This window comes from Hemitrygon akajei, chromosome 10, assembly GCF_048418815.1.
Source record: "Hemitrygon akajei chromosome 10, sHemAka1.3, whole genome shotgun sequence".
NCBI lineage: Eukaryota > Metazoa > Chordata > Chondrichthyes > Myliobatiformes > Dasyatidae > Hemitrygon > Hemitrygon akajei.
The window spans coordinates 170,067,223-170,119,474 of NC_133133.1; the positions used below are offsets into that span (position 1 = coordinate 170,067,223).

Genomic DNA, 52,252 nt, shown 5'->3' on the forward strand with positions numbered 1-52,252 from the left:
TTACTGTGGATTTCCGGCAACTGCAAAATGTGTTTGTCAATTTAACTAAAACCCATTTTAAATTTTGCCCAGTTTTTTTTTAAAAAATAGATCAAAAGTGCTGAGTATTTCTTAACAATGCTAATAACACTCCTAAAAGTAAAATCCTCAAATAAATCTCGATCTGATGCAAGTTGTCAGGAGAATGTGTTTGGACAACGCACACAGAATGCTGCAGGAACTCATCAGACCAGGGAAATATACGGTCGAGGTTTCGCACGGAAACTCTTATGCAGAACTGGAATGAGTTGGGAGGCGGGTTGTTGGACTGGACTGGTTCGTATCACGTAGCAGCCTCGCCCTAAAGCGCAGGAGGTAGGTGTGTCCAGCGCTTAACTGCCTTACTCGCGCTTGGAGCGTAGTACGATTAGTTTGCTCAGGAGGTGCAGAAACAGTTTTGGAATTGCACGGAGCGGGCGACTTTTAAGACCAGGACCATGGCTGGTGTTAGCGGATGTATCAAGTACTCTATGTTCATCTTCAATTTCCTATTTTGGGTAAGCAGCGAACTTTATGGTGCTTAAGAAACAACCCGATAAACATTGCGCCTCGTCTCAAGTTTCAACTTCTAAATGTAGTGTTTTGGGTCGTTTGTGGGTAGGAGGCACGGTTATTTACTCTCGTTTGGATAACTTTAAAGACGAAGAACACGGTCAAACCTGGTGCCGACAATCTGTTGAGAGAATTCACGTGAATCCTGTTGATACATTACACGGAAAGGCTTTAGGTTTAGATGGCACATTACAATTCAATTTGATGGTCTCTGCCTTAAAGATCGCAGCCTGGGCAGTACATATGTCTATTTGTGTATGTGTATTGATTTGCGCCGTTGACTCGTTTCTCTAGTAATTTCTGAGCACTTTTTTTAAAAAAATAGATCATAGCAATGAAATTATGTTTATCGTCTGGAGAGTGTTTGGCTAGATCCACGTAAGTGACTCGAGACGACAAATTCCTCAAAATCGAGACGTTTTGCCAATGTCTTGTTTTGTGGCCTTGTGCGTTATCTCTACCGCCGCCCCACCCTCTTCCTCCTCCCACTTCGAAGTAAAATTTAATATAAGTTGGCCAAGTTCTCGCCAAATGCCTCCGCCGCTTTGTCCAGCGTTCTGTGCTAATTTTGACGGTGGGTGGAGATTGTGGACAAGGTGTTCACCCAAGGGGATTTTCTGCTTAGGAGCCATTTTACTCACCTGGCTGCACTCTGATACTTCACTTTGCGCTTAAAGCTGAATTAGAGAGGTCCAGATATTGATCTGCAGCTGCACAGTGTCGGCCTTAAATGGGTATGCACCTGGTTTAAAACGGCAGTCTCATCATACACTTTTTCTCTGTTGTTTCTATTTCTTAAAAATTACTTTTTAAGTATTCAGCTTGAAATAGAATTTGGCTTGATTCTGACCGTAAAATTAATATAAGGACATACATTTCTGACTGCCATTACAGAACTCTTGGATCCCCCACCTCCAGATACAGGATCACTCATTAACCGTCACCCATTGGGCTCCCGACCAGTGGGGATTACTTCACTCACCATAACACTGAATTGATCCCACAACCTGCAGGCTCACTTTCAAAGACTCTACCACTCATGTCACAAACGAGAAAATCTGCAGATGCTGGAAAGCTGAGCAACACACACAAAATACTGGAGGAACTCAGCAGGCCAGGCAGCATCAATGGAAAAAAACTTCCGGTCCAAAACTTGCTATCACTCATGTTCTCAGTATTAATTTATTTACACAATTTGTCTTCCTTTGCACATTGGTTGTCAATCTTTGTTCATGTATAGTTTTTCATACACACACGCTCAGCAATTCAGGAACAGCTTCTTCCCCTCTGCCATTGGATTTTTGAATGGACGTTGACTCATGAACACTACCTCACTACTTTCCCGCCCTTTTTGCATTATTGATTTAATTTAACTTCTTAATATATAGTTACTGTAATTTATGGTTTTTATTATGTATTGCAATGTATTGCTGCTGCATTACAACAAATGCCACAACATATGCCAGTGTTATTAAAACTGATTCAAATTCATTAATTCTATTGTATTTATTTCCCGTGAACGCCTGCAAGAAAATGAATCTCAAGGTCGCATATAGTGCCATATACATACTTTGATAATAAGTTTATTTTGAGCTTTGAAAATCAGGAGCATAAATAACCTATTTAGCCCATCAATCTGCCCTGCCTTTAACAAAATCATGACTAATCTGCATCAGTTCCTTCGTCATCTTGTATCAGTTCCCTATAGCCTTGAATTCCCTGATTTTTTCCGCAGTAATTTCTGTTCTACCCATATATGCAATTTGTAGTATATACTGTACTTGAATAGGTAAATTCATTATTGTTAGTTTTTAAGTTTGAATTCATTATCGTCGGTATCATATTGAATGTTGGGGTCATCGTGATTTTGACAAACCGCTTATCAGACAGAACTGAATCAGAACCAGGTTTAATGTCACCAGCAAATGTTGTGAAATTTGTTGTCTTTGTGACAGCATCACGATGCAATACCTGATAAACATATATTTTAAAAAATATGCAATTAGAGTCAAGAGTGTGTGCTTATGTATATATCAAAGAGTTATATTAAAATAAATGGTGCAAAAACAGAAATAGATAAGAAGAAGTAGTGAGGTAGTTTTCAAGGGCAATGTTCCTGGTTGGGGGGGAGTGGTGTGTGTGCATGTGTACACGCATGCATTCGCGCACAAAGGAATTTAAACTGCACACGAAAGGTCATCACCCTCTACCTTGATGGCATGTTAAGTACATTTCACCATCACACACAATCATATTTCTTTTTCCGGTTTCTGATGTGGATGGCGTTGACAGCGTGGAGTTTGCACTGATTTGCAGATTTTCGAGCTGGCTTTTTTATGCTGTTTTTATTGAAGAAGTTATTGATTCACGATGTCAAACTTAGAAGAAGCAGAGGGCCTGAAGCAAAAAGAACTGCTAGTTCATTTAAAGTGGAATGGCTCAATGAAACAGTAGAAACTGCTTTGGGTTTACCTACCTAAAAAATTCATTGTGTACATGTTGTTACCACTGGGCAAAAAACTGCACAGTACAAGATTTTTGCATATACTGGTCATTACACTTTACAGGGAATGTTGTTCACGCGTTCAATGTCCATTTAGAAATTGGGTGGCAGAGGGGAAGAAGCTGTTCCTGAATCACTGAATGTGTGCCTCCTTCCTGATGGTAACAATGAGAAGAGGGCATGTCCTAGGTGATGAGGGTCCTTAATAATGGACGCCGCTCCTTGAAATTGTCTTGAATCCTACTGAGGCTAGTACCCACAATAGAGCTGACAAATTTTACAACTTTCTGCAATTTACTTTGATCGCGTGCAGTACAGGACGGTGATGCAGCCAGTCAGAATGCTCTCCATGGCACACCTGCGGAAGTTTTTGAGTGCTTTGAGAGACAAGCCGAATCTCCCAAACCAAAACTGAAGATTGCATCGGTAATTTTGACGAGCGACTATGAAAATTTTGCAAGGTTATTAAAATAAAACCAGCTGTATTTGTTACATGTACATTGAAGCATTGAATCATACAGTGGAATGCATAATTTTGTATCAAAGACCAACAACACATTCCAGGGATATGTGGGGTACAGGCTGCAAGTGTTAACATGCTTCTGGCACCAGCATAGCATGCCCGTAGCTTACAGACCCTAACCCGTACATTTTTGGAATGTGGGAGGAAATCGGTGAACCCAAAGGAACCTACAAGAAAATATGCAAACTCCTTATAGACCGCGGTGGGAATAGAACTCGGATCAGTGATCGCTGATGCTGTAAAGCTTTATGTTAGCTGCTATGCTACTGTACTGCACCCACCAGTTTGACTGTGCTGAAAGTTAATTATTCATTACTGAATTGATGCTGAAACATTGGGGTTATTAACAAGTATTAGGAATGCTATGTTGATGAATTAGAGGGGCTAAGTGCTTTTCTAATCTGTGGTTTTGTGAATGTATCAAAGGGAGTTTTCTAATGTTTGAGTGCTTTAGTAATTTCCTGGCTGATTAAACACACAAGAATTTCAGTGCATTTTAAACTCCAGCACGATATTTCACAGAGAGCTACTGTTCTCCACTGGACTGTTCATATCAGTTGACCTTGGCTCCCATTCTCAAATCCTAATATCTCAAAAAAAAATTCACTATCCTGGAGTATTGTTTGCTATTTCCATGGCTCAGGAACAGCTTCTTCCCCTTTGTCTAAATGGACGTTGAACCCATGAACACTACCTCGCTACTTTATTTTATTTCTGTTATTTTGCACTACTTTAACTGTTTAATAGATATATATACTAAATGTAACTCATTTTTTCTCTATTATGTATTGCATTGTACTGCTGCCATCAAGTTTACAAATTTCATGACGTATGCTGGTGATAGTAAACTGAATTCTGATTCTTCCCATTTCTATGGTTATTCTCCCAGCTACACTCTCCTTGTGCCTAGCCTTGTGCACTCTTCATCCTCTTTGTCAGCTGAGAGTTTCAGCGCTTGGTTCTTTTCTGTAGCAATGACCAGCTCTGTTTCAGTAGCTCCCTTCTTACCTTAAAAACATGATCTTCTTTTTAAGTATATCAATCACTCTTGTAATGTATCTTGCTCCTGATTTTCTTTTTTTTTTTGCATATGCCTGTGTAGCTCTTTCAAACACTTTGGTGTCAGAGTGCTGCGTCAATTCAAGTTGCAGCAGCTGTCCATTTTGGAAACGATGACTATCCTGAGGTGGCTCCCAAAGTACTGGGATGTTAGTTCCATATTTCCCTCGCCAGATTGAATCAAGAGTAGTGTTTCTGTGTGTCAGATGGAGAGACCTAGCTGAATGTTCATTAAATCTTGGCACTATGGAGTTATACAGCACAAAAACTGGCTATGTGACCATCATGCCAGTCTTTCTGCTCATTGACAGTAATTCCATTTACCCTCATTAGGATTATATTCATATAACCATAAAACATAGGAGCATTTTTATGCCGTTTGGCCCATTGAGTCTGCTTTGCCATTCCATCTCAGCTGATTTATTCTTCTGCCTTTTCCCCATAACCTTTGGCACCCTTACAAATCAAGAGCCTGCTAATCATGGTTTAAATATAACCAATAACATGGCCTTCATCTGTGGCAATGAATTTGACAGATTCACCACCCTCCGACTAAAGAAATCCCTTTTTACAGTATTTCATTTCTAAACCGATCCTTGTACTCTGGCTGTGCCCTCTGGTCATTGACTCTGTCACTGTAGGGAACTTCCTCTCCACATCAGTCGTATTGAGGCCTTTCAGTATTAAATAGGTTTCAATGAGATCCTTCCTCAGTCTTCTAAACACCAGTGATTACAGGTCCAGAGCCACCAAATGCTTCTCATACTTTAACCCCTTTCATTTCTTGCGATTGTTCTCGGGATCCTCTACAATCCAGCACGTCCTTTCTTAGATAAAGGGCCCAAAGCTGTTCTCAATTCTCTTTACGTGCGTTATGACCAATGCCTTTTAACACCTCAATGCTATATTTCCTCCTGCAGCTAGCCTATCTGACTGTCTAAATGGCTCGTAAACATACTCATTATGTCTGGTTCCACCTCCTCCTCTGGCAGCGTGTTTCAAATATCCAGGAGCCAGACTGGCTGAAATACAAGAATAAGTGGATAATTTGTTTCCCCGTGTGCAGGAAAAAGGTGTGCCGTTAATAGTTCTTTGACGATATCCGCACAAGAGCTTTGTTCAGGAGTAAAATAAGAACCTAAACCTAATCTGACCCCACGTGCTAATGACATTTTTCTGTCCCTGACCCAGTCTGAATGCCTTAAACATTACAGCCCCAAACATGATGTTTGATCTGTTTGAAGACAGGATATTAAATAAATGTGCCTGAATCTCTTGCTGCCTAAAAAGTTGCTTTCTCACTAAGAAAAGCATCTGGATTTGAATGATCTAGTGAGCCAACAGGCAGGTCCTAATCTAATCTGATCAAAATTCCAATGTTTTCTCAGAACAAGCCCTTCATCAACCCAACCCACTGTTTATAGTGGCACCTTGGCCAGTCTCAGTTGTAATCCACCCAATTATCATCAATTTATGGTCCTATTAAAGTGTTTATCAATGGTTCTGTTGTGTGATGTCCTGCTGCTCTTCAGGAGTTTTTTTTAATAGAAAATTGAAAATGGGTTGAGTCGAATTGACTTTATTACTTACATCCCTCACATGAGTAAAAATCTTTATGTTTCTGTCTAAATGTGTGACTTATAGTAATTTGTAATAAATAGTATGTACAACAGGACAGTCGATATAGCATAGAAATACAATTGTACCATGTGGTCAAAAGTGACAGAGGCATCTATGATATTATCAGATGTGTGAAGATAATGATTTTATGTAAAATCACATGGGTTGTATTTCTAAATATATGTTGATTACTTCTCGAAATTGATTTGGGCTGAGTAATATTACCCAGTCCAGAAAGGAAAAAACATCACAGTCAGTTCTCTTTCTGACTACATTACGCCAGCCAAGGAGCGGATGCATGCGGAAGTCAGCAAGGTTACACTGACGGCGCTTTATAAAGGCACTGGTGAGGCCTCACCTGCCATATTGTGAGCAGTTTTAGGCCCCTTATCTAAGAAAGGATGTGCTGTCATTGGGGAATGTCCAAAGGAGCTTTATGACGATGATTCTGCAACTGAAAGGCTTATCATATGAGAAACATGTGATGGCTCTGGACCTGAACTCACTGGGGATAAGGAGAATGAGGGGCGATCTCATTGAAACATATCAAATGTTGAAAGGCAGGACTTTTCCTAAGATGGGAGAGTCTGACCAGAGGACATGGCCACAGAATCCCTAAAGAGGGATGTCCATTTAGAACAGAGGTGAGGAATTTTTTTAGCCAGAGAGTGGTGAATTTGTGGAATTCGTTGCCACAGATGGCTATGGAGGTCAAGTCATTGGGTATACTTAAGGCAGATGTTGATAAATTCTTGATTAGTCATGGCATGAAGGAATATAGGGAGAAGGCAGGACATTGGAACTGAGGGGGAAATTGATCAGCCATGATGAAATGGTGGATGGGCCTAATGGCCCAATTCTGCTCCTTTATCTGATGGTCTTATGGTCTCATCACTTCTTCACAATTTAGAAAGGGGCATTCAAAGTTCTGAGATGCAACGGGACTTGGCAGTCCTCGTGCAGGATACCCTTAAGGTTAACCTCTAGGTTGAGTCGGTGGTGAAGAAAGCGAATGCAATGTTGGCATTCATTTCTAGAGGAATAGAGTATAGGAGCAGGGATGTGATGTTGAGGCTCTATAAGGCACTGGTAAGACCTCACTTGGAATAATGTGTGCAGTTTTGGGCTCCTTATTTAAGAAGGGCTGACCTTGGAGAGGGTTCAGAGAAGATTCACTGGAATGATTCTGGGAATGAGAGGGTTAACATATGAGGAACGTTTGACCGCTCTTGGATTGTACTCCTTGGAGTTTAAAAGAATGGGGGGGAACCTCATAGAAACATTTCGAATGTTGAAAGGCATGGACAGAGTGGATGTGGCAAAGTTGTTTCCCATGGTGAGGGAGTCCAGTATGAGAGGACATGACTTGAGGATTGCAGAGTGCCCACTCAGAACAGAGATGTGAAAAATTTTAGCCAGAGAGTGGTGAATCTATGGAATTTGTTGCCATGGGCGGCTGTGGAGGCCAAGTCATTGGGTGTATTTAAGGCAGAGATTGATAGGTATCTGAGTAGTCAGGGCATCAAAGGTTATGGTGAGAAGGTGGGGGAATGGGACTAAAGGGGAGATTGGATCAGCTCATGATGAAATGGCGGAGCAGACTCGATGGGCCAAATGGCCGACTTCTGCTCCTTTGTCTTATGATTTATTTATCCCATCTATCTACTGGGTATATCTACAGTGGTGACCTCAGAGAGCGGAAGGTTTAAAAAGGGAAGCAATCTTCAATGAATTTTTCGATTCACAGCAAGCAGGCAGCGGAGTAAGTCGCCGTTTTTCGGGAGAAAATTCAGATAGATTTTTTTTTAACTACTTGGGACAAAAGAGGCACGACTGCAGGTGCGTGACCTCAGACCGTGGAAGGTTTAAAAAGGGAAGCAATCAATGGTTTTTTCAATTCACAGCAAGCAGGCAGCAGAGTAAGTTCAAACACGAGGAAATCTGCAGATGCTGGAAATTCAAACAACAACACGCACAAAATGCTGGTGGAACGCAGCAGGACAGGCAGCATCTATAGGGAGAAGCACTGTCGACGTTTCGGGCCGAGACCCTTCGTCAGGTCCTGACGAATGAATACAATCATCACAGTACAATAAAGTATTTGTATTGTAAATGTACATAATATACAACCTGAGATTATTTTTCTTTGCAAACATCCACGGAAACAGAGGATTTCCCCAAAGAATGAATAACAGTTAGAACCCCAAAGACCCCCAAGCTCCCCCACCCACGCATCAGTAGCAGCAAGGCACCAAACCCACCCCACCCACCAGCAAAAAAGCATCGGCGCCCCCACCGAGCACTCGAGTGTGCAGCAAAGCATCAATAAAGACACAGACCTGCAGTACCCCAAAGACTACTCGTTCACCCGGTAATTCAACATTCCACAGGTTCTGTCTAATAAGGGAAAACGAGGTGACCCATTTTACAGCAAGAGGGGAGACAAAACAAACAGCTTGCTTATTTATGGTGTCAAAAGTCTGTTGTGTGGCTTTTTCCGAGCTCTGTGCCCAAAGAACTCGGGTCTCTGGGCACACAGCCAGCAGACAGCCCACTGCTCTCAATATTCCACGTTCTCCCGCGATGCTGCAGTCAGGGGGCACTGGCTTTGAATCAGCCGGTCTCCAGAGCCATGAAAATCCAGCACCCTGAAGGCACACTGGTCTTCCAGGACGAGTCCTTGGGATATCAAAAAGCAGCCGGTCGGGAGGCCCTGAGAGTGGGTCCCATTCCCGCAGAGAACCAGAGTCGGAGAGTAACTCCAGGTCAGGGTCTTCAAAAGAACCTTGAAAAGGAAAAAAAAGATATCAAAGATAGAAATAGAACCGTTTCTGAAGATGCAAGCAAAGGAGTTGCCGTTTATAATCGGAGTACATACATGTCACCACATACAATCCTGAAATAATTCTTTTCCTGTGGGCATACTTAGAAGATCTATAGAATAGTAACTGTAAACAGGATCAATGAACAACAACCTGTGCAAATATAAATACAAATGAATAGTAATGAATAAAGATAGCATGAAATAACAAGCTAAAGAGTACTTAAAGTTAGATCATCAGCTGTGGGAACACCAGAAATAGAATAAGTGTAGTTATTCCCCTTTTCTTTCAAAAGGGATAGTAATTGTACTTGAATCTGTTGGAGCGAGTATTGAGGCTCATGTACCTTCTACCTGATGGCAGCAGTGAGAAAAGAACATGGCCTGGGTGGTGAGGATCTTTGATAATGGATGTTGCTTTTCCACAGCAATGTTTCATGTAGATGTGCCCAATGATTGGGAATGTTTTACCCATGATGTGCTGGGTCGAATCCACTATCTTTTGTAGGATTTTTTTTGCTGTTATCGGTGTTCCCATACTGGGCCGTAATGCCACCAGTCTGTACACTTTCTACCACACATTTTGAATTTTGCCAAGGTTTTTGATGACATGCCAAATCTCCACAGACTCTGAGAAAGTAGAGGCGCTGTAGTGCTTTCTTTACAATGATATTTTTATGATGGCCTCTTGACGCCAGGCGGACAATCTCTGAAGCGTATTTATAATGGTTGGGGTCACCTGTCTTGTAAAGATGCTGCTCAGAAGAAGCCAATGACAAACCACTTCTTAGAAAAATTTGCAAAGAACAATTGTGGTCGTGAGACCATGATCCCCCATGTCATAAGACACGGCGCATAACGATGATGAGGAAAGCAAAGGAAGGGGAGGGGGTGTCATGAAAAGAACATTTAAAGATAAATGGATTTTGTGAGGAACCGTAAACAAGAGATTGCTGGGTTTACACATTGCTTGGCCATATCTGTAATACATTTTTGTTCCCCTGCCTGCTGATGAAATGCACAATTGCAGGAGATGTAGAGTAGGTTTATTGTGATGAATAAAATAACCTAGGGTTTGAATTGTACTTGTGCCGCTGAGTGGAAGTCAAAATGTCAAAGTTGAGTTTATTGTCACATGCACAAGCGCATACGTCCATAGGTTGAATGAGAAACGTCCTTTCTGCAGCATCACAGGCACATAAAATCAGAGACCAAGTGTTTATGAGAAAAATGTAAATCCAACAAGAAGCTCCAGGAAATACTAAATAAATCATTGAAAAAAGAGCAAGCAGAGAATTGACCATCAGCTGCAAGAAGACTGAATGTACGGTTGTTACAAAGTAGAAAGAAATACAGAAATGTGAACTGAAAGTGGTAATGAAACAATTCAATTACTAGGGGAGCGCAATATCATCTGACCGCAGGGCCGAAGTTGAAATTAGGAGACTAGGTTGCACATTCGAGCATTTGAGCAAGACACTAAAGAATAACAATTTCTATGAAACTCAGTTGTACAGAGCTCCATTCATTCCACACTAACATACGGAAGCAAATGTTGGTCAAGGTGGGGGAAGGTTCAAAGTGTAGAAATATACTTTTTGAGAAGAATGATGACAATACCGTGGAAGGACAGAATAACAAATGAAGTGTTGCAAAAAATTGGAATAAGAAGAGAGCTGATATCACTAATCTGGAAATGATAGCTGGAATTTCTGGGACATGTACAGAGGAAAGAGAAGCTCTTTCAATGATAAGTGAAATTGATGGAAGAAAAAGTTGCAGTCAACAACGCATGGCATCCATGAGTTATATCGGGGATGGAGAGGCAAATGTTTTGAAGAGATTATTAGAACTTCTCAGATTAAAGACAGATGGAAGACCGTGATCGATCACCCATGTCATATGACATGGAGCACGATGATGATAATGCAAAAAACACAATTAGAACAAAAAAAAACCAAACATAAATAGCAATAACTCATCTCTTGTGTTGAAGAGGTTGTTAGAGAAATGAATATGCATGTCATAGAGGATGTAGATCATGTACAGTCAGTTGTAGTTCAGTCTAATTTGACAATATGTTTAACACAGACTTTGTGGGCTGATGGGCCTGTTCTTCTGCTCAATGGTTCTACTTTCCAGGATTCAGACCCAAACTTTGGGGGAAATAATATTCTTTTTAAAACACACAAAGCCAAACATATTGAGGTGGCATGACTTAGAACATTAACTTTGTTTTGAAGTACTGCTCAACCGTGAAGGTCAATAATCTCAAGATTACATCAAGGGAAATTAATAGAGCACTTGACATGTGGTTAATAAGTAGTGGAATAATTTGCCATATGTGAAACCAAGTTCAAAATGTGGGCCAAATCTCCCCGCCCCCTGCTAAATTACCCTTTCTTCAAAATTATGGGGAAAATAATTTGAGGAATCTATTGGAACTCGTGGAATAGAATTTGAGCACAGAGAGGTGAGGAATAGCCCTCCAGCAAATTTAAGGAAGTGATCTGTCTAAGTGGGTTGAACGTGACTACACTTACGTCATAGTCAACTAATTATAATCCAGGGTATTTGTGCAGTTTTCTGAAAGAAGCAAATATGAATAGTGCAAGTTGTTTGCATTAAGTGGACAAAGAGCACAAATGGAGCAAATTCACTCACATTTTACTTGCATTGGTTTGCAGTCAAGTATGGGGTGCAAGTGTGGTTTTAGCATTTCTCGTGGCCATACCAAGCTGTGGTGTATCAAAATTAGTGGGGAAGAAGTTAGAGGCATAGCTGTGCTTTGCCTTAGTACCTGTGTGGCTGGACCAAGCCAGGTGGATCAGTAGCTCCATTTAATATCAGAGGATGTAGACAAATGCAACCTGAAATTCTTGCTCATCACAGACATCCACGAAACAGAAGTAAAAACCCCAATGACAGAAAAAATGTAAGAACCCCAAAGCTCCCCCTCCCCTCTTATTCCAGCAGAAAGCCTCAGCCCACCCCCACCGCCCACCATGCAAGCAGCAGTAAAGCTCCCAAAGTGAGACAGTGATCTACAGACCATCAAAAACCACCTTTCACCTAGCTGTTCGATACCACACAGGCTCTCTCCCTTGTTAGAGAGAAGTATTACTCCTTCCACAGTGAGATGGGAGACCAACAGCTTGATGTTTCAATGTTATAGCCCAGAGCACGCCGCCCCGCCAGTGCCCCAATAGTACCAGGCAGTCCTACTGCTGTTACGTTAGTGCTTGTCTGAACTAGGACAAAGTTTTTGCCCGCCATTTTATCAAACCTGCACTCCACCCCTGCAGCATCCATAACCATCTAACCACTTTACTGAACAATAGTTTAACACACAACCCACTGAGTCAATGCTCAGGTCAATCAAATAGCATCCAACGAAATTGATCCCAGACGATACCCCCGGAGTGAAACACCCCGGTTCCTTTGGCTGCGTAAGTCTAGAGAAGACAACCTCCGGCTCAGCCAAACTTGTGAGATTGAGGCTGCTTGATCCCATCCCAAACCTCGGTCTGTGTGGATTGCTGTATAATTTGCTACCCTGTTACAAATTAATGCCATGAAATAACGGGACACTGCATATGATCAAAGGAATTATATTTATGAATCTTAACTAAAGGGTTAGTAAAGAATAGCAAAAAGAAAAGGGCCCATTCTAATTAAATAGTCAAATGTGCACAAGTTGGATCTCATCGCTGGGCCCTCGGTCAATGTGAAAGCACACATCACCTTCCGAACATTGCTCCCAATCCATCTCGAGCAAACGGGTCTCCCACCGGATCATATGCTACGACCGGTTCTCCCCAGCATCTTCTCTCTTCATCTCCTCGCAAATAAAAGCCTCAAGCCAAACCTTATTGCCCCTCACCAAGAAAACCTCCCGCTAATTGGATGGCACACATTCCACATCATCCCTTCTCTTCAACAATAACCCAAACAGGCTGAAAACAGAACAGACCTGCTAAATGAAATACTTACACTACAGCATAACAGTAAAGATGTGGATCAGGGCATTACATTTATTTATTAACAAATATCATGGAGTTGGCCATTTGAGCCATGCCACCCAGCAGTCTCCCGGTTTAATCCAAGCCTAATCACGGGCCAGTTTACAATGACCATTTAATCTACCCACCTGTACATCTTTGGAATGTGGGAGGAAACCGGAGCACTCGGAAGAATCCCATGGGGAGAATGTGCAAACTCCTTAAAGGCAGCAGCGGGAATTGAACCTGGGTCGCTGGTACTGTAAAGCGTTGTGCTACCCACTATGCTACCGTGTTGCTCTCTTTGGCAGCCAGAGGAAACCCTCGCACTCACAAGTCAAGTCACTTTTTATTGTCATTTCGGCCATAACTGCTGGTAGAGTACGCAGTAAAAACGAGACATTGTTTTTCAGGACCATGGTGCTACGTGAAACAGTACAAAAACTACACTGAACTACGTAAAAACAACACAGAAAAAAAAGAAACTACACTAGACTGGAGACCTACCCAGGACTGCATAAAGCGCACAAAACAGTGCAGGCATCACAATAAATAATAGACAAGACAATAGGCACAGTAGAGGGCAGTAAGTTGGTGTCACTGCAGTCTCTGGGTATTGAGGAGTCTGATAGCTTGGGGGAAGAAACTGTTACATAGTCTGTTACATAGTCACGGGAAAAACGTACAAATTTCTTATAGAAGGCGGCGGAATTGAACTCCCATCTCATATGTCCTGAGCTGTAATAATGTTGCACTAACTGCTACACTATCATGGGATATGATTCATCAGTCTGAATGTGATTCTTGTTTAGTACCTCACCCAAATCCTCTCACTCCGATCCTGTCGATTCCCTAGCTATCCTCATTTATAATGCAACAGTAAATGTCTTCAGATTCCCTCTAATCCTACTGGCCAAGGATGGTTCTTGGCTTTCTTTGTTACCAATTTGAGTCATTTCCTGCTTTTCTTTTTATACTTCTCAAGGGTTCCATCTGAATTGAGTTTCCTAAATCTTGCGCAAACTTCTTTCTTTTTCTGACTCTTCACAGCCACTCTCCTCAGCCAATGTTCCCTTTCCTTGTTCTTCCCGAAAAAGCTGATTCCTAGAATAGCCTGTCAAAAACAATATACCGCTATTGACAAACAGGAAGCATTGTCGATGGCACACCCTCTAATTTCATAGTGAAATTAGAAAGATCGACAGAAAAGACCCTTGTTTTCCAACATCAAAGAACGTTTTTCAAATATTTAAAATTCTCATCGAAACATAGAAAACATACAGCACAATACAGGCCCTTTGGCCCACAAAGCTGTGCTGAACATGTCCCTATCTTGGAACTACCTAGGCTTTACCCATAACCCTATATTTTTTAAGCTCATTTATCAATCCAAGAGTCTCTTAAAAGACTCTATCATTTCCGCCTCCACCGCGGCTGCTGGCAGCCCATTCCGTGTACACACCACACTCTGCGTTTATATAAAAAAAACTTAACCCTGACATCTCCTCAGTACCTACTTCCAAGCACCTTAAAACTATGCCCTTTCGTGCTGGCCATTTCAGCCCTGGGGAAAAGCCTCTTGACTATCCACAAGATCAATGCCTCTCATCATCTTATACACCTCTAACAGGTCACCTCTCATCCTCTGTCACTCCAAGGAGAAAAGGCCGAGTTCACTCAACCTATTCTCATAAGGCATGCTCCCAAATCCAGGCAACGTCCTTGTAAATCTCCTCTGTACCCTTTCTATGGTTTCCACATCCTTCCTATAGTGAGGCGACCAGAATTGAGCACAGTACTCCAAGTAGGGTCTGACCAGGGTCCTATATAGCTGCAACATTACCTCTCGGCTCCTAAACTCAATCCTACGGTTGATGAAGGCCAATACACCGTATGCCTTTTTAACCACAGAGTCAACCTGTGCAGCAGCTTTGAGTGTCCTATGGACTCGGACCCCAAGATCCCTCTGATCCTCCACACTGCCAAGACTCTTACCATTAATACTATATTCTGCCATCATATTTGACCTACCAAAATGAACCACCTCACACTTATCTGAGTTAAACTCCATCTGCCACTTCTCAGCCCAGTTTTTCATCCTATCAATGTCCCGTTGTAACGTCAGACAGCTCTCCACATTATCCACAACCCCCCCAACCTTTGTGTCATCAGCAAATTTACTAACCCATCCCTCCACTTCCTCATCCAGGTCATTTATAAAAATACCAAAGAGTAGGGGTCCCAGAACAGATCCCTGAGGCACTCCACTGGTCACCGGCCTCCATGCAGAATATAACCTGTCTACAGCCACTCTTTGCCTTCTGTGGGCAAGCCAGTTCTGGATACACAAAGCAATGTCCCCTTGTATCCCATGCCTCCTTACTTTCTCAATAAGCCTTGCATGGAGTACCTTATCAAATGCCTTGCTAAAATCCATACATCTACTGTGTCTTCCTTCATCAATGTGTTTAGTCAAATCCTCAAAAATTTCAGTCAGTTCGTAAGGCATGACCTGCCTTTGACAAAGCCATGCTAACTGTTCTTAATCATATTATGCCTCTCCAAATGTTCATAAATCCTGCCTCTCAGGATCTTCTCCATCAACCTACTAACCACTGAAGTAAGCCTATAATATCCTGGGATATCTCTATTCTCCTTGAATAAGGGAACAACATCTACAACCCTCCAATCCTCCGGAACCTCTCCCGTCCTAATTGATGATGCAAAGATCATTGCCAGAGGTTCAGCAATCTCCTCCCTTGCTTCCCACATTCAATGTAGTTCTCATTGAATATTATTGTAAATAAATTAACAGAAACTTGCTGCGATTACGTACTCAAACTGACAAATTTGGAGAACTCAAGAAGTTAATATGGTAAAATTACAGCTAAAATCTCCCAAGACCTTATCTGAACTAATCAAAGATGTACCCACCTTCATGATTTTTTTATGTAAAGGTAACTAGAAGATTGCATACTTAATGCTTTCTGTATATCCGTAAGACTATATGACATAGGAGCAGAATTAGGCTATTCGGCCCATTGAGTCTACTCTGCTATTCCATCATGGCTGATTTATTAACCCTCTTAACCCCATTCTCCTGCCTTTTCCCAGTAACCTTTGTCAGTCTGACTAATTAAGAGCCTATTAACCTCTGCTTTAAATACAACAAACAACTTGACCCTTGTGACAATGAATTCCACCTTTCCACCAACTCTCCACCATCTGGCTAAAGAAATTCCTCCTCATCTCTGTTCTAAAGGGCCAGTCTTCTATCCTTAGGCTGTGCCCTCTGGTCCTAGACTTCCCCACTGTAGGAAGCATGTTATCTAATGACAGGATGGAGGAATCTTAAAACATTGAGAAAAGGCAACTACTCTCCATCTTTAAATAAAATCTGCCCTGCACATCTCTCTAAAACACCCCCTCCCCAAGTGACATGCACGCCCTCTTGTACCTGACATTCCTAGTGTGGGCAGAAGTTTCAGACTGTGTTTACTGGATCTGTACTGCTTGCTATTTATAAGCTTTGGTCAGCTCTCCCCTCAGCCTCTGCGTTCCAGGGAAAACAGCTCAAGTCTGTCCAATTTCTCCTTCCAAGTATACATCATCTGACCAAACAGGATCCTGGTTGATCCCTTCTGCGTTCATTCCTTCCTTCCTCTAATGGGGTGACTGAAATTGCATGCCATACTGTAAGCGTGGCCTCACATAGCCGCAATGTAACTTCTTTAAATTTGATTTCCTAAAATTGTGTAAACTATTTTGTATTGTGACTGTAGAGACCAGTTCCTTAACTCTTTGGATCCATCCACTTAAATCAGGGATTCTTAACTATTGTTATGCCATGGACCCCTACCATTAACTGAGGGGTCCACAGACACCTTGTTGGAAACCCCTGATTTAACTATCAGAATTACCAGTGTAAAATTTTAATAATTTATTTTCCTGAAAGAAGTATGTCTGTGACTGGGAAAACATAGAAATATGAGCGGCAGGGTAGCTTAGTGGTTTGCACGCTGCTTTACAGTACCAGCAACCTGGGTTCAATTCCCAACACTGCCCGTAATGAGTTTGTACGTTCTCCCCATGACCGCGTGGGTTTCCTCTGGGTGCTCCGGTTTCAGCCCACAGACAAAAGTTAATTAGTCATTGTAAATTGTCCCGTGATTAGGCTGGGTGGGTCTACTCCACACTGGATGTCAATAAATAAATAAATATGTGCCTTTTCTAGGAGCTCTCTAATTCCTTGTTCTTTTCATTGCATGACACACTGGAGTTGATAACGATAATTTGTCAATCCATTTTCCCATTGACCATGAAATGGAGTAAATATTTTGAGTGGGTCATACAACACAACTTCACGATATTGGCTATAATCTTCCTTTTTCTGTGTATTGCTGAAATCAAAGGCACATGACATTCTTTTGCATGGGAAGGGTGGTTGGAAAATTTGAGGCCCAGTCGGTAGGAAATTCCGTGCTTTCTGAAGGCTACTGTCATCAAAGGGTCGACTTTATTCACCATACGCATTTACAGGTATTAGAAATTTGCTGTGTTTGGCACGGCTTGCAACAAAAACAAAACTTCAACGTTCAACACTCATAAAGAATTACATGAAAAATAAAGACAGAGGTTAAAGTACAGATGATGAATAATATATGTCTAAATATTAGTATGTGTTTACAAACAGCATTATTAAAAGGGGTTTAAAGTTTTTACAGAGCAGTGCAGTTCAGGGGTGATAGAGGGGGTGTGTGCTAAGTAGAATATTTGGTCAGATAAACTGTCTGGGGGAAGTTAGTTTTAAGGTGGTGTGAGGTTGTTCTAACTGTGCCCATTGAGCTCCTGATCGACTCCAGCTGTGGTGTGGTGACTTACTGCTGCTTCCCGGCTCTTACAGTGGTATCTAGTTAAACTAGGTGCGTAGTGACCGGCTCCATTTTAAAGGAGTAGCACAACTCAGAATCAGAATCAGTTTTCATAACATCGGCATGTGTTGTAAAACTTGTTGTTTTTGTGGCAGCAGTATAATTTAAAAAAGTAGTGAGGTAGTGTTCGTGGGTTCAATGGCCATTCAGAAATCTGATGGCAGAGGGGAAGAAGCTATTTCTGAATCATTGAGGGAGAGAGGAAAATGTCAGAAAGTTAGCTCTTCATAAGACTCTTTTAAATTGTCACTTAATTAGTTTAAAGTATTAAATAATGTTAAATTGGTTAAAGTAGTGGATACAGTTCAGTGCATCACGTGCAAATACTGCCCCACCATTGAAATCATCTACAAGCAGCTCTGCCACAAGATAGGATCCATTATCAAGGACCTCCACCATCCAGGCCATGCTCGCTTCTCGCTGTTGCTATTGGGAAGGATGTGCAGGAGTCTTATGTCCCATACCACCGGGATCAGGTACAGTTATTATCCTTCAGCCATCGGGATCCTGAACCATTATGGATAACTTCACTCACCTCAGCTCTGAACTGAATCCACAACCTATGGATTCAAGATTATTTATTGATTTTTTTTTGGTATTTGCACATATTGTCTTTTGCGCGTTGATGCAAAGATTCCAGGTGCATTTATTATCAAAGAATGTGTACAGTATGCAACCCTGAGTTTTGTCTTCACACAGACAGCCAAGAAACAAGGAAAAACCAAGGAATCCATTTAAAGAAAAATATCAACCCCACCACATACAAAAAGAATCGCTCAGGCGGCAACAAAAAATGAGTGAAAAACACAGAATAAAATCGAAGAAATTCGTATTTAGTTCAGCTTTGTTTATTTACCCATTTATTTATTTATGGAGATACAACAGGGAATTGGCCCTTCTGACAATGTGAGCCACGCTGCCCAGCAGTCCCCTGATTTAATGCTAGCTTAATCACAGGATAGTTCACAATACCCATGTTGATGAAGGGAAAGGTAAACTCAGGTAGAGGGATAGGCAGATGGGGGAATGGATTAAGGGGTATGATTAGCTTATGATCAATTGTCTTATAGGTACCTTATGTTACTGTTGTTGTTCGTCCTTCGGAGTCGAAGACGACCACGACTTCTGTCAGGTGGAGGGTTTGTGACTGTGGGTCCGGAGGTGACTGGTGAGGCCAGTCCGGGCCCTGAAAGCTCGCCCACATGTGGGACACATGAGGGTGGATGCTGCAGTGGAAGTGGAGGTAGTTTGAGCGCGTTTCCTCTGAGCCTCTGCGGTGCGTCTGATTTCTGCTGCATACGCTCCTTTAGTGGTCCTGCTCCACCAGGTTGGGTGGTCCAGAGCAGGCGATTCCCAGCTACTGGGAACCTTGTGTTACTGAGCAGTCAGAAAGAAACAATACCCGGCAACAGGTGACGCACTAGGCATTTTTCTCTAAAAGTGCTAAGCATAACTAAATATGGGTATGGTATGATTGAAGGGGTATCTCAAGGCATAACTAAATATGGGACAGAACATTCGAGAGAAGGGGAAGTGGCAGGGGGAGATGGCAATATGAGGAAGTTAAGTTGTAACCAGGCTAGTATTGGCAGAAATAATTATAACTAACCAGTAATGATTTTACATCTAATTGTGTCTTAGCATGTGATCGAAACTATTCTAAAACTGAATTAACTTGTGTAATTGTAATATTTCCTGTAATGATCAATGTAATAAGTTGTGTGGAATTGTGTTCGGGGGGTGGGCAGTGTCCGGACTGTCTCTTTGGGAGATCAGTCTGTAATTTCCCCATAGCATGCTATGAATAAACAGTGAAGTTTGACGAAGTATCGCTTGTTTTATGGTTTTACTGAATTCCTGGTACCTTGCGCTATTGCATTGGGTCGATTCGCCTTTGACAATGTAACCTACCAACGGGTACGATTGTGGAGGAAACTGGAGCAGTCATGGGGAGAATGTATAAGCTCCGTAGAGGCAGCGACGGGAATTGAACCCCAGTCGCTGGTAGTGTAAAAGTTTTGTGCTAACCACTGTGTCAGCCAAAATAGCATTAAAAAAAAAGGAGTTTTTGATTCTATTGTATTCCTTTGTTCTACTGTGAATGCTGCAAGAAAATGCATATCCGGTAACTCTGATAATAAATTTGTGCTTTGAACTTTACTATAACCCTTGCACTGGCATATAGGATTAGTACTCATTGACCCGATGGGCTAATTCGTTGCTGAATGGCTCCAGAAGGTAACTTAAATATATTTACATATGTTGTTCAATGGCTCAATTGAATATCAGAGAATGTATATACAAGGGGAGATTGATAAGTTCATGGCCAATGGTAGAAGGAGTCAATTTTAGAAAACCTAGCACATTTATTTTTCCTACATTTACACACTTAGTCCAGCCGTCGTGGAGCATACGGATCCCTTCTTTGTAGAAGTCGGCGTCTTGGACCTCCAGAAAGTGTCCACAGCAGGGGTGATTGATAAGTTCGTGGCCTAAGGTAGAAGAAGATGAGTTATTAACTTCAAACTTTCTGCATTTTCAATCGGAGTTGAACTGCACGTGCATGGAACGAGAGCTGTATAACTCATCTCCTTCTATCTTAGGCCACGAACTTATCAATCACCCCTGCTGTGGACCACTTCTACAAAGAAGGGATCCGTATGCTCCACGACCACTGGACTAAGTGTGTACATGTAGGAAGGGACTATGTTGAAAAATAAATGTTCTAGGTTTTCTAAAATTGACTCCTTCTACCCTGGGCCACGAACTTACGTAGTATACAACTTGAAATTCTTACTCTTTGCAGACATCCTGCAACTGAAGAAAACCCAAAGAATGAACAGCAGAAGCATCAGAACCCCAGAGACCCCTCCCACATACCAGCAGCAACAAACATATCAACCCTCCCCCCACCTGCACCAGCAAAAGCACTGATCCCCTCCCCCTTCCCCCTCACGTGCAAGCAATAGCAAAGCCCCCAAAGAGACCTTGACTTAGAGTCCATCAAAACTACAGTCCACCCCAACACTTCTGTATCTCAAACAGGCCCTGTCAGTTGTGAGGGAAAGGGACATCGCTCCCTCAACAAGGAGAGCGGGAGACCAGCAGCTTGCTGTTTTGATGTCACAATTTTCTGCTTCGCTTCTCTGAGTCCCCCAAATTGAGGACCAACGGGCTCTCACGTGCCATCAAAAAGAGAGAGATCACTCGAGTAGGGGCGCCATCTTGAGCAGCAGCGCACACCACCTGCTGTCTCTCTGCTTCGGTCTCTCTCGGGACTTCAGTCAGCAACATCAGCAGGAACCGGACCATGTCCCGATGGCGCAGGTCTTCCAGGCCATGCCTGGAGACATCGAAATTCCAGGCCGCATGGTGAGTCAGAGCACCCGCTTGTGGAGAACCGTAGTTCGAGATGCCTGGAGACATCGAAATTCCAGGCCGCACGGTGAGTCAGAGCACCCGCTTGTGGAGAACCGTAGTTTGAGCTGCGGCTGTAGATCATGGACTCTGACAGGACCCCAGCCACCTGGAAAGGAAAAGAAAGACATTAATAAGCTGTTTCACAGACAGACTGGAAGAAATGGCCCAGGTTGACAAAAACCTCTGCACCGTCTTTTCTAGCTCCTTCTGCTGCTTTTTTGTGTTTTAATTATCTTATGAAATTAGGTTATTTTGAAGATGGGATTTTGAATAGTTTTTGCCTTGGAATATTTGATGCTCACAGATATTCCAGGTCTTATGACGGCTGTTGAGTGTGGCCCAGCATGCGATCTAAAATTGAGCAGTTAATTTCAGCCCAAAACCTGTATACTGTGCAATACTTTGCTAATCAGTAACTGTTCTTAGGGGCTAAGTTGCTGCTTCAGGTAAGAGTGTGTCAGGGAGTACCATGTGAGAGTCTTGGGTGGTGAAACAGCTGACAGGGTCGAGTCCGCAGACCTTGGATTGCGCATCACCAACTTAAAACAGGACCAACATGAAAGCTTTTTTTAAAAATATATTTTAATGATGTTCAATCTGTATTTTTCAGCTGTGTGGCTCGATTATACTTGGAGTGTCAATATGGCTGCGGGTGAGCAAAGAAGCTCTGAAGGTAATGAGATTTTGCCATTAGCTGAAAGTATTTCAAGAATAATAAAGTAAGCCAAAAGAAGGAAATTGTACTTAAGTGTTCTGCTGCATTTTGCTGTTGTTGCTGTGCTATCTTTTGAAGAGGTGATGCTATTTTCTCTATCGACTTTCTCTAATTGTTTTCGGCTAATGATAAACGGATCTGTTTCCGTTTTGAGGGGGAACATTCAACAGGATACGATTAGTAAGATTTCCAATTTGGAATACTGCCCGAGGAACTTGCAGTGACTAAGAGGGGCCTTAAAGCATAGATCAGGACAAAACAAGACCAGTTCCTTCAGCCCATGTTGTCTGTGCCAAACATTATTCCAAACTAAACTGATGCATATCTCTCCATTCTCTGCATATTCATGTATGTAGTTTAAGGCCTCTTAAATGCCACTATCTGCCACCACCCTGACAGCATATTCCAGGCATCTACCACACTCGTGTGCGTAAAAATAAATAAATAAAATCTTACTCCTCACATCTCCTTTTAAATTCCATCTCAAAGCCTAAAGTTATACCCTCTTCTATTTGTCATATTTAGCCCAGGAGAAAATTTCTGGCTGTTAACCCTATCTATGTATGTCTCTCATAAATTTAGAAACTTTTATCAGATCTTTCCTCAGTCTCTGAGGCTGCAGAGCAAACAGCCCAAGTTGGTCCAACCTCTCCTTTTATCCCAGAGGGTCCCTAACCTTTTTTATGCCTTGGACCAATACCATTAAGCAAGCAGTCTGTGGATTCCAGTTTGGGAACCCCTGCTGTAGCTGATGCTGCAATTTATATATTGGGGAAAAATTAGTGATATACACAGTGGATACAGTGCTTATAAAAAGTATTCACCCCCACCCCCTTGGAAGTCCTCACCTTTTATTGTATTACAACATTGAATCACAGTGGATTTTTAATTTGGCGCTTTTTGACATTGATCAACGGAAGAGGATTATTGTGTCAAAGTGAAAACAGATCACTACAAAGAGATCTAAACTAATTACAAATATAAAACACAAAATAATTAAATGCGTAAGTATTCACCCCCTTCAAGTCAGTATTTAGTAGATGTACCTTTGACAGCAGTTACAGCGTTGAGTTTGTGTAGATAGGTTTTTATCAGCTTTGCACACCTGGACACTGCAGTGTTCTCCTATCCTGTACAAAACTGCACAAGCTCTGTCAGATTGTATGGGGATCAGGAGGGAACAGCCCTTTTCAAGTCCTGCCACAATTTCTCAATTGGATTGAGTTCTGGACCCTGACTTGGCCATATTCCATCTGGGTAGCCTCCAACCTGATGGTACGAATATCGATTTCTCCTTCCGGAGATCAAATCCTAGCCCCCCACCTTCCTCTATTCCCCACTCTGACCTTTTACATCTTCTCACCTGCCTATCACTTCTCCCTGGGTCCCCTCCTCCCCTTTCTCCTATGGCGCACTCTCCTCTCCTATCAGATTCTTTCTTCTCTAGCCTTTGACCTTTCCCACCCACTTGACTTTGACCTATCACTTTCCAGTGAGCCTGTTTCTTCTCCCCTCATCTTTTTATTCTGGTGTCTTCCCCCTTCCTTCTCGGTCCTGAAGAAGGGTCTTGGCCCGAAATGTTGACTGTTTACTCTTCCATAGACACTGCCTCACCTGCTGAGTTCCTGCAGCATTTTATGATTTTATTTCCTGCATATGCAGTGTTTCTTGTGTTTAACACTAATGAGTAAAGTCCTTAAGAATGTTAGTGCATCGATCAATCTGCAGTGTCCCAAATTTAAAATAAATTATCTTGTTCTAAAAGGCTATAGTTTGTTCTTTATTGACTGCATTCATGCAAGGCTCATCTTGCACTTCACTGAACGTTGTAAACAAAAATGTTACGGCATGTAGGGCAATTGATGTATATTATCCATGAATATGTTGTGGTTTGATTTGTTTTATACTCCTATTGTGTAACTGGGAAAGCTTGTAATGGGATATATAGTTTAGCAATCCATTTTTTAAAAAAAGTTCAAAGTAAAATTTATTAACAGAGTACATGTATGTCCCGTCATACAGCCCTGAGATCCATTTTCCTGCGGGCATACTCAGCATAGAATAGTAACTATAACAGGATTGGTGAAAGATCAACCAGAGTGCAGAAGACAACAAACTGTGTAAATGCAAATATAAATAAATAGCAATAAATAACAAGAACATGAGATAACAAGATAAAGAGTCCTTGAAGGGTGATCATCGGTTGTGGGAACATCTCAATGGATGAGCAAGTGAGTGTGGTTATCCCCTTTTGTTCAAGAGCCTGACGGTTGAGGGGTAGTAACTGTTCTTGAACCTGGTGGTGCGAGTCCTGAGGCTCCTGTACCCTTCTACCTGATGGCAGCAGCGAGAAAAGAGCACGGCCTGGGTGGTGGGGATCTCTGATGATGGATGCTGCTTTCCTACAGTAGTGTTTCATGTAGATCTGCTTAATGGTGGGGAGGGCTCTTCCTGTGATGCACTGGGTCTAATCCAATACTTTCTGCAGGATTTTCTGTTCAGGTGTTTTTATACCAGACCGTGATACGGCCAGTCAATACACTATCCATGTCACATCTATAGAAGTTTGTCAAAGCTTTTGATGTCATGCCATATCTCGGCAGACTCCTAAGGAAGCAGAGGTGCTGCCTTGCTTTCTTTGTAATTGCATTTACGTGCTGGGTCCAGGACAGGTCCACTGAAGTAGTAACACTCAGTTACTATTATAATTGTAATAGTTACTACCACTCTTGTTGATGAATAGATTTGTAAGATAGTTTCTGTAGTAGTAGACTAAGCTAACATGTTCTATGGTTTGGGAGCCACACTTCCACTTTACATTTCTTGAACTCCCCACCTTTGTACTTCTACTTTGGGAGCAGGTATTGCACTCTCTAATCCTTGTGTGGATGAAATTAATTATCATCTTTGAGGGAGATCAAAGCCCATGATCTCTACTGTTGGGTCTACATGTTGTGCCCATCACATGGTGCTCTAGACCTGGAGACCAGTTTCTGGAGCACCTATTTAAATTTAATTTTTGTTTAACTTTTAGTAAAATGACCTGCCCAGGAAGGGGCACCTTAAGGTATCTTCCTGTTTCATGATGGAGGATATTATGGGTGAAATAAATCCTGTGACACATTGACTCAAGGTGAAGTAACCTTTTGAAAATGATGCTCTGAAGTTTAGCAGCTCCCTGCTAAATTTGCAGGGGGCGGGGATCCAGAATGCGAGAGAGGATAGCGAGATGAAGAATAAAGGACAGGTGGGGACGACACGGTTCCGGAATATTAAGTGTGTAGTAGAGAAAGGTGAGGCGGAACAAGTGATAAGGAGGACACATGTACAGAGGGATGGTCTGATGGAACATGGAGTTAAATGTGCAGAAAGAATAAGTAAATTTAGGAAGGACAACAAAATTCTAGCGACGTATAGCCCGATGGGAGTTCCGGGAGCTGGGTTAAGCACAATAGGCAGAGATTCAGACAGAGAGAGGAGAAATGGGCTAAAAATTCTAGAGCTGAATGTACGAAGTGTCAGAAATAAGGCGGATGAGCTTGAAGCTCAGGTGCGAATGGGTAACTATGATGTTGTTGGGATAACGGAGACATGGCTGCAGGGAGATCAGACCTGGGAAATGAATGTACAAGGGTATACGTGCTATCGTAGGGACAGAAATGTGGGCAGAGGGGGTGGGGTGGCCCTGTTGGTGAGGAATGAGATTCAGTCCTTTGCAAGGGGGGGACATAGGGTCAGGAGAAGTAGAGTCTGTGTGGATAGAACTGAGGAACAGTAAGGGCAAAAGGACCCTAATGGGTGTTGTCTACAGGCCTCCAAACAGTAGCATGGATATTGGGTGCAAGTTGAATAGGGAGTTAACATTGGCATGTGGCAAAGGTAATGTCGCAGTAGTTATGGGGGATTTCAACATGCAGGTGAACTGGGAGAATCAGGTTGGTGCTGGACCACAGGATAGGGAGTTTGTAGAGTGCCTACGGGATGCATTCTTGGAACAACTTGTACAAGAGCCGACCAGGGACAAGGCTATTCTGGATTTAGTGTTATGTAATGAACAGGATTTGATAAGTGATCTTGAAGTAAAGGAGCCATTAGGAGGTAATGATCATAATATGGTAAGTTTTTATTTGCAATTTGAGAAGGATAAGGGCAGCTCGGAGGTGTCAGTGTTGCAGTTGAACAAAGGAGACTATGGAGTCATGAGGGAGGAGCTGGCCAAAGTTAACTGGACGGATATCCTAGCAGAAAAGACAGTGGAACAGCAATGACAGGTATTCTTGGGAATAATGCACAAGGTGCAAAATCAGTTCATCCACCAGAGAAGGAAGGATTCAAAGGGGGGAAAGGGGCCACAGTGGTTGACAAAGGAAGTCAGAGATAGCATAGCATTAAAAAAAAAGGAAGTATGACAAAGCTAAGGTGAGTGGGAGGACAGATGATTGGGAAATTTTTAAGGAACAACAGAACTTAACTAAAAAGGCAATACGGGGAGAAAAAATGAGGTATGAACGCAAGCTAGCCAGGAATATAAAGGAGGATAGCAAAAGCTTTTTTAGGTATGTGAAGAGAAAGAAGATAGTTAAGAACAATGTTGGGCCCTTGAAGAATGAATTGGGTGAAATTGTTATGGGAAACAGAGAAATGGCAGAAGAATTTAATGAGTACTTTAGAACTGTTTTCACTAAGGAAGACACAAGCAATCTCCCAGATGTATGGATGGGCCAAGGACATAGGGTAACAGAGGAAATGAAACAGATTGACATTAAGAAGGAAATGGTGATGAGTAGACTGATGGGACTGAAGGCTGACAAATCCCCAGGTCCAGATGGTCTGCACCCTAGGGCACTAAAGGAGGTGGCCCTGGAAATTGTGGATGTATTGGTAAAAATTTTCCAATGTTCCTTAGATTCAGGATCAGTTCCTGAGGATTGGAGAATGGCTAATGTTATCCCACTTTTTAAGAAAGGAGGGAGGGAGAAAACAGAGAACTATCGACCTGTCAGCCTAACATCAGTAGTGGGGCAGATGCTAGAGCCCATTATTAAAGATGAAATAGTGGCATATCTAGATAGCAGTGATAGGATTGGGCCGAGCCAGCATGGATTTACCAAGGGTAAATCATGCTTGACTAATCTATTGGAGTTTTTCGAGGATGTAACCAGGAAGTTAGACGGGGGAGATCCAGTGGATGTAGTGTACCTTGATTTTCAGAAGGCATTTGATAAGGTCCGACATAGGAGATTGGTGGGTAAAATCAAAGCTCATGGCATTGGGGGGGAAGACATTGACATGGATGGAAAACTGGTTGGCAGTTAGAAAGCAAAGGGTAGCGGTGAACGGCTGTTTCTCGGAATGGCAGGTGGTGTCTAGTGGGGTGCCACAGGGCTCGGTATTGGGACCACAGCTGTTTACCATTTACGTTAACGATTTGAATGAAGGCATAGAAAATAACATCAGCAAGTTTGCTGATGATACTAAGCTGGGTGGCAGTGTGACGTGATGAGGATGTTAGGAGAATTCAGGGTGACTTGGATAGGCTGGGTGAGTGGGCAGATACTTGGCAGATGACGTTTAATGTGAATAAGTGTGAGGTTATCCACTTTGGGAGTAAGAATAGGAAGGCAGATTATTTGAACGGTGTAAAGTTAGGTAAGGGAGAAATACAAAGAGATCTAGGAGTCCTTGTTCATCAGTCATTGAAGGTGAATGAGCAAGTGCAGCAGGCAGTGAAGAAGGCTAATGGAATGTTGGCCTTTATTACAAAGGGAATTGAGTACAAGAGCAAGGAAATCCTCTTGCATTTGTACAGGGCCCTGGTGAGACCACACCTGGAGTATTGTGTACAGTTTTGGTCTCCAGGGTTAAGGAAGGACATCCTGGCTATAGAGGAAGTGCAGCGTAGATTCACAAGGTTAATTCCTGGGATGTCCGGACTGTCTTACACAGAGAGGTTAGAGAGACTGGGCTTGTACACGCTGGAATTAAGGAGATTGAGAGGGGATCTGATTGCAACATATAAGATTATTAAGGGATTGGACAAGATAGAGGCAGGAAATATGTTCCAGATGCTGTGAGAGTCCAGTACCAGAGGGCATGGTTTGAGAATAAGGGGTAGGTCATTTAGGACAGAGTTGAGGAAAAACTTCTTCTCCCAGAGAGTTGTGGGGGTCTGGAATGCACTGCCTCGGAAGGCAGTGGAGGCCAATTCTCTGGTTGCTTTCAAGAAGGAGCTAGATAGGTATCTTATGGATAGGGGAATCAAGGGATATGGGGACAAGGCAGGAACCGGGTATTGATAGTAGATGATCAGCCATGATCTCAAAATGGCGGTGCAGGCTTGAAAGGGCCGAATGGTCTACTTCTGCACCTATTGTCTATTGTCTAGAAATCCAGAAGCAGTTTACGATTTCATTACTATTGGGATTTCAGATTTTTTCTGCTGTATTACTAAGAAACTGTATACAGTACAGTGAATTATTATATGCTTCAACAGCATAACTGTAGTGAAAGTAAGTTTTACTGTTGAACTGTCTGATATGCATTTTATACCTTTGCATCGTGTCTTTTCTCAGCAAATTGGTGAGATGGATATTCCAGAGTTTTACACTGCAGTAAATGTTTTGATTGCTGTCGGTGCGATCATCATGGTGCTTGGATTTCTTGGGTGCTGTGGAGCCATCAGAGAAAGCCAGTGCATGCTACTCTTAGTAAGTATTTACAAGTTTTATTTCTATGAATCTTAACAATATGTATAAGCAAGTGTCAGATATAATTTTCAATTTTGTGTGATAGAATAGGTTAGTAATACTGATCATTTAAATCAATAGCAATAGTAACATGCAATAGGAAGTGTTAGATCAGATATTGCCCATTTAATTCTATGTATTACAGTTAAAATTGTCCCTATCATCTCTGCTGATACGAAGATATTTTGACATGTGCTACACCCATGGGACTGTAGCGATGCTCGGTATTCTGCTTTGTGTACACTTTTCTGTATTTGGTGGAGTTAGGGCATATTCTGGATTGGGGTATATAGCAAACATTAACCTACCTTCAGACCTGAACATGGATTGTAGATTTAAAAATGCAGCCCTGGACAACAGTTTCCTGAAGCTGTGGACAGCAGTTAATTGAAAAACCAAACGGTGGTGAGTAATATTCATTTTGGGTGTCTGGTGTGTGGGTGTGTGAAGGAGGTATGAAAATGATATGTAATTCAAAGGAAGCATTGTAGATACATTGTAACTATGGAATTGTCCTTTGATCTTCAGCATGTCAAATGTCATGTAGTATTGGGTCAAACAGGCTTCTTCCTCAAAAAGGGTCTCAACACGATGCCTGCTGCTCGTTTTCGTTGAAAAGAAAATTCTGCATCCACTAGCTTCAGGTCTCCCTGTTGACTTTGTTCACATTACAACAGTGGATTTCCTGACTCTGTTGTTACTGATCCTATGCAGAGTGGAGTTCAGGCTTTTCACTGAATTAGAAAGCAAAAAAAAAGAACCTCATTATTCAGTAACTGAGAATCTAAAGCTACTTTCGAAATTCTGAAGATTTACACTCAGTGGCCACTTTATTTGGTACACCGGCTCGTTAATGAAGATATCTAATCAGCCAATCATGTGTCAGCAACTCCATGCATAAAAGCATGCAGACATGGTCAGAAGATTAAGTTGTTGTTCAGACCAAACATCAGACTGGGGAAGAAATGTGATCTAAGTAACTTTGACTGTGGAATGACTGATAGTTGCAGAAGGGGTAGTTTGAGTATCTCAGAAGCTGCTGACCTCCTGGGATTTTTATGCTCAACAGTAGCTAGAGTTTACAGAGAATTGTGTGGAAAAACAAAAAAAAAATCCAGTGAGTGGGAGGGAGTTCTGTGGGCGAAAATACCACACGATTAATGGAAGAGTTCAGGGGAGATTGGCCAGACTGGATCAAACTGACAGGAGGGTTACAGTAATTCAAATAACCACACATTACAACAGTGGTGTGCAGATGAACATCTCTGAGTGCACTCCATGTTGAACCTGTCCTGGACCCACCAGGCTTAAGCAGCAAAGACCACATAGGTCTTCTGTACCTAATAAAGTGGCCACTGAGTTGTAGCTCTGTGAACTTGAGCATGGAGCTGACAGCTCGTCATTAACTTAAATATGTTGACCAGTGGCATCCTAGTGAGCAGACCTCTGTATCACGTGCCACTTGTACACATTAGGAAGCCTTGCGTTGCCATACAGATTGATATGGAACCAGTAGTATAACTCCCTGCTGTCAGCTTACATTGATCTAGTACCAAACCATTGAAGTCCAAAGTAGATCTTATCAAAGTACATAGATATCACCATATATAACCCTGAGATTAATTTTCTTGTGGCATACTCAACGAATCTATAGAATATTAATTTGATGGAGTCAGTGAAAGGCTGCCTAATGAGGGCATTCAACTGGTGTGTAGAAGACAACACATTGTGCAAATGCAAAAAGAAGAAACAATAATAATAAATAAATAAGCAATAAGTATCAAGAACATGAGATGAAGAGTCCTTGAATGTGTGTCCATAGGTTGTGGGAAAGTTTCAGTGAAGTTGAGCAAAGTTATCCCCTTTGAGGGTTAGCAACTGTTCCTGAACCTGGTGGTGTGGGTCCTGATTCTTCTGTACCTTTTTAACGGCAGCAACGAGAAGAGAACATGTTCTGGGTGGTGAGGGTCGCTGATGATGGATGCTGCTCAACGGTTGGAAGGGCTTTACCCGTAATGGACTGGGCCAAATCCACTACTTTGCAGAAGATAGTAGTTTTACTTTGTGCTTCGTATCATTGTGCAGTGTGAACTTTTAACCAGTAGAAGTTCACAGTTCACTAAAGAGAATGAGAAGAGGGTTTATTATCATTGACAAACATTATGAAATTTGTTGTTAAGTGGCCACATTTCAGAGCAGGCAAAACAAATTATTATAAGTTACAATAAAGAGGGAAAAAAAGTGCAAAAGAGGAATTGTAAACTTCGCGGATTGATCAGAGGTTCACGGACTGGGAGAGGTGAAGAAGCTGTTCCTGAAAAGTCGAGTGCCAGTCTGCAGGCTCCTCTACTTCCCGATTGGTACCTGCCAGATGGTGAGGGCTTTTAATGATGGATACTGCCTTTTTGAGGCATGTCACTGGAAGATATCCTCAACTTGTGCCTGTGATGGAGCTGGCTGGGTCTACAAGCCTCTGCAACCTCTTGTTGATCTTATACATTGATGCCACCATACTAGGCAGGGATTCAACCAGTTAGAATGCTCTCCGTGGTACCATTGTAGAAATTTGCGGGTCTTTGATGAGCGGCACAGCAGTGTGGTAGTTAGCACTACGCGTTACAATACAGCAGCAGGGTTCAGTTCCCTCCGCTGCCTGTTAGGGAGTTGATATACTCTTCTTGTGACCACGTGGGTTTCCTCTGGGTTCTCGGATTCCTCTCACAGCCCAAAGACCTACGATTTGGTAGGTTAATTGGTGAATGTAAGTGGCCCTGTGATTAGACCAGGATTAAATTGGGGGTTGCTGTTGGTGCCGCTCGAAGGGCCAGAACGGCCTGTTTTGCACTGTATCTCAGTAACTTTAAAAAAAACTAGATCTCCTCAAACTCGTTCTAAAGTATAGCCACTAGCGTGGCTTCAGTTATGATGCGCCAGCCCGAACCACACACTGCGCTGGATCAGATGTCATGCTAAGAATCAGGAAAGTGCTGTCAGCGTTTCATTTAAGAATTAAAATGCTGACACATGCAAAAAAAAGATGTGAATGTTGATGAGTAATTTGGAAAAATTAATAAAGCTTACATTTTTCAAAACAAATAATTATCTTCCTGGAGTTTTAGACAGTAAAATTATGCTGGAATTGGAAAAAGATCCGAGAAAATGTTGCCAGGAGCAGGCAAAAGCAATGATTTATGTGATGAATGTTACATATAGTGTTTGGATTGCATTTGCCCATGAATGTTACTCTGATTTTATATTACCCAACATTCTCTTTCACTTTCTAGTTCTTCATCGGACTGCTCCTTATTCTGATCATTCAGATAGCTGCTGGTGTTTTAGGTGTGGTGTATAAATCACAGGTAATATTTTCTCTGTTTATTTCAGAAAAGTAATTGCAGTGTGAATAGATCCCAGTATGATGTAGTAAAGATTAATTAAATATTTGGTATATTGTTTTTCCAGATTGAATCAACATTAAAGGAAAAGTTTAAAGGGATAGACCAGCTGGATGATCAATCAGCGGAATTCAAGAAAGACATAGAAGCATTACAGCAACAGGTAAACCTGTTCCTAAATTTGCAGTAGTTCTTTTCTAAAGAAAATCATTTGATAAGTAAATTTCAAGTATGGTGGGTTGGTGGGATGGAGATATATCTCTACCAAAGGAGGTGTAAGACATTCTGTCCTTCCCTCTGCTAGCCTGTGGGTCACCCTGGGGCAAGGTGTAGCACCTGCTTAGACCCCCCCCACCCCGGATCAGGGTCGCGTGAAGCCATATGAGCAGCTGGTACATATCACAAGTCCTGGTTATGTGACCACTGACGCCAGGCAGACAATCTCTGAAGAGTATTGATAATGGCTGGGGTCACCCGTCTTGTAAAGATACTGCCCAGAAGAAGGTAATGGCAAAGCACTTCTGGAGAAAAAAATTTGCCAAGAACAATTATTTATTTATTCATTTATTGATTGATTTATTATTTTATTGATTGATTGATTGACACACAGCACTTAGTAGGCCTTTCTGGTCCTTCAAACTGTGCCTCCCAGTGATTCCCTAGTTTAATCCCAGCCTAATCACAGGACAGTTTACAATGACCAATTAACCTATCAACTGGTACGTCTTTGGACCCGGGGAGGAAACTGGAGCACCCGGAGGTAATACACATGGCCACATGGAGAGCATACAAACTCCTTACAGGCAGTGGCAGGAATTGAACCTGTGCCGCCCTACTCTTTTACTGTCTCGGTTAAGATGTTTCCGCATCTCCTACCAGAAGTCAGGAGATCCCATCTGGGATGGGATGGGTCTTTAATGATGCTACGTGTGCACTGGTTGTTAGTCTTTTCCATGGGTGTTGCCTGGTCTGCTGAGTTCTTCCAGCATTTTGTGTCTGTGCTCTGGACTTCCAGCATCCCCAGGCTTTTCAGTGTTTGTGTATAAAATACTGTATGTCCTTTGATCTGTTCTCAAACAATATTCATGATAAAGATTGAAGCAATTGCTTTTTAAAATTTCTTCTTGCAGTATAAATGTTGTGGTCTTCTGCAAGGCTACCAAGATTGGGCAACTATTCCAGCATCCTGCGACTGTACTGATCAGGACAAATCTCAGTGTACTATGGCAGGTGGCAAACCGGTTTGGGCCAAGGTAAATCGACTGTTGCCTTCATTTTGAGCAGTAGAGAGGTTCAGCTGTAGTCATGTGCTAAACATGAACGCATGTTGCGTTTTGCTTGTGAAGTTTGGCTGCTTCCGTAAAGCGCCCCAGGTTGGAGCCCTCGGTCTAATACAAGATTTCCCCTGCCAATCCAATGGAGGGAGGGCATAAGGTGATTTGAGGAAAGTATAGGAGTGATGCCAGAGGCAAGTTATTTTTAACAGGGAGAGTGGTAAGTGCATGGAATTCCCTGCTAGGGGTGGTGGTAGAGGCAGATATATTAGGGCAGGAGTTCTATGGCTTTTTATGCCATAGACCTCTACCATTAACCGAGGGGTTGCAAACCCCTGCAATAGGGTGGGTTAAGAAATTCTTAGATGAGACACATAGATGATGGAATATTGAGACATGACTGGAGTGGAAGCAAGGAATCCCCAATCATAAGACCATAAAATCTAGAAGCAGAATTAAGTTATTTGGCCCATCGGGTTTGCTACGCCATTTCATCATGGTTGATCCATTTCCCTCTCAGCCCCAATCTCCTGCCTTCTCCCCATACCCCTTCATGCCCTGGCTAATCAAGAATCTATCAACCTCTGCCTGAAGTATACCAATGACTTTGCCTCCACAGGCGCACATGGTAATGAATTCCACAGATTCTCCACTCTCTGGCTAAAGGAATTCCTTCTCCATTCTAAATGGACGTTCCTCTATTCTGAAGCTGTGTCCTCTCACCCGCCATAGGAAACATCCTCTCCAAATCCACTCTGTCGAGGCCTTACAACATTTGATAGGTTTCAGTGAGATATGCCCCCCTCATTCTTCTGAATATCAGTGAGTACAGATGCAGAGCCATCAAACACTCCCCGTATGACAAGCCTTTCAACCCCAGAATCATTTTCATGAACCTCCTTTGAACCGTCTCCAATGTTAGCAAATCCTTTCTTAGATAAGGGGCCCAAAACTGCTCACATTACTCCAAGTGGGGCCTCACCGGTGCCTTATAAAGCACTGTCATAAAGATGTCGATTTCTTCAGTGTGCATGCACTTTTTGACTGGAGTAATGTAGTCAGGAGAAAAAAAATGACTGTGATATTTTTCTTTTCTGGAAGGCGACAGCAAAGACACAGACCTTGCAGTTACCCCAAAGACTTCACATTTCATCCAGCATTCGATAAACCACAGGATCTCTCTTTCCCTAATAAGGGAGAGGGAAGTGTCCCCATTTACACAGTGAGCGGGAGAAAATAACAACAGCTCACTGGTTTACGATGTTAATAAGTCTGTTTCGTCACTTTTTATGATTCCTGTGCTTGAAGATCGCAAAGATCTTGGGTCTTCGGGCCCACAGTGAAAGATTTTCTGGCCTACCCAATGACACATGAGTCTCCTGCCATGACACCAACCCTTGATGTACCCGTCTCCAGAGCCCCCAGATCTTAGTTTTCCGAATTCAAGCCAGACTCTCAGGCTGGACCCTTGGCATGCTAAACAACAACGGCCAGTCCTGAAACCCGGAGAGCGGGTCCCATTCCGCAAAGAACTTAAGTCTGCATGCAACTCCAGGTCAGGGTCTTCAAAAGAACTCTGAAAGGGAAGCATAAGGATATTAAAGATGGAAAAAGAGCTGCTTCCGAAGATGTAAGCAAAGGAGTGGCCGTTTAGTGCTATCTTAACTCTGCCTCCAACTTTGTATAATGTAAAAAGAAGCAGTCCCAACACGTAAGGCAAGATTTTCCCTTAAGGAAACCGTGCTGACTATGGCCTGTTTTATCACGTGCATCCAAGTACCCTGAGACCTCATCCTTAATAATCGACTCCAACATCTTCCCAACCATTGAGGTTAGGCTAACTGGTCTATAATTTCCTTTCTTCTGCCTCACTCCCTTCTTGAAGAGTGGAGTGACATTTGTAATTTTCCACTCCTCTGGAACCATGCCAGAATCTATTAATTCTTGAAAGATCATTACTAATGCCTCCACAGTCTCTTCAGTTAACTCCTTCAGAACCCAGGGGAGTAGATTATCTGGTCCAGGTGATTTATCTATCTACAGACTTTTCAGTTTCTGAAGGACCTTCTTAGTAATGACAACTTCACTCGCTTCTGTCCCTCGACACCCTTGAGCCTCTGGCATACTGCTAGTGTTTTCCACAGTGCAGACTGATGCAAAATACTTATTCAGTTCGTCCGCCATTTCCTTGTCTACCTTTTCAGTACTACGCTAATAATAGATTCCAACACTTTCCCAACCACTGAAATTAGGCTAACTGCCCTATAATTTCCTTCCTTTAGCCTTTCTCCTTTCTTAAAGAGTAGGGTGACATTTGCACCTCAAGACCTTTGAGTCTGCCTAGCACTTTTTCTTCTGTATTTCGCAATGACACTCATTCCTGCTGTCTGACACTCATGGACTCTGGCACACTGCTAGTGTCCTCCACAGTGAAGACAGATGGAAAGTACCCATTAAGTTCATCTGCCATTACTTTGTCCACCTTATGACTTCACCAACATCATTTTCCAGTGGTCCAATATCAACTCTCACCTCCCCTTTACTCTTTATAAAACTGAAAAAGCTTTCAGTATCCTGATTTATATTGTTGGCTAGTTTTCCTTCATATTTCATCTTTTTCCTTCTTGTAACATTTTAGTTGCCTTTTGTTGGATTTTAAAAGCTTCCTAGTCATCCAGTTTCCCACTCATTTTTGCTACTTTATATGCCTTTTCCTTGGCTTTTATGCAGTCCTTGATTTCCTTTGTCAGCCACAGTTGCCTACCTCTGCCATTTGAGAACAACTACTATGGGACATATCTATCCTATGCCTTGCAAATGATTCCCAGAAACTTCAGCCATCTCTGCTCTGTCGTCATCCCCACCAGTATCCTCCTCCAATCCATCTGGGCAAGCTCCTCTTCCATGCCTCTGTAATTCCCTTTATTCCTTTGCAATACTGTTACATGTGACTTATACTTCTCCCTCTCAAATTGCAGTATGAATTCAATCATAGTATGATCACTGCCCCCTAAGGGTTTCTTTACATTAGGCTCCCTAATAAGATCTGCGTTATTCCACAACACCCAATCTAAGATGACCTTTTCGCGAGTAGGCTCAAGCTCACGCTGCTCTAAGAAGTCCCCTCACAGGCATTCAACAAATTCTCTCTTGCAATCCGACACCAACCTGATTTTCCCAATCCCCTTGCATAATGAAGTGCTCCATTACAATTGTGTCATTACCCTTATTACATGACTTTTCCAGCTCCCTTTGGCATCTCAACCCTATATCTTGGCTGCTATTTGGAAGCTTGTATATAATTCCCAAAATGTTTTTTTATCCTTACAGTTTCTTAACTCCACCCAGAAAGATTCAACTTTCTCTGACCCTATGTCACCACTTTCTAAAGATGTAATTTCATCTCTTAACTGCAGAACCACACCACCACCTATGTCTTCCTACCCGTTCTTCCAATATGAAGTATATCCTTTGTTGTTAAGCTCCCAACTATGCCTTCTTTCAGCCATGACTCATTGATGCCCACAACTTCATACTGACAAATCTCTATAATTGTGCCATGATCTCATCCAGCTTATTCCGAATGCTTCACGTATTTAAATACGGTACCTTCAGTCATGGATTCTTTGCACTTTTGAATTTTGTCTCTGTGGTATGATCTAACTTTACTCTGTCTGCATTTGTACTCAATTATTGGCTTGTCCTTCCTTACATTCATGTTACATCCATCATCTATTTGTCAACCTACTGACTTATCCTCAGCTCTACCATACCGGTTTCTATCCCCCTGCCATATTAGTTTAAGCTACTCCCAACAGTTCTCGTAAACCTGCCCGCAAGAATATCAGTCCCATTTGGATTCAAGTGTAACCTGTCCCTTTTATACAGATCCCACCTGCCCCAGAGGCGGTCCCAATTATTGAGAAATCTGAATCCCTGCCCCTTGCTCCAATTCTTCAGCCATGCATTTATCTGCTACCTCATTCTATTCCTATCCTCGCTGACGCACGGCACAGGCAGCAATCCCGAGATTACTACCCTCGGGGTCCTGCTTCTCTGTTTCCCTCCTCCTCCCTTTTTCTACCTATGTCACTTCAGGCAGATTGGGCTTGTTAGCCGTGGTTGACAGCTCATCTAGGAGAAGGAAAACTCTGATCTTAAACTTCTGCTGCAGTGAGTGGTTTTGGGAGTAGACCCGAGGGGAAAAGTCGGGAGCTAGAGTATCTAAGGCGGTCCTACGTTGAGTTCAACGCTGCCTGGCAACTCCTGCAAAGCTGCTGGAGCCAAATTGTATCGGTCTCTGCCGTTCCTTTGAGTTTATCAGATGCTTGGAGAGGGGGAGCTTGCTACTTGCAACAGCTTGCTCTCCATATCGTACTGGCCAGGCCTGCGTATCTAGACAGTTGGGAGGCAACATCCTTGGTCGATCCTGACCACCAGAGGCTTTCACCTCACTTCACTATACTGATGCATCAAACTTTAGCTTCTCATTCCTAAATTTCAGGGTGAACTTGATCATATTATGATCATTCTCTTCTAAGCATTCTTCTACCTAAAACTTTCTAATCAATCTGGTTCATTACACAACAATCAATCCAGAATAGCTGATCACTTAGTAGGCTCAACCACGAGCTGCTCTAAAAAGCCATCTTGTCGGCATTCTACAAATTCCCGCTCTTGGGATCCAGCACCAACCTGATTTTCCCAATCTACCTGCATATTGAAATCCCCCATGACTATCATAACATTGCCCTTTTGGCAGGCATTTTCTATCTTCTAGTGTAATATTTGAGTCACATCATTGCAGAGAATGATGTGAAAAACAAAAATGCATCCAGTGGGTGAAAACAACTTGTTAGTGAGAGAGTTCAGAGGAGAATTGTCAGACTGTCCCTGTAGCAACTGGTCCAGCTTATTCTGTTTTCAAGATGGGGAGCAAATTCAGAAATCAGGTGCAAAGGGACTTGGGAGTCCTTGTGCAGGATTCCCGAAAGATGACCTTGCCAGTTAGACCATAAGACATAGGAGCAGAATTAGGCCATTCAGCCCATCAAGTCTGCTCTGCCATTCCATCATGGCTGATCCCAGATCCCACTCCGCCCAATACACCTGCCTTCTCACCATATCCTTTGATGCCTTGACCAATCTGGAACCTATCAACTTCTGCCTTAAATATACCCATGGACTTGGCCTCCCCCGCAGTCTGTGGCAGAGCATTCCACAGATTCACTACTCTCTGGCTAAAAGAAATTCCTCCTTACCTCTGTTCTAAACGGTTGCCACTCAATTTTGAGGCTGTGCCCTCTGGTTCTGGATACCCCCAACGCAGGACACATCCTCTACACATCCACCCTTTCTAGTCCTTTCAACATTCAGTAGGTTTCGATGAGGTACCCCGCCTTCCTAAATTCCAGTGAGTACAGGCCTAAAGCTGTCGAACGTTCCTCATATGTTAACCCCCTCATTCCTGGAATCATCTGTGAACCTCCACTGGATTCTCTTCAATGACAACACATCCTTTGAGATATGGAGCCCATAACTGTTGGCAATAGTCCAGTTGCAGCCTGATGTGTCTTACAAAGCCTCAGCATTATTTCCTTGCTTTTATATTCTACTCCCCTTGAAATAAATGCCAACATTGCATTTGCCGCCTTTACCAGAGACTCAACCTGTAAATTAATCTTCTGGGAGCCTTGCACGAGGACTCCTAAGTCCTCCTGCACCTCTGATGTTTGAATAATAATAATAATAATTTAGATAATCTGCACTATTGTTCCTTTTATCAAAATGCATTATCATACATTTCCCAACACTATATTCCATCTGCCACTTTTTGCCCATTCTTCCAATTTGTCTAAGTCCTGCCACAATCACAATGCTTCTTCAGCACTACCTAACCCTCCACCTATCTTTGTGTCATCTGCAAACTTTGCAATAAAGCCATCAGTTCCATTATTTAAATCACTGACAAACAATGTGAAAAATTGTGGTCCAATACTGACCCCTGATAAACACCACTGGTCACCGGCAGCACCAGAAAAGGCCCCCTTTATTCCCACTCACTGCCTCCTACCCGTCAGCCATTCCTCTATCCACGCCGTTATCTTTCCTGTAACGCCAGAGGATTTTATCATCTTAAGGTTAAGTCAGTGGTTAAGAAGACAAACACGATGTTAGCATTAATTTCAAGAGGATTAGAATATAAAAGCAGGGATGTAATGTTGAGGCTTTAATAGGCACTGGTGAGGCCTCACTTGGAGTATTGTGACAATATTTATATCTAAGAAAGGATGTGCTGGCATTGGAGAGGTCTGGGGGAACTTCATGAGAACAGTTCCAAGAATGATTAGGTTATTGTATGAGAGCGTTTGAGCAGACTCGATGGGCTGAATAGCCTAATTCTACTCCTATGTTTTATGATTTGTTAATTGATTGAGCTCAAATATCCAACATTAATTCTTGTGTTTTGTTTACCCTCAACCCCTTCCAGTCATGTGTTGTTTTGATGACAGATGCCTTCAAAGCCAATCTTCTTATAATAGTTGGCATTGCCTTTGGACTGGCAGTGATTGAGGTAGGTAAAATTTGTGTGCAATTTTTTAAAAAGTATTTAAAAAGTTCTCAGGACATTATTTTCTAATGTTAAATCTGCTCTGATTTTCTGCAGCTGTTTGGCCTAATCTTCTCCATGATCCTGTACTGCCAAATCGGCAAGAAATGAGAAAGGACTCTTCCCACAGCTGGAGTTGTTAAGTGCAAATGTATAATGCTGCATCTTCTGGCATGTAAATTATAGCCAAACAAAGTTTTATTTCAAATCATTTTAATTCAACTTTTGAAATGTAGTTCAGTCACACTCCATCTCCTGACTTCTGTAGTAACTCCAGCTGATTAGTAGTCTTCCAGTTTAAAGTTATCTGCTTTATGACTGTGTAAATATACAGTAGAAGAAAAGGGTTGTCGTAATATTAGGAAGGTGATGGGGTGCTTAATCTCGCAAGCAATGCCACTTCAAATCAAGTAAAATAAAACTTGTCAAAAGTTGACAAGTCAAACGATAGGGACCATCGTATTGAAGACTTACTGACCATTACGGCGCTGGCATTTAGGGCAGCAGTGTAGGTCCTCCATTTCTGATGGTGTTCACAGCTTCCTTCATCATCTTAGTAGCTTCCTCTCAGTTTTCACTACTGTCACTCATGCAAGTCCCGGGTCGAGACTCAGGAATACCGTCACACTCAGATGTAGAAAGATTCTTCATTGCTGTTTCCTTAATTTTGTTTAATCAGTCAGGGTTGTTAGCTCTGGGCTGAGCTCCTGAATCTGGGGGCTAGTTGACCAGTGGACCATTCTTAGTCTGGCCTTTACCCTTTGACCTGTTTGGCATGAGTGACCCTACTAATAGGCAAGGCAAAAAGCCCTGACTCCAGCCAATGCAGCTCTTCGGGTCATTGAGGCATATAAGCCTCCAAACCCTGCGACAAGGTTATGGCCCTCTCAGAGGATCACATTGAAGAAGCTGGGGTGTAATTGACCAGTGACTGAAGTAGAGGATAATAGCACCCTCTTTTATCTGGAAAGAGACTGAATGTGTGAAGATAGGCAGACAGTACACTAGGTACAATGTTACAGACCATTTTAACTCCCACTGACTTGAAACAGTGAAGCTTGTTCAGTTTATTGGAGCTACAGACTTGGATTAATGCTGACCTGGATTCTGCAGCAAGAAGTATAGATGGGCTGCACTACATGTATTAACTGAAGTAGTCAGTTGGACAAAATCCAGTGTCCGCATATACAAAAACCATGAAATTATCATTTGCTTTGCCTGACTCTTTAGCTATTGCCTTTCTGAGATGTTCCTCATTGAAATACAAAAATGATCAGAGTAGCTGGTGATAATTTCTCCCTGAAGGTGTCAGATGTACGTAAGTCTTGTGCATTCACATGGAAGACAACTTCTAACTTTTTAAGTCTTAAAATTTTAAAAATTTCAAATGTGGGATCTGGTTCCTTAATTACTGTTGGAGATTTCAAAATATTAAACAATCTTTTCATGATTTTATATTGCGTTAACTACTCAAAACTACGACTTGTTTTTAACCAAGTGTATCAGTGAAGTTTTTTTTATATGTTCAATAGGCTAAGTGCTGAATCAATGTGCAGATTGTATTCCTGGTCAGTGATCATGTGCCTGGGGTTACCTGTAACTAAATGGTATTTGAAACAATATTTTTTGGGGGTATCTCTCTAATTAAATTGCCATTGAATTAGTGTTTTCAAAAATACTTCAGTCATGACGGAGTTTATCTTGTTTGGGAATTTGCTAATAAGATTTGACATTTTCTTGTGTATTTGTTAAACAAAAATTATCTTTTGAAAAAGTTTGGGTAATTTGGGAAAGATAATAGCTTTTCAGTTTTAGACCTAACAACAAGGAAATTTCATCTAGGGTATTGTGTTTATTTGGCTCCTGACCAAGTTGGTGTTATGACATGAAGGTAACAAAACCCTATTTAATAATGAATCCAGTATTTAGGCTCTAATGGGTTGAAATGTATGGTAATGCAAACAGAGATGGTCTCCAGATGTAAATTGGTTCTGGCTGTTTAATTGTACAGATTCTTTGGAGACTGTTGTATTCTATAGGTAATTTGGGTTATGCATGTAATTTAAATGAGCTTGTAATCTCAAACTGAAGTTAAAACACTTGCTTTACATTGTGTTTATATGAATAAAAAGTTAATATTTCTGAGTGAGTTCTATATGAAAAATTTAAAAGTGTGTGTTGCTTTTTATTCTGGTATAATATGCCATTTGAAAGATACAGTAGTGTTACGGATTCAGCATAAATAAATATATAAGTGTGACAGGGTTTTTATAACAAATAAAACATTTATTAAACACTGAAAAACAAACCCCCCAAAAGTAAACAAACAACTAAAGTAACCAGAAATCAGCTGCTGTGCAGCAGCTTAAACAGTTCTTAAAACAATGAAGCTTAAACAGTTCTTAAAGCGATGTTGCAAAAACAGTTCTTCAAAGTAGTACTGCAAAAGTTCAAAATGCTTACAGTCCATTAAAGGAGAGACTTTTAGACGATTCAAATTCTCTTTCACGTCCTGTTGTTGCGGTTCCCAGTCGAACTATACTTTTCCCATGGAGAAGTTACGAAGATGAAAATGTAATGGCTTAAAGGCACTGACCTTTCCTTGACAAAACTGTACCCAAACCCTTCTGCTATTCACAGGAGTTAACACAGGGACAGCCAACAAATTCCTTCCGAATGAGGATCAAACAAGGTTGAACCTGTTTCACCGTCGAAATCGACTTTCCTCTATCTTTTAACTCCCGAACTCCGATCTTCACTCTCCACTGATTTTTAACTGGCAGTATTATAAAGAAACTGCCGGCAATGACCTTTTAAACTTTAGGCATTAGATAAAACTTCATCTTTCAACTAAACTGCGTCATAATATTGAACCACGCAGTGGCATGGAGTCAAACTGGCAAATCCAGCCACGAACTGCCCCTCCTCACACGAGGGGTCCTCCTTTTATACCCTGTTTAAAAAAAACACAACAACCCGTCACATGACCTCTGCTGGTGGGAAAATGATGTCACTCCACCATCACAAGACCACTACCTTAAGTCCAGTATAGCTTCAACACCACTGTCACATGTCACAGGTACGTAACAGTAGTCATAGGGAAACAGGTCCTTCAGCCCATCTAGTCCATGCTGAAACCTTGTAAACTGTCTCCTCCCATCGACCTGCACCACCCATGTACCTATCCAAACTTCCCCTAAACTTTGAAATTGGGCTCGCATGCACCACTTGTGCTGGCAGCTCATTCCACGCTCTCATGACCCTCTGAGTGAAGAAGATTCCCCTCAGGTTCTGCTTAAACATTTCACCTCTCCCCCTTAACCCATGACCTCTGGTCATAGCCTCACCCAACCTCATGGAAAAAGTCCGCTTGCATTTTCCCTATCTATAGCCCTCATAATTTTGTATACCTCGATCAAATCTCCTCAATACAGTCCTAACCTGTTCAATCCTTCCTTGTATCTCAGGTCCTCCAGACCCAGAAACATCCTTGTAAACTTTCTCTGTATCCTTTCAACCTTATTTACATCTTTCCTGTAGGTAAGAGATCAAAACTGCACATATGACTCCAAATTAGGCCTCACCAATGTCTTTTACAACTACATCATAACATTCCAACTCCTCTATTCAGTATATTGATCTATGAATGCAGATGTGCCAAAAGCTTTCTTTATGACCCTATCTATCTGTGTCGCTACTTTCAATGAATTATTGATCTGTATTCGTAGATCACGTTGTTCTACACACTTCTCAGAGCTCCTCGGTTGTCTGTGTAAGACCTACCCTGGTTGGTTACTACAGTACAAAACCTTGCACTGTCCGCATTAAATTCCAACTGCTATTTTTCCAGCAGATGCAGAATCTTCTGCAAGCCATGACAGCCTACCTCACTGTCCACTACAACACCAATTTTGGTGCCATCTGTAAATTTGCTGAACCGGTTAACCATATCATCATCCAGATCATTGATATAGATGACAAACAACAAAGGACCCAGCACCACCCTGCAGCACTCCACTAGTCACAGGCTTCAGTCAAAGAGGCAACCATTTACCACCACTCTCCAACTTCTCCCACAAAGCCAATGTCTAATCCAATTTACTAACTCATCTTGAACACCGAGTGACTGAACCTTCTTGATCCCATGCGGGACCTTGTCAAGTGCCTTGCTGAAGTCCATATAGGCAACATCCATTTCCTTGAAAATATAATGGTTAGACATGACCTATCATGCATGAAGCCATGCTAACTATCCTTAATCAGTCCAAATACTTGTATATCTGGTCCCTTAGCTGTGTGGTTTTTACCTTAAAACCAATGTTTTTTCATCTTGTAAAGTGTCCCTGAGTCTTTCCTGTGTTTATTTCTACTTGACTGATTAAGCTGGGGTGTTTAAAAACCTGAATTCAGAAGCAACTCTGACAGAAGACAAAACTCTGTCCCCAGCTTCCCTTCTGTTAGGAATAAATAGTGCTTTGGCACTTTGTCACTGGAATCCAGAGCCTGAATGTTTTTCCTTCCCATTCTGGCCCAGGGAGGTGCTGCAGGGGGGAGGGGAGAAAGTGGTTGATCCTGATCCAGCGTTATATTGTGGAAGGACAGTGCAGATGTGCTGGAGTGCTTGATCTGTGACGCTTGTCGCTTGCAGAAAGATGCAGGTGCTACCATCTGGTCCCATAACTGCTGGATATCATTGTAACCAGACACAGTTATTTAATGCTTCTGGTGTTGTCTCAACAGAAGTGCGTATCATTCAGTAAACCCATTTTTGATATTAATATGAATATTTTTTATCTGAAAGCTTCAAGTACCTAAACATCAGAAAGACTGCTGATATCAGAAATCCAGAGCAATGCATGCAAAATCAAGTCAAGTCACTTTTTATTCTCATTTTGACCATAAATGCTGGTACAGTGCACAGTAAAAACGAGACTGATCTATGTAAAACTACACTAGACTACAGACCTACCCAGGACTGCATAAAGTGCACAAAACAATGCAGGCATTGCAATAAGTAATAAACAAGACAACAGGCACAGTAGAGGGCAGTAAGTTGGTGTCAGTCCAAACTCTGAGTATTGAGGAGTCTGATAGCTTGGGGGCAGAAACTGTTACATCGTCTGGTCGTGAGAGCCTGAATGCTTCGGTGCCTTTTCCCAGATGGCAGGAGGGAGAAGAGTTTGTATGAGGGGTGCCTGGGGCCCTTCATAATGCTGTTTGCTTTGCGGATGCAGCGTGCGGTGTAAATGTCTGCAGGGCCTTGTGATCCGAGATGGTGCAATTTCGAACCAGGCAGTGATGCAGCTGCTCAGGATGCTCTCAATACAACCCCTGTAGAATGTGATGAGGATGGGGGGTGGGAGATGGACTTTCCTCAGCTTTCACAGAAAGTAGAGAGGCTGCTGGGCTTTCTTTGCTATGGAGCTGGTGTTGAGGGACCAGGTGAGATTCTCCACCAGGTGAACACCAAGAAATTTGGTGCTCTTAACGCTCTCTACCGAGGAGCTGTCAGTGTTCAGCAGGGAGTGGTCGCTCCTTGCCCTCCTGAAGTCAACAACCATTCTTTTGTTCACATTCAGAGACAGGTTAGCCGCTGCACCTCGTCTCTGTAAGCTGACTCATCGTTCTTGCTGATGAGACCCACTACGCTCGTGTCATTGGTGAACTTGATGATGTGGTTCAAGCTGTGTGTTGCAGCACAGTCGTGGGTCAGCAGAGTGAACAGCAGTGGACTGAGCACACAGCCCTGGGGGGCCCCCGTGCTCATTGTGATGGTGTTGGAGATGCTGCTCCTGATCCAGACTGACTGAGGTCTCCCAGTCAGGAAGTCTAGATCCAGTTGCAGAGGGAGGTGTTCAGGCCCAGTAGGCTCAGCTTTCCAATCAGTTTCTGAGTGATGATTGTGTTGAATGCTGAACGGAAGTCTATGAACAGCATTCAAAGGTACGTGTCTTTTTTGTCCAGGTGGAGAGTGGTGGCAATGGTGTCGTCTATTGAGCGGTTGGGACGGTACGCAAACTGCAGGGGGTCCAGTGAGGGGGGCAGCAGGGTCTTGATGTGTCTCATGACGAGCCTCTCGAAACACTTCATGATGATGAATGTGAGTGCAATGGGACGGTAGTCATTTAGGCAGGGGACTTCTTCGGCACGGGGACAATGGTGGCAGCCTTGAAGCATGTTGGAACGGTGGCGCTGCTCAGGGAGATGTTGAAGATGTCAGCGAGAACATCTGCTAGCTGGTCTGCACATCCTCTGAGCACTCTAGCAGGAATATTGTCTGGTCCAGCAGCCTTCCATGGGACTCAGATAGCCAGGCAGCATCTATGGAAATGAATAAAAAATCGGACCGAAAAGGGAGGAGGAAGATGCCAGAATAAAAAGGTGGGAGAATGAGAAGGAGAATAGCTAGAAGGTGATTGGTGAAGTCAGGTGGGTAGGGAAGGTAAAGGCTGGAGAAGAAGGAATCTGATATGAGAGGAGAGTGGACCGTAAGAGAAAAGGAAGGAGGAGGAAGTGATAGGGAGGTGAGAAGAGGTAAAAGGCCGAAGTGGGGAACAGAAGAGGAGGGGAGGGGAAGGGAATTTTTTCTCCGGAAGGAGAAATTAACATTCATACCATCAGGTTGGATGCTACCCAGACGGAATATAAGGTGTTGCTCCTCCACCCTAAGGGTGACCTCACCTTGGCACAAGATGAGGCCGTGGTCTGACATGTCAGAACAGAAATAGGAATCTGAATTAAAATATTGGCCACTGAAAAGTTCCACTTTTGGCAGCTGGAGCAGAGGTGAAACAGTCCCCCAATTTGTGACAGGTGTCACCACTGTAGAGGAGGCTGCATTGAGAGTACCAGATACAACAGGTGACGCCAGTATCTGAACACTTCATGAACATTATTTACGCCAAAGTGTGCTGGGCCACTCTTCATCTGCTTGCTTCATTGTTTTCTTATCAATTTTATTGTGAGGATCATAGGGAGGACTCTGAGTTTATCTTCATACTCATGGCTTTTGCCTTATTCAAAAGCATCTCCCTGTCTTTCTGATGTCAATTTTGCTAATGAGCCCACCTGAATTCTAAGCCACTTTATTTTGTCTTTTGCCTCATTCTAGCAGCCAGGGTGGACCTGAATCTTCATACCTTTAATTTACACATTGGTGGTAACTTGGAGTGAATTTTATTTTGGTATATTGTCGTCATTAGGTGTTGTTTCATATGACATGGGCGATCATGGTCTTTTGACCATGATTGTTCTTGGCAATTTTTTTCTACAGAATTGGTTTGCTATTGTCTTCTTCTGGGCAGTGTCTTTACAAGACGGGTGACCCCAGCTATTATCAATACTCTTCAGAGATTGTCTACCTGGCGCCAGTGGTTGCATAACTAGGACTTGTGATATGCACCAGCTGCTCTCATGGCTTCATGTGACCCTGATCAGGGGGCTAAGCAAGTCCCAAGGGTGACTTGCAGCCTAGCGGAGGGAAGGAGTGCCTTAAACCTCCTTTGGTAGAGACATATCTCCACACCGCCAACCTATATTGTGTCTCTTTTAAAGCAATGCATAAGTCCTCCTCTCCTCCGTAGAAATCATTAAGGGCACCAAATTTCTTGGTGTTCAACTGGCGGAGAATCTCACCTGGTCCCTCAACACCAGCTCCACAGCAAAGAAAGCCCAGCAGCATCTCTACTTTCTGCAAAGGCTGAGGAAAGTCCATCTCCCAACCCCCATCCTCATCACATTCTACAGAGGTTGTATTGAGAGCATCCTGAGCAGCTGCATCACTGCCTGGTTTGGAAATTGCACCATCTCGGATCGCAAGACCCTGCAGCGGAGAGTGAGGTCAGCTGAGAAGATCATCGGGGTCTCTCTTCCTGCTATTACAGACATTTACACCACACACTGCATCTGCAAAGCAAACAGCATTATGAAGGACCCCATGCAACCCTCATGCAAACTTTTCTCCCTCCTGCCATCTGGGAAAAGGCACCAAAGCATTCAGGCTCTCACGACCAGACTATGTAACAGTTCCTTCCCCCAAGCCATCAGACTCCCAGAGCCTGGACTGACACCAACTTACTGCCCTCTACTGTGCCTATTGTCTTGTTTATTATTTATTGTGATGCCTGCACTGTTTTGTGCAGTTTATGCAGTCCTGGGTAGGTCTGTAGTCCAGTGTAGTTTTTTCTGTGTTGTTTTTACGTAGTTCAGTGCAGTTTTAGTATTGTTTCATGTAGCATCATGGTCCTGAAAAAAGTTGTCTCATTTTTACTGTGTACTGCACCAGCAGTTATGGTAAAAATGACAATAGAAAGTGACTTGACTTGACTATAAAAGTTATTCCCACTTGGACATAGCTTGTGAGCTTCATGCTGTCGGTTTAGTGTGAGCACAGTGGTGCAGAAGCTAGTGATGATGCTTCACAGCTGCATTGACTTGGGGGTGGCCTTGGCCTTGGCCTTTAGCACTATCTGAATGGGTGTCTCTCTGGATTTGCTAAATGTGCTCCAGCGTCCCTAAGCTGTGCTGGTTGGTGGGTTCACTAGTTATGATGCTGAGGTACATCCTAGGATGCGCTGGGACACATCATCAATGATGTAACCTAGGGGTCATTGTTTCAGGTTTTTCAACATCAGACACCGTTGCCCAGGCGACCCAGCCAGGGTTGATCAGGCCCTGGCTTGTGTCCCAGCACCATTAGTCCACGGGTCACCCCTTGCTCAGCAGCCTTTGTGGAGGTCCTGATGCTCTTTTCTTTGCAGTCCCTATACTGCCAATGAGACAGTAGGTTCTACACAGCAGAACTTCTGCACCCCACCTCTGTCGTGTCACAAGAATCACTCCTTGTAATAATGATCAGGGAAGCACAGAGAGAATCTGTCATTTATTGTCTCAATGGAAGAACACATGAATTTACACAACCTGCGCTCACCTACTAAGTTTCCCTGACCTTACATGGACAGTCAAATAGAAAGGACAATGCCAGTTAAAAAGGAGTTTCTGCTGCTGGCCACAAGTTGCTCGTAGTTTCAGTTTGAATCTCCACGTGTCCATGGGATCCTCCTCATCCGCAATGCTTACTCTCTGAAGAGACAGCACACTAGAAGCATCGGTTTTTATGTTCAGTCCTTACCAATTGTAATGTTACATTCCAGTGTCATTGGCTATAGGTCATGTGCCTGACTTTTACCATCTTTTTATTGGCTCTGCTCCAGGTCAGTATCCACTTATTGCCCTCTTCCCAGCAAGTGAGAATAGGTAATTTATGGCTCTTTTGTTCAAACAGCTTGAACCACGCAGAACAGACACAGCCTCCAAAAGTCTTGAAGTTACATCCATTCAAAGAACACCTCACAAATAACTTCTTAGTTGGAAATGAACCCTAGTTCAGCAGATTACCCAGAGCATCATTGTGTTGACTTTAAAACACTGATCAAGTCAAGCAACTTCAACTGACAAAATGGAGAACAGACAGACTGCATAAAATGGCAGCCTCCATCTCCTCCCTGTGGTGAACTACATATACCTGTCTGGACACGCCCCCCCCCCCCCCCCCGCTGACTGCTCCTGTGGCTCCTCCCGCAGACCCTGGTATAAAGGCGATTGGGGCCTGAGCCCTGCCTCTCAGTCTCCAGGATGTAGCATGGTGGTCAATTGCTGCTTGTTCCTTATTCCAGTCAATAAAAGCCGATATCTTGCCTCACGTCTCAGAGAGTTATTGATGGTGCATCAGTCCCCCATGGCAAGGACGAAGGCAATTGGTCTGGCTGCCTCCGCTGTCCTTGATTCATTCAAGTTCACTGATTTGTGCACAGTAGTTATTTTTCGCCAGCAATAGGCTCACATCGTGTCCTCCACTTGTCTCTGACATTGCTCTATTAGCTGTAAATCACACCCCTGTGGAGGATAATGGTGGAAAACCTCTTTGTGGAATTGATGGGCACGTGGCAACGGGGTTCAGAGGAATATGCTTCAGGGTGGGACAGCACTGACGGGTCAAATGCCCTATTGACAGAAGTTCCAACACTCTAAATGTTATTGACAATGTTTGTTTGTTATTATAAAAATTAATGGTTGAAAGCCCATGCTGTTAAAGTCAAATGGCACCAGGCTATTAGAGAGAGATGAGCATCATTCAAGTGGCGAGATACTGAGTAGAGTTGAGGAAGAGAGAGGAATTTACAAGTTTGATTTCAGCTGAGAGGAGAGGAAAATCTAAGTCTCCAGTTGATAAATAAAGGTGATTTGTATAAATATTGGGGAATAAAGTTACACTACGTAGACTGAAGCTGATTTAATCCGGTTAGATAAATTATTAAAATTTAGGGAAAGAAATCAGAGAAAGAAATTAGAATAAAGATCATTGACTTAGAAGTAATTGATAAAATGGCCTTGTGATGTTGAATTTCCCTAATTCATTGTCTGGAAACATTTTCACTGTAGAGCTGGTCCTGGGTTCATGGAAGATTTACATTGTAATCTACTCAGTAGCCACTTTATTAAGTACAAAAGTTACCTAATAAAGTGGCCACAGAGGGTATTTCTGCACATTTGTGACCTTCTGCTTCTGTAGCCCATCCACTTCAAGGTTCGACATGTTGTGCGTTCAGAGATGCTCTTCTGCACACCACCGTTGTAATGCGTGTTTATTTGTGTCAGCTTGAACTAGCCTGACCATTCTCTTCAGACCTCTCTCATTAGCAAGGCATTTTTGCCCACGGAAGTACCACTTACTGAATGGTCTTTTTTTTTATTTTTCCACATCATTCTCTATAAACCCCAGAGCAGAGGTTCCCAACTGTTTTTATACCATGGAGCAATAACATTAAGCAAGAGGTCTGTGGACCCCAGGCTGGGAACCCCTGATCTAGAGACTTTGGTGCATGAAAATCCCAAGAGATCAGCAGTTTTTGAGACACCCAAACCACCCAGTCTGGCACCAACAATCATTCCACGACCAGTCACTTAGATCACATTTCTTCTGCATTCTGGTGTTTGATCTGAACAACAACTGAACCTCTTGACCTTGTCTACATGCTTTTGTGCATTGAGTTGCTGCCCCATCAGAATCAGACTCAGGTTTTCCAAACAAGAGAAAATTTGCAGATGCTGGAAATCCATGGCAACATACATAAAACGCTGGACAGACTCAGCAGGTCAGGCAGCATCTATGGAAAGGAATAAACAGGTTTAATATCACCAGTATATGTCATGAAATTTATAAATTTTGTGGCAACAGTACAATGCAATACATATTAATATATGTATTAATATGAAAAAAAGAATTACAGTAGGTATATATTTACAAAGTAGTTAACTTAAGTAAATAGCACAAAAATAGAAGTAAAAAAGTAGTCAGGGTTCAATGTCCATTCAGAAATTGGTTGATTAGCTGATTAGATATTTGCATTAACAAGCAGGTGTACAGGTATACCAAATAAAGTGGGCACTAAGTGCATTTTTTTACAATCTACTCCTTAGGTAATACTTAAGATTTACGCAAGTGGAAGAAGATCAAATTTCAAATGGAAGTGTGATGCGTTGCAGTCTCCAGCTCTTAAGTTTTGCGCACATTTGTTTGTTATTTGAATGCTGTTTGCTCATTTCGAAATTTCTGGTACAATGCAACATTCTGCTCTTTCCCAGTTTGTACATCCGTGCCTGGTACGACGGTTAGATTTATTATCAGATATAATCAGTTCTGTACACTCAGTGGACGAATGATTTCCTTTGTTTGTCAGTCTTTTGACGTGTTGCCAGATTTTTGCCAAAGATTACAATGTGATTGGGTAAATAATACTATGACTTAGCACACAATCCAATAAGCCCTTTATACTCTGAACTTCATAACTGCATTGAGTCATTGTTAGATTTTTTTAAACAGGTGAATTTATTTCTGTTTCACATGTGCAAGGTTCTGTTTGTGCATGAAGCTTTGTCTTTTACGACCCTACTTAAGAAGGTTTTGCTCAATAAAGCTCAGTTGCACTGGTGGATCTTGGCCTTTACATTTACTGAATGCCCCCTGGGTAGTCAGCAGCTGCTT

At 42.5% G+C, this 52,252-nt stretch overlaps 1 protein-coding gene across 1 annotated transcript; it reads left to right on the plus strand.

The window, feature by feature from the left end:
- Positions 1–365: 365 nt before the first annotated feature.
- On the plus strand, positions 366–42,380 carry LOC140734943 (tetraspanin-8-like). The gene is made up of 8 exons (XM_073059665.1): positions 366–536; positions 22,080–22,142; positions 28,757–28,891; positions 32,215–32,289; positions 32,393–32,488; positions 33,456–33,578; positions 40,090–40,173; positions 40,267–42,380. The coding sequence occupies exons 1-8, from the start codon at positions 477–479 to the stop codon at positions 40,318–40,320; spliced, it is 690 nt and encodes a 229-aa protein (XP_072915766.1). The 5' UTR covers positions 366–476; the 3' UTR covers positions 40,321–42,380.
- Positions 42,381–52,252: the final 9,872 nt, after the last annotated feature.

What these genes read in the sequence shown, in the direction of transcription:
- LOC140734943 (XM_073059665.1), top strand. Translation starts at nt 477, where the DNA reads ATGGCTGGTGTTAGCGGATGTATCAAGTACTCTATGTTCATCTTCAAT. An exon ending in TGAGCAAAGAAGCTCTGAAG is followed by an intron (nt 22,143 to 28,756) that starts GTAATGAGATTT and finishes GTCTTTTCTCAG; the next exon opens with CAAATTGGTGAGATGGATAT. An exon ending in TAGAAGCATTACAGCAACAG is followed by an intron (nt 32,489 to 33,455) that starts GTAAACCTGTTC and finishes TTCTTCTTGCAG; the next exon opens with TATAAATGTTGTGGTCTTCT.